The sequence below is a fragment of the Ascaphus truei genome, chromosome 3 (assembly GCF_040206685.1).
Source record: "Ascaphus truei isolate aAscTru1 chromosome 3, aAscTru1.hap1, whole genome shotgun sequence".
In the NCBI taxonomy this organism is placed as follows: Eukaryota; Metazoa; Chordata; class Amphibia; order Anura; family Ascaphidae; genus Ascaphus; species Ascaphus truei.
The window spans coordinates 406,796,552-406,868,640 of NC_134485.1; the positions used below are offsets into that span (position 1 = coordinate 406,796,552).

Here is a 72,089-nt window from a genome sequence, read left to right on the forward strand (position 1 = left end):
TCTACCCCTTCAGTGTCCAGCTTCCAACTCACTAACTGCTCTAACGTTCCAATCTCCCCTCAGGAGATTCTAGCTGCTCTTTTAGTTGCCTGGCAACATGTGGTCTGCAGCCTGAAGGTAAGAGGGAGACCTGGCTACATCTATACATATACACCATACATATTATTTAAGTTATGGGGGTGAAAAAGGCAACAAGAACCTCCACGCTAGCATATAGCCAATAAAGAATATCACTTGTGAGCACATTCATGTCTTAGGCCAGGGGTCATCAAACTCTTAGTCCAAAAGAGCCAAATATGAGTAGCGATTTAGAATTTTTCAAAGAGCCATAAATATATTTTTACAAATACGGTTGATTAACCGTCATCACATCAGGCTGTCCCCCCATCATTATTCCCCCCCATCACATCAGGCTTGCCCCCCATCATTATTCCCCCCCATCACATCAGACTTGCCCCCCATCATTATTCCACCCCATCACATCAGGCTGTCCCCCCATCATCATTCCCCCCCATCACATCAGGCTGTCTCCCCATCATTATTCCCCCCCATCACATCCTTATGCCATCGTCCGATTTGACCTGTATATACACAGTTTGAATTACTATATATGCAGCTTGATGAATGGGGGACTACTTTATTCAGGGGATGATGGGTATACATGTATTTATATGCTGAAACACCAATCCTCTGTTCTACTTTAGTGTTATGATACACTTACCCATTCGACGCATGTTACATTAGTCTGCATATGTTACATTTTTTGAAGTGATTCGGATGAACCAGGGATACATTTCTTTACACCTTAAACGTTACTATGTGTTTAGTATCTCCTGCTGTTGATATAATTTTCTATCGTATACCTTGTCAGGACTTTGGCTGACTATACCTCATTGCCCACCGCCAGGTACTCTCTGAAGGGACATACCTTATAAGTTTTAGCATTGGCTTTCCCTATATGTGAATTATACCTGATGAGTGAGAGAGAACACTCTCTATTCTGGCCACCATTTACCGTATTTTTAAACACACCCTTATTTATACCCCACACTCCCTGATATTGCTCCCTCGTGTACTTAATAAATAATTTTTTGTTTTGCGTCGTGTAGCACTTTTGGCTATCAGCCTGGGATATATTGTTTAGTCCCATTAAGTGTTTTATTCTCATAGAGTGCAATTTTGTGTTTCATGTCCAATTGAGGGTCTCTACCCCACTTGGATTTTTGTGTCCATGTCCCCCCATCATTATTCCCCCCCATCACATCAGGCTGTCCCCCCATCATTATTCCCCCTCATCACATCAGGCTGCGCCCCTTCCCCCCTCCCCCCCCCCCCCCCCCGGGCCGCCTACAGAAACCATGGGGCCCGGGACAAATGAAAGGAGCAGGCCCCCCCCGAACCCATAGCGTACCCCCCCCCCGCCCGAACCCATAGAGCACCTACCATGAAAAAATATCTTTTAGCGCGCAACTTTTACTTAACTGTTTTCTTATTGTGATACAGAAAAAAACATTACAATGCAACCTGTTTATTTTTATATTTTCAACAAAAGACATGTGACTGCCTGCCTGGGTGGGTGAGTGGGTGGGTGACAGTGACTGGGTGGGTGAATGATAGTAGAATGACAGTTGGGTGAATGACGGTGGGTGGGTGAATGATGGTTGATTGACAGTGGGTGGGTGGGTGACAGTGAGTGACAGTGACTGGGTGGGTGGATGACAGTGAGTGACAGTGACTGGGTTGACAGTGAGTGACAGTGACACTTGACAGTGACTGGGTGGGTGACAGTGAGTGACAGTGACTGGGTGGGTTGACAGTGAGTGACAGTGACTGGGTGGGTGAGTGACAGTGACTGGGTGGGTGGGTGACAGTGAGTGACAGTGACTGGGTGGGTGGGTGACAGTGAGTGACAGTGGGTGGGTGGGTGACAGTGAGTGACAGTGACTTTGACAGTGACTGGGTGGGTGAGTGACAGTGACTGGGTGGGTGGGTGAGTGACAGTGACTGGGTGGGTGACAGTGAGTGACAGTGACTGGGTGGGTAACAGTGAGTGACAGTGACTGGGTGGGTGACAGTGAGTGACAGTGACTGGGTGGGTGACAGTGAGTGACAGTGACTGGGTGGGTGGGTGACAGTGAGTGACAGTGACTGGGTGGGTGACAGTGACTGGGTCAGTGGCAGTGAATGACTGACTGGGTGGGTGACAGTGACTGACAGTGAGTGACTGGGTGGGTGACAGTGACTGACAGTGACAGTGACTGGATGGGTGGGTGACAGTGACTGACAGTGACTGGGTGGGTGACTGACAGTGACTGGGTGGGTGACTGACAGTGACTGGGTGGGTGGGAGACTGACTGGGTGACAGTGACAGCTTGGGTGGGAGACTGACTGGGTGACAGTGACTGGGTGGGAGACAGTGACTGGGTGGGTGACAGTGACTGGGTGGGTGACAGTGACTGGGTGACAGTGACTGACAGTGACTGGGTGGGTGGGAGACTGTGACTGACAGTCACTGGGTGGGTGGGAGACAGACTGGGTGACAGTGACTGGGTGGGTGACAGTGACTGGGTGGGTGACAGTGACTTACCTTGACCGGGTGGGTGCAGGTTGCCACCGGACTCTTTCCCCTCCTGCCCCCGACATCCCTGCGGAAGCTGCCCGGGACGGGAGGTGGGCTCGGGGGGCATGGGAGGTGGGCTCGGGGGGGACGGGAGGTGGGCTCGGGGAGCACGGGAGGTGGGCTCGGGGGGCACGGGAGGTGGGCTCGGGGGGCACGGGCGGCACGGGAGGTTGGCTCGGGGGGAGCGCGGGAGGTGGGCTCAGGGGGAGCGCGGGAGGTGGGCTCGGGGGGAGCGCGGGAAGCTGGGCTCGGGGGGAGCGCGGGAAGCTGGGCTCGGGGGGAGCGCGGGAAGCTCACCTCGGGGGGAAGCAGGCCGCAGGATTAGCTGGTACTTCCCCCTCTGTCCCATGTTGGGAGCGGGGGGGGGGGGAGGGGCAGCCGCAGGAAGAGCTGGTACTTCCCCCTCCGTCCCATGTTGGGAGCAGGGAGGGGGGGAGGGGCCGCCGTAGGAAGAGCTTGTACTTCCCCCTCCGTCCCACGTTTGGGGACCTGCGCATGTGCGCGCCGGGACCACAGCGGAATTGCCGCCATTTTGCTCCCGCATTGCGCCTGCCCCTCAATTTCAAATACCCCTGTCTTAAGCTGTCAATTTAACGACCCCTGTCTAAGGCCTCGGTCCCGCTGCGCTCGTTGGCGCGGGCGGCAATGTTGCGAGTTCCCCACCAGCAGGGGAATCCTCGCGAGCCGGTCCCGGTCCCCACTGGCGGCACAGCTGACTACACGCTGTCGCGCGTCAGCCGCTGGAGACACCAGAGAATGGTGTTTTCTAGCTTTGACGCGTGACGTGTGTGGCTGTGAGCCAATGGGGAGGGGAGGCTTCGGGAGGAGGAGAGGCTTCGGGGAGCGGGGAGGAGTGTGGAGTGAAAGCAGGTGAGTGCCTTTCTCTGTGTGTGTGTCTGAGTGCGTGAGTGCCTGTCTGTGTGTGTGTGTGCCCGAGTGCCTGCCTCTGTCTGTGTGTGTGTGTGTGTGTGTGTATGAGTGCCTGCCTGTGTGTGCGCGCGTGTGTGTGTGTATGAGTGCGTGAGTGCCTGCCTGTGTGTGTGTGTGCGCGTGTATGAATGAGTGCCTGCGTGTGTGTGTTTAAACTTACCTTCCAGCTCCAGCCCGAGTCCGTGGAAGGAGGGGGGGGAGAGTAGCGGGTCCCTCCGCTCAAGCCACGCCCCCCCTCCCTGTCAAACCGCCCACCTCCCGCCCACCTCCCGATCAAACCTCCCACCTCCCGCTCCGGCTCCCGCTCCCTACAGACCGCAGATCGCGGTCTGTGTATCTCAGCGCACCGCCTGTCAGCAGCGCAGGTGCGCTGACTCTGGGAGCGGGGCCTTAGCCTTAAGCTGCGGCCACGCTGCAACAATGTGCTCTCTCTCGATATACTGTATATAAGGGGGATAAACATTTATGGGAACAGAGTGATTGCTACTATTATAAATAGACCTCTCCCGGCGCCATAGCACACACTACAAGCAAACGTGTGTATTTCAAAGTGCATGGCCATAGTGAGCGCGAGCTTCCAGGATACCAAAAGCAGAGGAGACAAATTTTGTTTGCTATTGCAGCGAGACAGCCTGGTCATGTGAGCGGCTAACAGCCAATGAAAATTTAGTACGCTATTCTGCCTGGATACTGTTCGAATTACTTTTTGTCAGTTGAGTTGTGCTTGCTTGCTGTGAGAATATGGACAACTCAATTATTGAAATTTTGATTTGTGAGGTTTACAAACGTGAACCTTTAATTCATATCATGATAAATATGAATGATAATTTATGAAGAGAAATTTCTGATGTATTGTCAATTAATTTAATCTATATCTATAAGTCTGAAATAATGTTTGTGTGTGTGTGTCTTCTCCCTGCGTGATTGGCCCTGCGGGACGCACCCCCCACCCCTCTCACCCCACCCCTCACATTGCACCTCTTGCCCTCACTTGGATTAGGAATCTCACTTAGCAGGACCATCCACACCACTACCACCCGCCGCTCCTCCTCGCCGGCCTCACCTCTCCCCCACCACCAACCCCTCCCCCCCCCCTTCCTGATCACACCACTCTGTGTCCCTGTCTCCCGCTGAGGCCCCCTGCCCCCGGGTATCACATCCACCTGCCCCCCCTAGGTAGCGCACCCCCATGCCCCCTGGGTGTCACCCCCCCCTACTGCCCCCTGTGTCGGTCCACCCTGGACCCTGCCCCCCACCCCTTTCCAAGGTGCCCCCCTGTCAATTGCATGTGTGCTCCAGCGGCCTGGCGGTGCGCGCACGCTGCGGCTCCAGCCTGCGGCTGCTCCCGCTCATTGGGCACTTCAGCCTCCTCCCTCGCGCCCGCTCCGGGTTGCCGTGCGCTCGGCGGCCTGCGCTGCATGCTCCGCCCCCATGCATGCTGGTGTCCGCCGGTGGGGAACGGGCGGGTCCTTACTGCAGTTGTTGTGGGTGCCCAAGGACATTTGTGTGTGTGTGTGTGTGTGTGTGTGTGTGTGTGTGTGTGTGTATGTGTGTGGCACTGTGTGTGTATGTGTGTGACACTGGGTGTGTGTGTCTCTCACTGGGTTTGTGTGTGTGGCACTGTGTGTCTCATGGTGTGTGTGGCACTGTGTGCTGCGCGGGGGGGGACCAGAGCAGCGCAGGGGGGGGAAGGACCACAGCTGCGCATGGGTGGGGGGAGGCGGAGAGAGACGAGGGGAACGAGGGGGGGGCTGGCGAGAGGAAGGAGCGGGAGGTTTTGGTCCCGGGCAGCGCCGGGTCTCTCAGCTAGTTGTATATAATTGTTAATTTATGTACCGGTGTTTCCCCCACCCGGTGGGAGATTTGGCCATTACTACATATGTGGTGCATGATACCTGCTGGTAACAGGAGGGCTGAGTTGGTGGTAGTGGGGACACAGGACTAAGCTTTGGGGGTTCATACCCTACGTATTCATTAGCAGTGCAGCGCCTCCATCTGCCGTAGGCTCCAGGGAACTGAAGATGATCTCCCACGGTAGAACCGATTACCTCTCCCCCTAGTAAGATCCCACACCAGGCCGGAGGTATATGCAAACAGGAACGGTTTATTGACTTCACTGTACTGCACAGTAACAAAGCAGGGCTCTGCCCGATGCAGTCTCTCAGCTACCCACTAAAGCAGGCCTGCACAACTCGTAAAGTGAGAAAGGCCGAACTGCTCCAAGGAAAAAAAATTGGACCGCACAGGTAAAATCATCATCATCATCTCTCCTCCACCACCTCTCATCATCATCATCATATCTCCCCCAGCACCCCTCATCATCATCCTCATATCTCCCCCAGAATCCCTCACTATCAACCTTTGCGATACTCCCCATCTATCTCTCATACCCCCATCTCTCCCCCTCACCCACACACATAATACTCCCCCTCCACATCAAACACACAATACCCCCTGCACACCAAACACATCCCACCCCCTGCACTTCACATCCCTCTCCCCCCTTGCACTTCACATCCCTCTCCCCCTTGCACTTCACATCCCTCTCCCCCCTTGTACCTCACATCCCTCCCCCCTTGCACCTCACATTACTCTCCCCCTTGCAGCTCACATCACTCTCCCCTCTTGCACCTCACATCACTCTCCCCCCTTGCACCTCACATCCCTCTCCCCCCTTGCACCTCACATCCCTCTCCCCCTTGCACCTCACATCCCTCTCCCCCCTTGCACCTCACATCCCTCTCCCCCCTTGCACTTCACATCACTCTCCCCCCTTGCACCTCACATCCCTCCCCCCCTTGCACCTCACATCCCTCTCCCCCCTTGCACCTCACATCCCTCTCCCCCCTTGCACCTCACATCACTCTCCCCCTTGCACCTCACATCACTCTCCCCCCTTGCACCTCACATCACTCTCCCCCCTTGCACCTCACATCACTCTCCCCCCTTGCACCTCACATCACTCTCCCCCCTTGCACCTCACATCACTCTCCCCCCTTGCACCTCACATCACTCTCCCCCCTTGCACCTCACATCACTCTCCCCCCTTGCACCTCACATCCCTCTCCCCCCTTGCAGCTCACATCCCTCTCCCCCCTTGCAGCTCACATCCCTCTCCCCCCTTGCAGCTCACATCCCTCTCCCCCTTGCAGCTCACATCCCTCTCCCCCCTTGCAGCTCACATCCCTCTCCCCCCTTGCAGCTCACATCACTCTCCCCCCTTGTACCTCACATCACTTTCCCCCCTTGCACCTCACATCCCTCTCCCCCCTTGCACCTCACATCCCTCTCCCCCCTTGCACCTCACATCCCTCTCCCCCTTGCACCTCACATCCCTCTCCCCCCTTGCACCTCACATCACTCTCCCCCTTGCACATCACATTACTCTCCCCCCTTGCACATCACATTACTCTCCCCCCTTGCACATCACATTACTCTCCCCCCTTGCACCTCACATTACTCTCCCCCCTTGCACCTCACATTACTCTCCCCCCTTGCACCTCACATTACTCTCCCCCCTCGCACCTCACATTACTCTCCCCCCTTGCACCTCACATCCCTCCCCCCCTCGCACCTCACATGACTCTCCCCCCTTGCACCTCACATCCCTCCCCCCCTCGCACCTCACATCCCTCTCCCCCCTCGCACCTCACATCCCTCTCCCCCCTCGCACCTCACATCCCTCTCCCCCTTGCACCTCACATCCCTCCCCCCCCTTGCACCTCACATTACTCTCCCCCCTTGCACCTCACATCACTCTCCCCCCTTGCACCTCACATCACTCTCCCCCCTTGGGTGAATGACAGTGACTGGGTGGGAGACAGTGACTGGGTGGGTGGGAGACAGTGACTGGGTGGGTGACAGTGACAGTGGAGGACAGTGACTGGGTGGGAGACAGTGACTGGGTGGGAGACAGTGACTGGGTGGGTGACAGTGACAGTGGAGGACAGTGACTGGGTGGATGACAGTGACTGGGTGGGTGACAGTGACTGGGTGGATGACAGTGACTGGGTGGGAGACAGTGACTGGGTGACAGGGTGACAGTGACTGGGTGACAGTGACTTACCTTGACCGGGTGGGTGCAGCTTGCCGCGGGACGCTTTCCCCTCCTGCCCCCGATATCCCTGCGGCGGCTGCCCGGGACGGGAGGTGGGCTTGGGGGCACGGGCTCTGTGGGGGGGGGGAGAGGGCATGGGAGGTGAGCTCATGGGTGGGGGGGCCACAGGTGGTGAGCTCGGGGAAACGCGGGAAGCTGGCTGCGGAGGGAAGCAGGCCGCAGGAGGAGCTCAGTGTTACTTCCCCCTCCATCCCATGCTGGGAGCAGGGGGGGGGGGGAGCGGGCCTGCAGGAGGCTGGTACTTCTCCCTCCGTCCCACGCTGGGAGCAGGGGGGGGGAGCAGTCCCGCAGGAGGCTTGTACTTCCCCCTCCGTCCCACGCTGGGAGCAGGGGGGGGGGAGGGGAGCGGGCCCGCAGGAGGACCTCAGTGTTACTTCCCCCTCCGTCCCATGCTGGGAGCGGGGGGGGGGGGGGTGAGGGAGCAGGGGGGGGGGGAGGGAGCAGGGGGGGAGCGAGCCCTGCGCATGCGCACTGGGACCGCAGAGAATCGGCGTCATTTTTTTTAACTTTTTTTTTTTTTAATTTATTTAATTGATTAATTAATTGGCGCCCGGCCAGATTCATCGCGGGCAGCACAGAGAGGCCAGGCGAGCCGTATGTTGTGCAGGCATGCACTAAAGGATGGTCCTTGGACCTCCACTACAGGCCAAGGGCACCCGCAGCAGTCCCAGCTCTTACCTGCCTTCCTAGCGGAGGCAAAGGTATGGTGCACACTCACTCTCCTCTGGAGGGAAGAGGACCAGAGAAGGCCCAATAATCAGCCTCTCCAATGTGTGACAAGGTGAAGAGAAAGTGCGCAACTATTAAATTCTAACACACACGTGATGTGATTAATTAGTGATAAAAAATAAGTAAAATACGTGACCTATTTTCATCAATTCTAAATGGAGCGTCTGCAGCTGTGGTACCAGGGATGGCTCAGAGCACCCCCTAGAACGTTAGACAAATAGACAAAAAAACACAGCGCACAACGCTCATAGTGCATTAAATATATTAATTCAAAAATTCAATAAGGTAAGTAATGTGCGTACATCAAGTTAAATACAAGTGAGCATGTTAGGGATATGTTACCCATACACCAACAGATGTCATCAGTGGAAACCGGTTTGGATTTCACCAGCAGGAACCCTCTGTGGTGCCAGGTTCTGTAGCATCAATTGGGGGGAGTCTTTATGAGATGACTAGTGTCCCGTGTTTTCAGTTCTCAAAGAAGCAGCCCTGTCTCTGGGACATGCACGGCAGCTTCAATCCTCCTCCAAACCTCCGTTGCGGCAGGCACTTCCGGGTTGTGACGTCATCCGTCTATAGCAGCGCTGCTCGCGTGACTGTCCTCCGGTAGCCAGATAGAGTGCCAACGGGGTGGGTAACGGGTCTCGGGATACTTTCTTATTCCAACGCGTTTCTAAACCGAAGAGGTTTCTTCATCAGGGAATAGACGGATGACGTCACAACCCGCAACCCCCAATTGATGCTACAGAACCTGGCACCACAGAGGGTTCCTGCTGGTGAAATCCAAACCGGTTTCCACTGATGACATCTGTTGGTGTATGGGTAACATATCCCTAACATGCTCACTTGTATTTAACTTGATGTACGCACATTACTTACCTTATTGAATTTTTGAATTAATATATTTAATGCACTATGAGCGTTGTGCGCTGTGTTTTTTTGTCTATTTCTCCAATGTGTGACCTGCCTTCCTCAAGTGGGGGAAGGCACTACTGAATTTGGGGCAGCACTGCCCTAAAGTACAGCCAGGAGGAGGGCATCAGATCTGTCCCATGATTAGTCATGCCCAGGCCTGATGTCACCGCCTCCCGCTGTCACTCAAGTGCAGCTCCTCGGAGGGGGAAACCCCCATATCAACTACTGGCCGCCTGATTGTTCCAGGACTTACTGCCAGGAGGGAAGTAGACTAGAAGCCACAGATGGCATGGCTACATTTATTTTTTATTTTATTTTTGTTGTGTACAATGCATCACATTTTATAAAAAATGTTTTTAACAAAGCATGTCTTCATGCATGACATAGTGTGTGTGTATGTGTGTATGTGTGTGTGTGTGTATATATATATATATATATACACAGTGGTTGACAAATCACCAAAAAATCTACTCGCCACACAAAAATAATTTACTCGCCACCTAGTACCAAAATGTGTGCTGCTTGGGCCAATAGGAGCTCGCCACGATGTTAAATCCACTATATATATATATATATATATATGCAGAATACTTCTGTAAATTGCATGGCATTATGCATTTTATTATTTGCTAAAGGCGTGTTCTCATGCATAACACTTCCTTCACATGCCCCCCCACGCCACAACCGCAGCCACCGCCTTCAAAAAACCTACAGTCCACACATCGCCAGAGAGGAAAGCTCGCACGAGGCAAGTAGTACTGTAGCGCTCTCGCTCGCTTTCACTATGTACAAAGCCTTAGACAGGTCTGCAACCCTCCCTTTCACCATTATCACCTAGAACAGGAGTGCGCAATCTTTCCCTGCTGCGCCCCCCTCCGCCCCCTGGACCCATTGCGTACGTTAATGTTGAGTATGCCTGTGTGTGTGTGTATATATATATATATATATATATATATATGTAACGGGTGTTCCCTCTGGCTTGACCCACCCAATCTCATATTGGCCCGTGTAGTCTAACCAGTCCCCCATTACAAGGCGTGTGTGGTGGTGCACCTGCAAGTAACAGGACTCTTGAGTCTCCCGCTTGGTGTTATTAGGGGATGTCAATCAGGACAGGTAGCTGAGGTAGTGGGTGCGAGTCCAACTTACATCATGTGCAGCGCCTCCACCTCATCAGGATCTGTGCTTCCGCAGGGAGATGGTCCTGGTGAGGAACTCCTTCTTGGTGCCATCCACTGTTGAGTAATCTCACACTCACACAGTGGGGTTCTTTTTCTCAAGGACATCTTTATTGAATACAGGGATGTAGCAGACTGCCCCATACAGCTGCCAGCTCTAGCCGCACATCTCTGCGTGATGTCCCTTTGCCAGGTACGCCCTCCAATCATGAAGTGGGATTCCCTTTCTCCTAGGGAGATCACCACTGTGCCAGGTCCCTGGACACAGCGTGGCGTAAACACACTGGAATTATCACTGTGTTCCCGCTAGTTACTGCACTAGGGTCACAAAAAGGGTTCCTTCAATAACGGTATCGTCAGGTTACTCTCTCCCTCGAACAACAACACTAACTGTCAGTGTTGTGCCCTTTATACTCCAGGGGGCAGGCGCATCCCTGAGGTCACTATCCAGGGACTCAGAGCATACAGCCACTCCCATCCTTACACAGGGCACCACACTTGGGGGTGAGGGAAAACCTCCATTACTACTGTGGGCAGGCCTGTGTGTACCAGGACTTACTGCTAACAGAGAAGATGTATGCAGTCATTATTATGCATGGCTACATACTCCCCCTGGTGAATACCCACCGTCCCGGCTGGGACCTAAATTTGGTGTACCTTGCGCCAGGAACCACTGCAAAAGAACACACAAATAACACAGCAAACATCATTACATGAACATAATAATGAACGCTCAGTACACTCACTGACCAGCAGGGAGCGCAAAAGAAACAACAGACCACTCTATTGGACACTCAATAGTAATGCCGAGGATCTGGCTTCTTCACCTCTCGCCCCGCGGCATCATGCACAGTCACGCTGTATTCCCGTGGTACTCCTCTCTCATTACAGTACATCACCTTGTGCTTATATACACTGCGCCCTATCTTCCAGACCCGCACCAGTTGAGCTACCCTCTGCTCGGCCTGTATCCCTTTTATGGCTCCCCCTCTCTCAATGATATAGTACTGAATATCAGTCTTGAGCCATCTCTCCCTATTCTCCTCTATCTCTGTCATTAGAGGTTCAGGGACATAGGGGTAATCAAGCCCATGGGACTTCCTGTACTTGGCAATGATAGCTCGCTCAGCTCTGCAAGCCCTAGTTAAACTGGTTCGACCAGCCGTCCCGGGCAACACCCATGATAGGGGCTCATGTGTCTCCACCGGATCATCTAACCCTGCGGACCCCTTAGGGATAATTAGGCCTGCCTGTATACGGTCCCATCGTACCCTTAGAGCCCTAAGGTAGGATTCATCATCAAAATCCCCGGCAGCCCACCAGTGATCAACCACCCCCTCCCTCTCTAAAATAAAGCGGGTGCGGTCAAACCACGAGACATACCCCTCATACAAGGGGGCCCACCACCTAGTCTCCTTCCGTTCCTCGGAGCTAGAATCTACATTTTCTTCTAGGGACTCCTCATCAGGCCCACCAGAAGACACTCCAGATGTACCCTCAGATCGGATATTAATTCCCTTGCGATGAGAGGTATTCCTAACAGTGATACTCATCCCGCTAGGACAATCACTGAACACCGACACTTGTCGGGACATGCTCCCTCCTCCCTCCGACCCATCATCCGACGTACCCAAGTCCAGGCTCCCAGTTCGATCATCAAAAGGACCCCGTGACTCCCCGGACAACCCTAAACTGGAACTAGATCCAAATAGGATAGGGACGGGTACAGGGGCTTTAGCTAGGGCCTTAGGACTAACCTTGGGTGTGGACGGGGTTTGGGGACGGGACCGACCAGTAGGCACGGACAGGGTTTCGACCTGCTCCCCAGCGGTACCTGCCTTAGCATCGCCACAAAGTCCATCTTTGTCTTCAACCTTGGGACTCCTGGGCTTTCCGTTCAACCGCCCATTCCCTTGGATAATAGGGGATCGCTTCCCGCTGCTCGATCGCAGAGGCGGCACCATCTCCCACTCGGGACCTCCCTGGTCCTCCGGCACCACTTCCGCACACGCACGTGCTGCGACGCCATCTTGCGGTGGATTCCCAAGCGGAATCTCTTCCTCCACAAGGATCTCCTCCAACGCCATTCTGCTACGCGATCCAGTCTGGCTCTGGACTCGCTCCTCCGGATCTTCCACTCCCTGGGTCTGCGACAGACACGGTGTCTTAGTCCCGTGCAGGGTCGGGGTAGATCGGCCTCCGTACGATCCACTAGTCACCACGGCAGTGGGACTCCGGCGATCGGGTGGTCGCGGTACAGGGGACACTCGACTCCGCGTCTCCATACCACGAGGAATTTCATCCCTCCATGGCGTACCACTGGTATGACAGTCTCGTCTGATGACTGTCTTACTCGCCAGCCTTGCACACTCCTCATCCGAGGATTCCAGTTTGCAATTCGGCCGAGGCATCCCGGTAGGAGACCGGCGATGGGCTCCTCGGTGATCACCTCTCCGATGACTGGATTTCTCTATCGGAAGCACTAATGATGGCTCCGACTCGGCGGGACTGGCACTCTTGTTCCAGAGAGCTCCCGGCTGTTCTTCTCTTGGAATCGGGACATTCCCGGCTACTCCCACAGCCTGCACCGGTACGAATGTGGTCATTGGCCACATGTACTGCAGTCCGCAGTGGGGGCATCGGGCCTCGCTGCCCACGGCTCCGCCCGGCAGTCTGCACTGCAGGCAAAGACATGCCACAGTCTCCACACCCTCCACACGGATTATCAGGAAGCCTCCTGGAGCCGAATAAGGGTGAGTGGAAATCACAGGACCTTGGTCCACTTTGTCAGCAGCTTCAGCCATCTTTACCAGCGGAGGCACTCGTCTCAGAGGTCTATACTGATCAATGGCTCTTCGCAACTGAAAGGCATGGGCAGAGGTAGCAACCCTTCCTCCCATTTTCTCTGTCGACATCCGGTGTAACCGCAAACCACTCCCCCTGGTTGAAACTAGGGGGATGTCTCGTAGATTTGTAGGCTGACCCAGCACAGGTGCGGAGTGAGTCATAGTCCATGAGGGCGCGGCTCCAGCTTTCGCGCCAAACTCCTCAGCGGGGTGGAGTTTTCTCGTTGGCGCCAATCCTGGCCAACAATTAGCAAACTGCAAAGTTGCAAGACTTTCTGCAGCATGCCCACGCGGCGTCCCGGGGAAGCGGGAACCGCCATTTTGGTAAGCATTGTCCTTTCTTTCATTTAAGGCAGCGTCTGGCTGTTTGTCAATTGGGGTATAACAAAGTCCATTTCGCTCCTCCCATCTAAGCACACTGTCCTGCTCATTATTCTCAGGGGTATCATCCCGAGAACAAAAACACGACAAACACGGCGCAGCCACGGCTTTCACGCCATTCCACAACAAACTCACAAAAGTCTCTTCTGTAGCTTGTTCTTCGTCTGACCGCAATCCTGGACCTTCTGCTCTATGCAGATCCTCCATTCTCGTGGTTCTCTCTCTCCGCCATCCTGGACCTTCTGTTCTGTACAGATCCTCCATTCCGACAGGTCTCTCGTGATCGTTGAACACGTCTCTCGTGATCGTTGAACACCGATTCTCTGTACGTGGAGCTCCGCTCTGCGGGGCAGCTACCACATCTGTACAATAAACATGCCTTGTGCACCACCTTGTGTACCTAACGTAGATCTGACTCGTGTTTGCACTACCTCAGGCTAGGCTCACTCTTTCTGTGTCTACTGTAACACGTTCCTCCAGTCTGTGCTCCTTGGTAAGTGATCTGGAATGGAGACTAGAGTACTCTGGCTCTTCCATGCAGTACTTTGGGCGTCGACCTACTTTTGGCTAGCCTAGTGCGGACCCTTCCAGAATTCCTGCTCTCAGTTACCAGTTTACCCCTTCAGGCGTCCCCCGCTAGCGCTACCTCAAGGCGACTAGAACAGCAATAGCCCCCGGCTCCAGACTCACTAACCCCTTACGGATCCCAAGGCGTCTTTGCGGCATGCATCTCCAGCATCTCCCTGACTACCCCTGGCTCCGTCCCACGCAGCACAAAGTGGCAGCAGACACTTCTCTCTTTCCTAATGTGTGCCTAGCAAAAGCCTGTCCTGTTGACAGGTCTCTCAGCAGCGCCTCCAATTGTAACGGGTGTTCCCTCTGGCTTGACCCACCCAATCTCATATTGGCCCGTGTAGTCTAACCAGTCCCCCATTACAAGGCGTGTGTGGTGGTGCACCTGCAAGTAACAGGACTCTTGAGTCTCCCGCTTGGTGTTATTAGGGGATGTCAATCAGGACAGGTAGCTGAGGTAGTGGGTGCGAGTCCAACTTACATCATGTGCAGCGCCTCCACCTCATCAGGATCTGTGCTTCCGCAGGGAGATGGTCCTGGTGAGGAACTCCTTCTTGGTGCCATCCACTGTTGAGTAATCTCACACTCACACAGTGGGGTTCTTTTTCTCAAGGACATCTTTATTGAATACAGGGATGTAGCAGACTGCCCCATACAGCTGCCAGCTCTAGCCGCACATCTCTGCGTGATGTCCCTTTGCCAGGTACGCCCTCCAATCATGAAGTGGGATTCCCTTTCTCCTAGGGAGATCACCACTGTGCCAGGTCCCTGGACACAGCGTGGCGTAAACACACTGGAATTATCACTGTGTTCCCGCTAGTTACTGCACTAGGGTCACAAAAAGGGTTCCTTCAATAACGGTATCGTCAGGTTACTCTCTCCCTCGAACAACAACACTAACTGTCAGTGTTGTGCCCTTTATACTCCAGGGGGCAGGCGCATCCCTGAGGTCACTATCCAGGGACTCAGAGCATACAGCCACTCCCATCCTTACACAGGGCACCACACTTGGGGGTGAGGGAAAACCTCCATTACTACTGTGGGCAGGCCTGTGTGTACCAGGACTTACTGCTAACAGAGAAGATGTATGCAGTCATTATTATGCATGGCTACATATATATATATATATATAACCCTGCTATCCCCCAATCTCATATCGGGGCCTTTACTGGGGAGCTACACTGTTACTAGGTGTATGGTGCTATACCTGTTAGGTTCACAGGAGCTCTGTCTGCAGTGTTATGGAGACAGGACAGGCTTTAGGATGGTCTCAGAATTGGTGTCAGCGCCTCCAGTCTCATGGGTCCTGAATAGAATCAGGGGACTCCCTATGGAACACACACACATACCTCCTTTCTTCCACACTGAAGACATCCAGGCCGGTATATGTAAAAAGGGTATTCTTTATTGTATCCACTGCAGCTCATCACACAGTGACACAGTACAGCAGCAGATCACAGCTTCTGGGTGATACACACCCCCTGGTATTCTGGGGTGCGGGTCCATGATGTTACTCAGGCCTGGCCTGAGCTGAGCAAGCCTTCCCTCGCAATGGGGAGGAACTTACAGCTCTGGAGCAGGTCCTGCTAGCTTGAAAGCAGGGCTCCAAAAGACACAGTATGTTTTGTTGCATACTGCTAAGAGCTTTCTAGAAGGGTCTGGCTCATGACATCAGACCTATCACAATAGGATCTCTCTCTTGCCTTGAATCACCACCCTCCTCTGTTACTCACAGGAGAAGCACAATGGGGGGGGGGGGGAGGGGGAATCAATAGCCCACAGATTAACTCTGTCATGCCTGCAGCTATCAGGACTTACAGAGCAGGGAAGTACAGGCATAGATGACATACCTGCTGTATGTGTATATGTAGAGGTATCTGTACCGTTTTAGCCGAGCTTGATAATCAAAAATGAATAGACGATACCGTTCTGTGGCTAACGAAATGCTTTACTTTGTGCAAGCTTTCGAGCTACACTGATCTCTACTTCCCGCGGTGTTACAATGAATGAAGCCAAAAAAGGGTTTTTACTTTAAAACAGTGCATACTGGCATGTGATCTGTGATTGAAGCGTATCCCTCCCCCTGTGCAGTATGCGTTTTATGATGAGGTGTTAAATGGTGCCTGAATGTAAGTGATGTAAGAGTGTGTGTGTATATGTAAATATAAATTTGTAGAGCACCCACAGAGTATACAGCGCTGCTCCGGCATCAATGGGGTACTGTCAGGTCTAACAGGATCAGAAACCACAATCTCTACAGCAACTCTGGCTTCCTTTAAACGCATACCACTTTCACTTCCTGGTTGCCAGTTCAATGGGCCTTGTGCACAGAATGGAGCACACCTGAGACACCTGTGAGATATGCTAGCATGATAGCAAAGTATAGGAAGAAAATCAGGGTGAAGACTGTCCATGAGTATGATTAGCTACAGTTTTGAGCTGTAGTGCTCAAAAGTATGCTGCAAAAGTGGCGATATCCAACAGCTGGTTTAGCTCACTGCTACAACTGCTACCATGGAAGATTGAGTTCTGCTCCTATTGGGCTTGACAATACCCACCTTCCTCACAATGTGCCACAAGGTGCCTCAGGACAGGATAGGCCTTGTGGAAATGGTTTAGACAGAGGGTTCATTATTTAAATGAACTTTACATATCTCCCCAGGTGTGCTCCTTTTTGTGCACAGGTGTCTCTAAGACCGCCAACAGGGGAAGACAGCCAGGAAGGTTTTCCCGAGCCCGGTGAGTTAGGGGGCCCAGGCCCCCTGCCGATCCATGTGTCAGAAAGAAAGAAAAAAAAAAACGCTGTCACACAAGCTTAAGTGCTTATACAGTGTGTCTGTTTCTTTCCCTCCCCTCCTCGATTCTACCTGCATCCTCCGCATTTGCCCATATGTAATCTTGATGAAGGTCCATGTGTTGGAATAAAACATTTACACCCTTATATGTACTGTGTGCCAATGAGTAGCATACTTAACATGTGCTACTGGAAAACTGCCCCCACTTTATATTTGAATTACTAATTACAGCAGAACCAGCACAGATTTGTCCCCACTCTGTGTAACAGGTGAGGGGTGTGGTCTTGCACTGTGCCAATCCAGTGCATTCCTGAGCTGAAGGCTGAAGTCAGTGTGTGCATGTGTAGTGTGCTTGTGTTTCGTGTGCACAGGGCACAACAGAGAGAGGAGATATATACTATATATATATATATATATATATATAATCAGCAAGTCTATTGTGAATGAGGGGACAGCACGGCAGCCGATAAACACAAACATAAAGCAGCATTCCAGACTTCTAAAAGTATGAAATGTATTAAACGGCTTAATCTTGGGGATGAAAAAGTAGAATTGTGACCAGATGTTATGTTTTATGATAGGGTTTAGGAGGAGAGAGAAAGAACCCTATGTGATGCACTCAGCCCTACTAATAAAAATAATAAACTTTTATTTATTTATTGAAAAATGCAAACATAACAAATATATTAAAACCTAACAAGTGTACTGTGCAGTTCTAATGTGCATTCACTCTGAATGACCACATAGTGTCTTAACTCGTGTGATGCACAGTAGATGCAAGAGGCTGTAGATTCTAACAACACTAGTGTATAAATTTAGTGGATGCACAGTGTATATGACCCTGTGGGGGAAACAACTGATGTGCACTCTACACAGGTGTTGTAATACACAGGCACTGGGAGCATTAGTAATGCATAGGTGGTGCAGCTCTGTGTAACAAGGCTGCAATGAGGTGCATAACACTGCTGCATACACAGGGAGCCAAATGCAGACCCAGATAGGGAAAAAGACCCCCCTGGTGACAAATCAATGGGAGCCTTGCTAGGAGGTGGGTGCAGGTGAGTATACCCCGTTATTAGCCTCGTGAGAGTACTCCAGACTGATAGCCAGGACTCACGCTTTGTCAGCTCCTTCCAGAGGGGGGGGAGAGATGTTATCACACCCCTACTGTGTATGTATGCTTTAGAGCTAGCCAGTGCCAGCAGAGACTCTCATATGCCTAGCGTCTAGCTAGTGGGATCCACATCTGTGGCCCACATCAAAGTTTAAAGCTAATCTACAGGACGTGAACAAACTCCTATGAGTTTGACACTGCTACAGTACAGCCGGCGTCGCTATGACGTCATCCCGACGCGCGTTTCGTTCCTGCAAGGGAACTTCTTCCGGGGAGGGAGGGCGCCCTGCACAGACCTGCCTTTTAAACCCTGCTGTTGCCATGGAGCGCTGGTAACACACTTAGAGGGAAGCTCCTCCTTTGTCTAATGCTGTCAGCGCGGCCCCTGGTATCAGTTGTGCAAATAAGGTCTGTGACAAGGGTATCCTATGGTTAAAAATACATGTGGGGGTTAAAAATCTTTAATAAAGCAGATGCACGCAAAATGACTGGTTGCCTTATTGGACTCAATAAGGCAACCAGTCATTTTGCGTGCATCTGCTTTATTAAAGATTTTTAACCCCCACATGTATTTTTAACCATAGGATACCCTTGTCACAGACCTTATTTGCACAACTGATACCAGGGGCCGCGCTGACAGCATTAGACAAAGGAGGAGCTTCCCTCTAAGTGTGTTACCAGCGCTCCATGGCAACAGCAGGGTTTAAAAGGCAGGTCTGTGCAGGGCGCCCTCCCTCCCCGGAAGAAGTTCCCTTGCAGGAACGAAACGCGCGTCGGGATGACGTCATAGCGACGCCGGCTGTACTGTAGCAGTGTCAAACTCATAGGAGTTTGTTCACGTCCTGTAGATTAGCTTTAAGCTTTGATGTGGGCCACAGATGTGGATCCCACTAGCTAGACGCTAGGCATATGAGAGTCTCTGCTGGCACTGGCTAGCTCTAAAGCATACATACACAGTAGGGGTGTGATAACATCTCTCCCCCCCCTCTGGAAGGAGCTGACAAAGCGTGAGTCCTGGCTATCAGTCTGGAGTACTCTCACGAGGCTAATAACGGGGTATACTCACCTGCACCCACCTCCTAGCAAGGCTCCCATTGATTTGTCACCAGGGGGGTCTTTTTCCCTATCTGGGTCTGCATTTGGCTCCCTGTGTATGCAGCAGTGTTATGCACCTCATTGCAGCCTTGTTACACAGAGCTGCACCACCTATGCATTACTAATGCTCCCAGTGCCTGTGTATTACAACACCTGTGTAGAGTGCACATCAGTTGTTTCCCCCACAGGGTCATATACACTGTGCATCCACTAAATTTATACACTAGTGTTGTTAGAATCTACAGCCTCTTGCATCTACTGTGCATCACACGAGTTATGACACTATCTGGTCATTCAGAGTGAATGCACATTAGAACTGCACAGTACACTTGTTAGGTTTTAATATATTTGTTATGTTTGCATTTTTCAATAAATAAAAGTTTATTATTTTTATTAGTAGGGCTGAGTGCATCACATAGGGTTCTTTCTCTCTCCTCCTATACGCTAAGTTTCACCCTGATAGCACCTCCCTAGAAAGTCTATTTTGAGCTGAGCAGGATTTTTTTCCCCCCCCCCCCCTTTCCCCCACTGACTGCATTATGATAGGGTTCACTCATTTGTTTTGTAAAGTTCGCCCTACCAAGTCAATGAGCCTTGCCACCCCAAATAAGACTACCTAGAAACACCCCAACAATCTAGGGGCTTGGTCAGGACTCTATGCTAATCCTTGAATTTCTATAGGTTTTAAACACTTTCTCAGCAATGCCAGATCTGTGTAACACTTTCCTGTTTGTGATCATTTGTTGCCAATATTCCAAACAGCTTGAGCTGCAAACTGCAATAGATGTTAGCTTAATAAGAATACATTGTAACTGTTATACGACTAAAGCAGGGATGGGGAACCTTTTTTCTGTCAATGGCCATTTTGCTATTTATAGAATCATTCGAGGGCCATCCAAAATTATCAACTTAAAAATTAGCCTGCTATATTTGGTCAAACATTTAATTAACTCGCCCCTAATGTGATGACTGGAACTGCTTCTCTTTGGGTGACTTACTGACTCTTGGGTGGTGGGTGACTATGACTGACTGCGGGTTGGTGTCTGCACACGTACAAACACCGGGCAGGGGGGAGGGAAATCAGACTCAGACACCCACACTCTCAGACGCGCGCACACCCACACACTGACACGCACACACTCAGACGCGCACATATATGCACACACATATATACATAAAAACACACACACACACACACACACACACACACACACACACACACACACACACACACACACACACACACACACACACACACACACACACACACACACACACACACACACACACACACACACACACACACACACACACACACAGCTAAGCCTGAGATTCTCTCCCATAAACAGGGTGGTGTGGCCAGACTGACTATTGATGCAGTACAGCTCTTCCCACCTGAAGCATGCTGTGCCAGAAGGAAGTTCCTCAGATTGTTTGCCATCTCCCCCTTCCTCCCTCCCCCTCCCCCCCCTTTTTCTTTTCCAAGTTTTCTGAGATGCGAGCCATCTTTTTGTAGATAGCCGACTCATCACTGTGACTTTGGTATATGGTTATGTATTAGAATCAATTAAGTGGATTAATTGTGTCCATTGTAATTCTTGTACTCATCACTTTTATTACATAGCACTTTATTAGTAACACTTGACACTTTTTTTTTTTTTTCAAAACAAAAAAAAAAGCGCATAAACACTTTTCACTCAAGTCCCCACCAGTATATACGTCACAGTGGACTACAAAAAACAGTACTTCTTGTAACATCAGCAGATCATGTTTTGGTACCTTGCCCCCAAAAATGTCATGCTCCAAATAGAACTACACACACCCATAAAGATTAAGAGAATAGAGACCCCAAACATTACTGGTTACTGAATATATTTACAGCCCTCTCCCAATATCCTGAGGCTTATTTGTATATAATGTATACCCTGTTCATTTATGTAACTGTATTTGTAACCATGTATTATTTGTCTTAAAGCTGCAGTTCAGTCTTTTTTTTTTTTTTACATTTATTATTTTACTTCAATAGTTTCATGTGTGCAATCTCTAATTACCTAAACAGTATAGCTGCAGCTCAATTCGTTTTCCATGTATTGATAGGTCAAAATTTGGTGACATATTAAAAGCTGGGATTTGTTTATAATCTGCTTGACTGGCAGTGGAAGCTCATGAATATTCATGAGCATTCCTGCACTGACAAGTGCTAGAGGGAGGGCAGGGCTGACAAAGGGGTGTGCCAGAGCTTGTGACAGGACATGAAAGGGCAGTGCCTTAGCAAATGGCTGTTAAAATAGAATACAAGAAAATTGGTCTTTCAAAGTTGTTTTTTTAAAAACAGAAAATGCTAAAAGTATTTTTTCTTACTACAGAACTGATTTATTAAAAAAAAACACACATGCAGGATATTGACTGAACTGCAGCTTTAACTCTGTGCCCAGGACCTACTTGAAAACGAGAGGTAACTCTCTATATGTATTACTTCCTGGTAAAATATTTTATAAATAAATAAAATATTCTAGATCCACCAAAGCAGGCCTCTGGGACAAAATTCCACATTCAAGTCAATTAAGTCTCTTGAAATGGTTACTATAAAAGGTGGATCTAAAGCAGTAGCAAAGTCTTGATAGCCATAATGTTGGCATCACGGTAGCAGTCTAAAAATGTAGGTATAAATCATTTACCATCACCAAGCAAAAATATTGCATCAGTGTTAGTTTAAAATTAGGAACCTTGTTTGTAATATGCATTAAATTAAATAAACTTATGGCTGTGACAGTCTAGGCACCCCACAAAGCTGCTGCCACAAAGGAAAAAGGACATGGTACTTTGACTAATTGGCCAGGAGGTGTAGGTAGAAGAGGGTACACATACTTTGCTGCAGTAAGTTAAAAAAAAACGAGGCATGATTAATCATTCAGACTTCATACCTCTTTCAAAAATGTTTATTGTATTTGTTTTTTTTTATTTACAGCTTAAAGCATTGTTTGAAATAAGCATTGCCTGTTTAAACAACCCTAAAACCTATTGCAATGATTTATAAAATCGACACTGCCACAGATCTGTAAAATACATTTATAGTATCTCACTTTCACTCACTGGCAATAGATTAAGTCAGTCCCAAAATAAAAACAAATTCACACATTGTTTAATTCAGTCCGTTTATTGGATTTATGAAATCTTTAACATCTTATAGTTTCATATTTAGCATCTAATTCATTCAAAACCCAATACTGAAAAATTTTAATTGTAAGAAGAAAAAAAATCCTTGCAATCACTTCTCTAGTCTTGAACATTTTAAGCTATTTAAAAATGTGTTACAAATGCAGCATGAAATTAAAGTAAATGCTTCTTAAGGAAAAAAATAAAAAAAAAGGAAGGTTGCATCTATTGTGCTTCCGTGCCAGCACACATTAAACACCCCTATTTTTAAATTAGGTTTAATTTATTTTTATATATATTTTATCTGAGTATGTATTAGTGAAGTTCTATAAATAAAACTTTTTTTAATGTATAACAAGGATGGTCACAGGTTTCCTTTTAAACGATAGCACAGAAAAATAAAAAAACACTTCCATCAGTTTGTGGTTTTTCTTATTCCTATTAGTTTTGAAAAGGTACATTGGTAAACCAAAAAAGTAAAGAAACCCTTTTCTTTTAATGGCGTGCATAAACATTACACTCCATGTATATCAAAAATATTTTATTTAGAATTTACAGTCCGAGTGAAAATTGTACAATACCTCTTTTTTACATACAATTTCATTTTCTTTTATCTGCACACATCTACAGAATTTGCACACAATAAACACATGAAACTGTGCAGGCGTAAGAAATTCAAATACAAAAATGTATTCAATAACCAAATTACAGCTGAGGACCCGGCCCCAGTTATATGCTAAGAAAAAGTTCTTAGCCTTTTCAGATGTACTATGGCAGCAACTGTTTATGAAATTCAAACCTCTTGTATATTAAACAGGCTCACCAGGCTCCATTTTAATTTCAGTGAGCAGAGGTATATTTTCACCAGCACTTGCATTGTTGGCTGGTTCCTCCTTTACAGCAACAGCGTCGGAAGTCTCCTGCACTTCCTCTTTGACGAGGCTTAACATTGCACTGAGGGGATTTTCTAGCAGAGTTTTACTAGGGGATGGAGTGCATTCCAAAAATGAGGAAGTCTAGAAGAAGAAAATAAACATTGAATTGCACCGATAATAAACCTGTAACCATGAAAGACCACAAAGGTAGGCTGAAAAATGCAGAGTGTGAGGGTGCATGTTGGAACCTAAAACAACTATGTATCTATATATAAAATTGTAGTCACTATGCACTCACAAGGGCTCCTTAACCACAAACACTTATTTTATTTAAAAAAAAGGGCAGGATCGACGTTTCAGTCCCTATATGGACATACAATATAAATTTGCAATTAATCTGTGCACAAACACCCAGGAAACATAGGCTCCAGAGGGTAGCTGAAACATTGGGCCATTTATTTGTGCATAGCACACTTATGTTTTAACTTCATACAACAATGTGCAATCAATTAGAAAAGGGAAAAGATTGATTGTCTGGTAGAGCTTCAATGAACGTTCAACTAGCAAGTTCATACCAACAAAATAGTGTCACTTACGTGCGCACAATTATCAATTCTGGAATTAGCAAATGGGCTTGTTCCACAAAGCCAATGCAGTATTTTTTTTATGTTAAACTACTTAAAAGTTAGAGTAACTGATCTTTTTTTGTAATTGTTACAGCTGTCAGTTCCCGAGCAGCAGTTCCCACAACACTGATCAGAAATATATGCTAGGTATTTTGTCATTGTACGAGCAAACATATTAAAATAGAAAAAGATCAATATAACTTACATTTTTGTAATCATCATAGCATGATGGATGGTAAATCTGGTAAACAAAGAAAAAAAAATATTATTCACCAATCATAAGGCAGAAACAAAATGTTACAGCATCTACTGCTAAATGAAAATGTATTAACACAGGTCCATATAATCTTTAGCAGAAAAACAATAGCCAGGAGTCACAAAAACTATACCAAGAAAGCTTATCATACAACAGTAATTTTCTGTGAAACATCTGTGCAATATTCCATGTGATGTTCAGGTGTGTATTAAAATCATTGTATGCATAATCCTGTATGTTCATTTTATTTGTATGACTGGCATAAGAAAATGTACTAGATCAAGTGCACCAGCCTTAAGATTGTCAAGCTAAAACTTGCACAATAGTAATTTTGTACAAGTACTAACAAGAAAATACAACTTGCCTTTTCATTTACACGTATAGCATTTTTAAGATGCCACTCCTCCTCCTCTTCATCCCAGTACTGTTCAAACTGCTCTTGACAAATATCACAAATCTGAAAATACATAAATAAAATCAATTAACAATGAAACACTACTTACTCAACACACCCAATACCTGTATGACTTGTAAATGAGATAGGACTGGCCAGCAAGCCTCAAGACTGAAACCACATTTGACGTCTGCTAAAAGCTCTGAAGTAAAAGAGTTGCAGATAATTGATATCCAGTGGCCTACCAAAATAAGGGTTAAAAGCAACATATGTAATGCAGAGAAACAATCTTTTGTGATGGGACTTTTTTTTAGAAGGGCAAAAATGTTTAGAATTGACTAGCACCGATATATTCATATCCACAATTACATTACACTGAACAGCGGCAAACGGATAATGGCGTCCCTCAAAATAAAGTGTGTGTATTACAAAAATAAAATAAATCCTGTACCTCATCCGCTCCAGCTGGTCCAGCTGGAACACTTTGGAATTCCTTTTCCTTAGCAGCTTCTTGAGTCTTTAATATGACCTCTTCATGTACTTTCTCAAAGAACTGGCTCTTGGCCCGTTCCTCTAAGTCAGCAATTTCTTCAAATTCTATCCAGTCCTGGAAACAAAATGGATGCATGTTTAATTATCTTAAAAATCTCATACACAAAGTACATTGATAGCAAGAAGTTTACGTTTCTATTTTGAAATAATGTATTTCATATTTGAAGGTTTACGCTGCATGGCTTGCGTTTCTAGCAAGGAGCATCTTGACTTCTAATTATTTGAAGAGGACAACTATGGATCCCATAACGGCTTGGTTTGCAGACCACAGAACTTCAGGTTATATTTGAGGACTAAAATGTTAATGTATAATTTCAGAAAATAGCAAGAATCTTCCGCAACACACAAAACACAGCAATTTTACATTTTAACATTCAAAACCCAATAGTGGTCTTGTGGGGAGAGGGAATTTTTTTCCCCCACAATTAGCAAGTTCTCAGTAAGCACACAATATAATGTACCATATATTTAAACAAATATGGAAATTGAAGGCTGTTTGAAATTGAAGATTGGTACCAACAAAGTTACTTACACCAAAATAGTGAAAAAAAAGCAAAAAAGGTTTAATTCACACATTTACATTGTAAACGCTGATCATTTGTGTACCACACCGGAGTTTAAATATACCTTCAAAGTAGATGGCCAGTACTTGAAAACAAAACTACAGATAAATGTCAAGGTTATTTACTTACCGTCAAACTGTAATACCACCTTCGGTGAGTTATTTTTCTACTGACATCTTTCTCAGTGCGGTTTTGCCGATAATGCCAGTCCAAATGATCTGCATAAACATCCGTCTGAGATTTTGTAAATCTCATGCCACACGAGTAACATTGGATGCCAGTGTACAGCCGATTTATAACACTATCATACCGCCTGTATTAAGAAAATGCTTATTTTTATTTGTGAATTTTATAAAAAAAGTGCATGGGCAGAACACAAACTACAGTGCAATGGCAGTTTATCAATATGAACCGATTGAGATTTATTGAAGTCCACGATACCAGTACAACATGTGTATGTATATTTATTTAAATGGAGCCAACAATGTATGCAGCACTTTTCAAAAGAATACCTGTTCGGGATCCCCTCCAAGAGATATTAATGCTGGCTACCACTGTTGCTTTGAAACAGTACGGGCAGTTTTTACACTGTTAGGCTTGGGTATTTTGGGCAAACGTAAAAAAACATTTTAAATTATGAAAAAATGTAAAAACAAAACTGCGGTGAACGTAATGTATAGCAACCCTTATATTTAGGAAAAGGGAAATACAAGTTCACTACCATTGTTTGTACAAACTTCAAGATTGTAATGTCTGTGTATGCAGCATTGTGTAACATATTATAGGTATACATACTGTTTCAAGTCATCCATAGAAAAACTGGTAAGATCCGGAACATCTTGATCTTCAGCCTGATCCTCCTCATCTTCCTCAGGTATAGATTGTGGCAAAGGTTCACTTGCTTCTTAAATAAGAAGAAATAATAAAAACAATACTTTAGAATATTACATGTAATTGAATTTGACAGATCTGAATTCAACTGTAATAACAGCATATGCGTTAATATTTTCTCAAATGAGAAAACGTGATAGAAAACTGAAACTGATGAATGAACAAAAATTTAAGTTGTCCCATGAGCAACAATGTTAATGCAATTCATTAAACCAATTGCAAGCAACGGTCGGTCTCTGCCCCCCTACCCCCCACGTTTTCACTACTGAACCGCTAACTTTAATTTGGCCTCCTCAGTCAACATGCACATTTTCTATTCATACTGTGGCTGCAAGACTCTAAATACAGGCAGTCCTCGTTTTACAACGAATGGCTTATCCAACACTATGCAATGCATACCTATATTTATACAACGCCAAAACGGCTTATCCAACGCCCTTACGACATTTTGCAACGTTGTTTATGTATATATATGTCAATAAACAACGTTGCAGTGTCGTAAGAGCGTATATATATATATATATATATATATATATATAATATATATATAATTATACTAAATATTATTTATGTTATATTATATATATAATACAGTATATACACTATAAAATTTATATGTGTGCTGCATATCTTATTGCTTGCGTAAAATATTTGGTGTATTTTAGTGTTAAAAATGCCTTCAGGAACGGAACCTTTCATTTAAACAGTGTTCCTATGGGAAAAAGTGTTTCGCTTTACGTTTCGATATCCAACGCCATTTTGAGTAACGCATTGTGTCGGATAACCGAGGACTGCCTGTATATGCTTTTTTGATGCCTACTTAATACTCATGGATGGAAAAGCAATGAAATTAATACAAAACCATTTGGTTTTGTTACATTATAGTAAACTATATCCACATATTACCATTTACCACAATATCACTTCTATGGGAAGTATTAATAGCAGTTTTTCAAACCACTAGTTAGCATAACTTTATCCTTTACCCATAAAAGCAGTTATCAGCTATGGCATCACAGAAGACAATGGAAAATGCCAATACCAGTATTTTCTTCCTTTCATGGACAGCTATTTAGAAAAGTAGTCTTCAGACTTATTAAAATGTATACTCTTGGATTGAGTGCTGCAACATGCTTGTACAGTATACATCTTTATCATCAACAGTCAAACTACACTAGCATGTACAGAATTGGAAAATGGGGCGTGAAGGGGACTCCATGCTGAAAATAGTGAGGTTCAGCAGCAAAGTATCCCCTGGTTCCAAGATATATTACCCTCTCTCTGCCAGTGCTCCGCAGGGCAGGTCCATACTGCCGCAGACTGAGGTGTCCGCACGGGGGGCAATCACATTGCCTAAAGGCATTGATCGCGCCCATAGACCACGTGGGCGACAGCCGGAGAAGACACGTGTCACGCAAGAAATTAGTTTAAACCGATTTCTCGGCGTGACTGCCAGTCACGTGAGCGGTTCGCATAACGAGGGCGACCCAACTCAGTGACGCCCCTAGGCACGCCCCATCTACCATGGACAGAAAACGCACCCGCTACAAAGTGACGTCACAGCCTTTGCACGGGAAAAGGCTGTGTGCCCTTAGCTTTATGGAGAACACAGCATTGCAGCCAGCATCAACTAATAGAAAGCTGCAGCTGATGGCATGACTTCCAATTGGCCTGCATGGTATGGAAAACATACATTTCCCCAGAAGGGAGTACCAGCACCGGTAAGATTCTCAGGCACATGTGGGGTCCCTAAAGAGGTTCAGCACCAGAAGACTCCGCCACTGTACTTCACCACCACCCTTCCTCTTCTCCCTCCCTGCACCCCCCCCCCCCCAGTTCGCATTTGATTGCCCTCTAAATACTAAAATATTGTCAGTACAAAATCTACAAAAATGTGAACTCACGTTAAAAAAAAAAGTAAGGACTCTAAAAAACTTACGGGTAGAAGAGGAATCTGTTTGTGACGCTTTAAGAATTCCAGTTGAAAGCAGCTTGGAGAACAACTCATTAACATCAAGCTGACCCAAATGATTTTCGGGGTAGGGAAATGAGCCTCCTGAAATAAATATTTACACCATGTTTTTTTTCTCTTTCTACATACAGGTACATTAGAGACCAAAGACATTCAAAGAACATAAAAAAATATGTATTAGTAACCTTTGGTTAGGTCCATACTATTGCACTATTAATCACTTAAAATAAGCTTTCCTCACTGAATACTTTGTTGGTCTTCATCAAAGAGCCGTCTTAGAATTACAGTTTTACCAGGTCACATTACACTGATCAAGTATAGTCAAAGAAATGCAACTCAGAGACTGTTAGGTGGTCTAGCAGTACATTATAAAGAAAAAAAAGCCGGTGAGCAAGTAAAAAACTGGTTACTATATCTGCACAATCAAATATATTGCGGATAATGCCTCGAATTTAAAAAATAAATATATTTATTAATATATACATCACTTATTTGCGGTATATCAATAAATTATTTAAACAGAAAAGAAAAAACTAAATTTCTTTAAGCCCACATAAAAGACATTCCTTACAAAAAATAGTAATAACCGAACCATTAGTCAAACAAACTATGCTTACATTTAGAGGACCTGTAGAAAAGGAAAAACATACATTTTTACTAGGATTCAAATAAGTAAAATGGCAATAAAGCGTGATTGAGTCTAAGGAAGCCCACATCTAACCCCTTGAATATCAGCTATTTGTTTATTTGGAGCTAGGCAGCTCTGTACCCCTAATCAAGAATATGAAATAAGAGCAGTAGAAGTCCAATATTAAAATAAAGACATACCTGGCTGGTCGTGAACAAATACTCCTGCATTATTCCCTTGCGCTGGTACAAATGCCTGTTCTTGATTAAAAGTTGCTGGTGGAACCATGCCTCTTAGCGTAGGAAACTAAAAATGAAATTAGTTAGCATGTATTTGTACAATATGTTTACAAGACTACAGTTGTAGATGAAATATTTTCTATGCAGATAAATGTTAATTCAGAACACAACGAACAGGATAATAGGGACAATTATAACCAAATACTTTAGGCAAGATTTTACCAAAGACCTACAAAATTCCTCCATAGAGCATTTTTAGTTCCAAGTGGTTCTGTGAGGTAACAGCAATTTATAATTGGAAAGTACACTACATCAAAATAGAGATTAGTTGTAGGATTTTAAGTTTTTGCAGAACAGAAGTAGATATGGGAACAAAAATACCACCAGACAGATCATTTACATTTTGGTGGTCACATTATACCAGTGTCATAAAACGTTAAACATATACACAAACATTCATTTTCCTTACCGGCTGATTAGACTGTAAATTTCCCACAGGTAAATTATTGAAGTTCCTGAATTGAGGGCCGTGCGGATTTTTGTCATCAAAATAAGGTCCAGATGGTCTAGGAGGTTGGTTTGGAAAACACTGCACCCCAGGGCCAGAAGGTCCACCGAAGCTTGGCCCTTGTGTTATATCAAATCTTTGTTCAGGCCTTTGGAATGGCATTCCTTGAGTTTGTCCATGAAACATGTTTGGATGATCACTATAAGGACCAGCCTGTCCATAGGGATCTTGCCTAACAGCTGGATGATTATTTACATTTTCAAATCGGGGTCCTTGAAGCCCAAGAGGCATTTCGAATCTTGGTTGCTGATTTGGGACATCAAATCTATGCTGTAATGGCGAGTCAAATCGTGGTTGCACTTGCAGTTGTCCATCAAACCTTGGAGGAGTCTGATGTCCAGGAGGACCTTCAAATCTTTGGCAAGGTTGTCCAGGTAGCACATTAAACCTTGGCAAAAGGGATGGTTGACCATCAAATCTGTTAACAGGAGTGCCTTCAAATCTTGGACCAACTTGTCTTATTGGACCATCAAACCTCATTAAAGGTTGTGGACCAGGAACACTATCGAACCGTGGAGCTTGATTCAATTCAAATCGTGGGCCTAATGGCCCTTCAAATCTCATTGAGCCCATTGGTTGGCCTGATAATCCATCAAATCTCATTGGTTGCCCAATTGATTGTTCAAGTCTCATGGGCTGGCACTGTACTCCTTCAAATCTTTGTGCTAACAATGGGGGTCGAGGTGACCCATCAAATCGTTGTGGACCCATTCCACCTTCAAACCTTTGAGGACCCAACTGCTGCACACCCTCGAATCGTTGAGGAATCATAGGCTGCCCTGCAGCACCTTCAAATCTTTGGGGACCTAACTGTTGGCCTTGAGAACCTTCAAACCTCAGTGTGCCCAATGGCTGACCTTGTGCATCTAATCTTTGGAGACCCACAGGCTGGCTTGTAGCAACTATTTGACTTGGTGTTCCTTCAAACCTTTGCATACCTAAAGATTGACACTGCATGCCAACTGGCTGACCTGTTACACCTTCAAACCTTGGGCCATCAACTGGCTTTCCTGCTATGGTTTCAAAATGATGGGGATCAACTGGCTGTCCAGGTATTGCGTCAAAGCGCTGAGCTCTAACTTGATTTCCCGGAGCTCCATCAAACCGTAAGCAAGCTTTCACAGGAGATTCTTCTCTAATATTCGATACACTGGAAGGTTCTTCAAAACCTTTACCTGCAGAGCCATCTGCTCTTGTACCAGACAGCCGTGGTGGGCCATCAAACAATGGTCTTATTTCTTCAAGCAATGCACCAAATTTTAGATTAGAATCTTTGCCAATCAATCTGGAGTCTGGACTTTCTCCATAGGATGCCTGTTCTGAGTCTTCATATTTGGGCCTTTTGTGTGGAAACCGTTCACTAAATGGAGGTCTCTGTTCCTCTCTTACACCTTAAATTGAAGTAAATACACAATAAAACCGTGTAAGTGTGAACAAGAAAAAGCATGCATAAAAAGCAGTAAAGAATAGGTTTATGCTAGATGCACAACTTGTTTTTACTGCCGAAAAAATATAGCTCCCAACATTCTTTCCAAAGATCAGATAAAAGTAAAGTTTAAAAAACAAACTACATAGAACCTCTGGTGTCACTTAATCTTCCAATTGACCAACAAATGAAAAACTGCAGCACAAACATTTCAGACCAGAAAGACAAAACAGAGAGATACAGAACAAGCTTTACACACGCACACACAAAACATCCATTAGTCACAAGAAATGTTGATAAACCAACCATGACCAAAGAATCATGACTCAAACCGCACCACATAACACATTAAGATACCTATCTAAATTTGTAAATGGCTTCCCTGTCCTATCTGTGTATTTATATATTGAGCATTTTTCCATACATCTGAAAAACATAAGCATACCTTTAGAAGGCTCCCTTTGCTCATCAGGTCTTCTGTGGCTTTCATGGGAAAGGTCATCTGCATGTGGTCTAGTTCCAGTTATGGGTGAATGACGCCTTGATCTTTCGGGAAATAGTTCGTTTTCAGACGGACTGCCTGCAATTTTACCACCATGTTTACTTTTGTTAAGTTCACTTTCTCTACCAGAGAGTACCATTTCATCCAGTTGTAAATCTAAAAATTCATCAGAATCAAAAAGTTCGCCTCTTGAAAAGGCATGTTGAACTTGAGTCCTTTTCAGCTTGGCTTTATGCTGATAGTATGTTAATTCTGCATTGGAAAGGAGAGGTGTCTTTCTCAACCCACTTGTATTTTCCTCTGTGGGACTATCCCAAACATTACATCGATGTTTTTCTTCTTGATATTGGAACAGCTGACGGATCTGGTGGGCCACAACGAGGAACTCATCCTGTGTTATTTCTCCAGATGCCAGGCGCTCATTAGCCTATATTAAAACATTGATAAGATGCAGCTCACAAACTACTATAAACAAAAAATAAATAAATATATATATAATAAAAATACTTACCTTTTTAAGTAATTCTCCTTTACTTGCACTTGTTAATTCTTTTGGAATCTGCAGATTGGCATCAACACTTAACCAAGGCTGTTGCTTTGGAGTTCGAGGGGATAATACACCTTTATTATTCTGCCAACTATCCCGGTGCCTTGGATGAGGAGTCCTGTTACCCCCTTGACGGTGATCATCATTCTGTAAGCTACAAGAAATATATATTTATTATATTGTCAACGAGATTTAGTAAAATCAGACACATAGGAAATGCATATGGTTTACAAATGTGTAATGTCGCAAATCTTTTAGATACATAAGAACTGAACGCCCAAATTAGAATCATCTCAACACTGCATAAGAGTGTAAGCAAAGTATGCCAGTGTGAACCGATAGAGATCTATCTATCTATATAGAGATATCGGTTCACACTGGCATACTTTGCTATATACATACATACACACACACACACACACACACACACACACACACTTACTTTTTATTTTCCTCCCAACTAGACTTCCATCTCTTGCTAGCCTTTGATCCTTGCCAGTTTTCTACGTTTTCTTTCGGCTCAGAAATTGACTTTGTGGAAATTTGAACTTGAGTATCTGGCGGTCTCTCCTCCGGAGTTTTCTTCTGTCTTCTGTCACGAGTCTCCAACTTCTGATTCCTTTTATTTCTTTCTTCACGTGTATTTGATGGAAACTCATCTACGTGAGCCAATTTACCTGCGGGTTGACGCAGCTTTCCGATTTTTAGAAGAGATGGAATTGGAGAAATGCTTCGTTGACGCCTTTTTGGAGGAGACCTTCGCTCCCTTCTCTTGGGAGAATGTGCTGGTGATCGGGACTTTGGAGAACGTGACCTCTTCCTGCTACTGGATCTTCCTGGTTTTGCGGTTGGTTTATCAGAATCATTCACATTTGTATCAATTTTTTGGACAGTGCCATTAACAACTTTGTTTCGACTTCCAGTTGGCCGGTGTTCTAAGGATTTGTGCTCCTCTTTTTTCTCTGTACTTTTCCTTCTTTCTTTTGCTGCTTCTTTGTCGTCATCCGCTTTATCTGGAAGGTGTTTACGCAACCTTGGATCTCTCCTACCTACGTCCAAGTCCCTTATGCTCTCACTATCCTTAGATTTATTCTCCTTTGCATGTGGCAATTTAATTTTTAGAGGGGAGGGCGATTTGGATTTACCTTTAAGCTCCGTTTGCACAGATTCTCTTTTAGGTAGTTTTTCACTTGACTTTGCCTTTTCCTGTTTTGTGGAGTTTGATTTCTCATTTGATACAGGTTTACTAGATTTGCAATCAAATGGACTTGACTTTAAATCCTTTTTGTGGCCTTGATCTTTAGCGTGCGAGGTTTGTTGACTCTCTCTATTAAGGCGAGGGTCTCTAGTTGGCACTTGAGGCCTGTCATGGGGCTGGGAAGATAATAAAACTCTATTCTTTTCAGGGTGTATAGAGGTAGCATGTGGAGCTTTAACAGGCATGTGTGGAATTGCTTGTGTAGCCTGTGGTTTTGGAGGAATTGAGCCAGAACCAATACTGCTGGATCCATGTCCATGTCCTGCCTAAAAAGCAAAAAAAATATATATTTAAGATATAGATAGATCTATATAATCTTCCAATACTGAAACACCGTATCAAGAAATTTGGCAAGGTACATATTTGAACACATTCACTACCCTTCGGACATTTATAAAACATTCTTTTCTCTCCCCCTCCCTGCTAGTCATGGGGTAAGGGAGGTTGCACTGACACTGCCTATACCGGCACCCAGTGTCTGCCACCAAGTCCCCTGGAGCAATTACAAGTCTAATAACTTAAAGGGATCTACATTTTAAACACACTATTTTGGGGTCAGTGTAAAAACTTAAAGTACAAAGTGTAACGGCAATTACAACCCCAGGCTGATCTACAGCCACACCAGACAGAATTCTTAAGCTCCAAATAAACTTTTTCTAGAAGTCATGAGGGATGGGGTGCATCAGAGGGTCACAGGGAGGGCCAGGACTTGTTTTATTTACATCTATATTTATTGGGTATGTATGTATATCTCTACATACAAAAATCTGATGTCATGGCCAATAAGTGTTTTTTTTGATGCACAAAATCGGGGTACTGAACATTATCAATTGCTATAAAGTTGATGAGGATGGTGTTGCTAGAGAACACCAAGAAGGGGCTCTCATTTTGGAGATAACAGTTGAAAAACCTTATCACGTTGTGTCTTTGGTCCACCTTAGGCTAAAGTCCCAGTGCCTCCGCTGCATGCGCGCCTGCAGCCAATTCACCGGTCTGCAGTGAGTTGCAGGAAGAGAAGGGGGGGGGGCGGGAGGGGGTGCGGCCATGACATCACCCGACAGGTTCGTCCTCATTGGCTGAACCGCCGGGGGGCGTGGCCTAGCGCTCCGTTGCGAGTCCTGCTCTCAATTCTATTGAGAGCAGGAGAAACTCTCGCCACAGTCCCGGCACCATTGAAGGGAGGGCTCTCGTCCCTGCAGCGTCTGCCACAGCGGGCGCTGCAGTAGTATGCGGGGACAAACCCTTATCATTGAAGCAAGCATTCAATCTGTTGAAGATTGGGTAGTTCAGCATCACAACCAACATTTGTATGGTGGCAACCCCAGGTATTATTGCATTCGAACCCTTCTATTTCATAAGATCCCACAGGCACTTTTATGATTTCCACAAATATTGGGGTTACTCAGACATTGAATTACCAATCATTTAGGATATACCCATATTTGTAAGAATAAAACTTTGCTGGGAGTGTTATTTCGAAGTGCACCTATTTCCACAGTAGAATAACAAAATAATTGTACTCATAGAAAGGCGCAATCTACAGTCACCCTTGCATGACAGTTCAAAGTGACCATTGGCTGGACACCTCCAATTGTCTACTTACAGAAAATAGAACAACTTGTATGTCTGAAGTCGTTGTTTAGTTACGGCAATGACATGAGAATACAGTGGGTGCGGCAAAATTTGACAAATGCTACTTTGGGAACAACCCCCATCTCATGTAAGTACATTAACTAAACAAAAAGGAATGCATTTAAGGTAATATTTGCCTAAATTAGACAAAATGCTGTTTTTCGTGTGTAAAAAAAACGCCCCATTAAACCAAATTTGAATAACCATGCACGGCTTTGCAATGAACAAATCAATTTCACACTGCCAATTGCCAAAATATGCCAATTTTGTTTTTAACTGTGTGAATCACAAGGATAGGCCACACGACTGAAAAATCACGGTTTGAAAAATGTAATAGAAAAATATTAAGCTTCCCTTGGCCACGCATGTGGAAAGTACCTTGGCAGTGAAAGGGTTAAACTGTACATTAAGTTTTGCTTATACGAACAATTAGATAGTTGGACCATAAACAGTTCAAATGAGCATAAGCCTGCACCCGATACCAGTATTTCTCAAACCTCTCTCCTCTAGGCCCTAAGCCACCAGATCTTTTGTCTTTTATTCATATTATAAATGTGGTGCATTAACATGTTTGAAAATGGATTCGTTTTTCCTACAAATGGGTGGTTGGTGGTCCATGAAAAACTGATATCCACCAAAATCAAACATCTCGAAGGACAACTTTAAAGATTTAAAAATGAAAAACGAAAGCAACAATCCCGTTTCCCCATCTCAATGAGTTCTAAACGAGTAGGTCTTCTACAGTAGATGCAAATTAAAAAACTAGTAATCATTACTAAATTAGGGCCAGTCGCCATCGTAGAAGATAGATGCTATGAGAGCTTATTAACACTAACTGGGAACAGTTTTAGACTTTGTGCGAAGACAGTAATTGTTTTGCAATGGAATATGCAACAAAAACGTTAAATGTAAACAAAATATAAATACTAGAACATTTAATGTTTCAGCTCCAAGCCTTAGTCTGGAATTTCATGTAATATATATGGTGATGGTGGCACGTCAGAATGCAGAAGTGAAAATCGGTTATTAAAAATGATAGACACGTTTAAAATAATTAAATGTGGATCAGTGAAATGTTAATACCAATAAATCCACATGTAACAATTCAATGCTTACAGCTTTACGAATATCCCAAGTTCTGAATGTTTATATAAATGAGGCCTAGAAAACAGAAGCGCACACAAATGCCTTCCAATGGCATATACAACCTTTAATATGTGCAAAGAGTTAAAAATGCATTTGCAGGCAGTGCGGTGTATCATAGCCCATTATTGAAATGCCTGACCTTAGTTCCCTCTGTTACACAGTTGGTCACTGTGCTCAGGTGTTGTGCCAGTTTTGAGCGCTTCGGCCAGCCTGGATGGCTTCACCAAACCACATCTGAGACAGGCTGCACTTCGCTGTTTGTCTCCAGCGAGTTTCAGATCTCCCTTTGCTTCATGAGGGATGAATAGTGTACATGCTATTTATGCTAAATGATTAACCCCCCGTATCTGGATTTCAAGTTTTTGCAAAACAAATAAGTGCTGGAAGAAAATGAAACTTCTGAAATAAGACTCAAATGCTTATTTATTTGGAAGACTTGATATGTACAGTATGTGTGTACACCAAAAAAAATATATATATATATATATATATGGACGCAATATAAAACCAAAACATATAAACAAATACACAGAATATAAAAAGAAAAACACGAGTGCTATTTGATCAGCATTTTATTCCAGCACAGATTTGTTTGCAGAAACTGAAAACACAAATGTACGTTCGTCTATACACCCCTTATCCCAAGTAAAGTGAGGAGCAGACATCAGGAAACATGGAGACCAACAGCAGAGGCCTGCAGGCTGCCTGTCAGACGCTTGGCGGTTTCAATTAGGTCAAGCAGAACACAGACTGAGCAAGGAATCGGTAGTCTACCAGTGAAGTGACCAGCGGCATCAGAGATTAGAAGCAGGCAGTCAGGAAAACAGAGGCTAACTAGTGATTAGTAATGCTACATAGCACTGCCTTTAAAAAAGGAGCAAACCAAATATATATATATATATATATATATATATATATATATATATATATATATATATATATAGATAGTAAGGGCTGAGGAGCCCTGTTAATTTCACCTTGGGAACCCCTATTTCCAGAGATATTTACATCTGAAGTAGGTGCCGGTAGGTGCTCCGGCCTAGCAAGCAGGGCTTAAGTTTGAAGCTCCAGCATCATATGGGCCAATAGGAAGTCACACCAGATGATGTCACAGCTTCCTATTGACCCGCAGACCGGGGAAATACCTGAAAAGCGGACATATTGTGAACCCTGGCAGCCAAGAAGAGCAGTTACCGACACCCAATTCAGAGGTAAGTATCTCCCGAAGGGGGGTCCCCAAAGCTGAAATTAACAGGGTTCAGAGACCCCTGCTTTAACACTTTTATTTTTTTTAAATCAGCCACCTTGGATTGCCTCTTTAAAATCTAGTCAAAAACAATAAAATTATTTTAAATATTTCATACCATTGGAAGGAGTTTGTATTTGTCCATCTACTAGGACTCACTTGCTTTATTGATGTTCTATACCTCAGAGTTGGAGGCTTGTTCTAATGGTTCATACAATAAATACACATGCTTTGGATACTTTAGAATGTAAAACTTTAACAAATGCTCTTGGGCATTGGCAAAAATGACATCTTCATTCTAATCTGTAGCAAAATTCTATAAAATCTTTTACAGACTGGCTTGCTAGCACCAAAGTTGCTAAAAACAGTCTCTTAGATAAATATATATAGATATATATATATAATTTTTCATTAACTATATATGGAACCAGCCACATGAAGATTTGGCGTTTATTTTTTTTGCAGATTAAAATCTCTGTCCTGGTTCGCGATTGAAGTAATCTACAGATGACGTTATACAGACATTCAAAATGGTGGTATATAAATTCAATTACAAAAAAAAAAGGGGGGGGGGGGGCTTACTGCATCCCAAAAGTATAAGTAGATGCAAGTCTTTAGCTCTGGTACCAACCTGAAGTTTTTGTAATATATAATTGCTCAATAGCTGTAGAGAATGTTATCGGGTTGAGAATGTTAAATAATTTCAATTTAGCAAATCAGTTTGGTAGCAAGTGATTTTGTTAAAAAGGTATGAACTAATCCAATTGTAAAAATATTCAAATAATCGGATATTTGTGTGTGTGCCACTAAGAGAATAAATTATTTTTTTGCAAATCCAAAGTGCCCTGGATCCACTACTTACATTTTTCAGAAAACAGCAGTCAACATATGAAAACACGCAGAGTATATTAAATCTGTAATATTAGAACTAACTACAAGTATATGTAATGGAGTCGTTCAACCTTTTTTTCTTTTCTTCTAATAACAATGTAATTAGCTTTCTTTTAAAAAAAAAAATTTTTTTTTAAAAGAAAGCTAATTAAAAGGGTTTTTTTTTTTTTTTTTAAACCCCCCATCAGGAGCACTGAATCCAAGCCAATAAGCTATTTATGTCCATCTGCAAAGGGGCACCATATTTCACATTGTACAAAAAAAAAACCCCCCACAAAGCCAAGACAGACATTCTAATTATGAGATGTCTCCTAATGACAGGATAATTTGCCAAGCATCGCAAAACCTTTAGTTTACCATGAAAATGTTACGTTTTTAAAAAGATGCGTTACATTTTAATGTGCCACTTTCCCTCCATAACTAGTCATGTTAATCCAATTCTGTAGGTGAGCACAAAAAGAGATTAAGCGAGGTAAACGCATTGACCTTACTTACCAATTGTGCCTTGGTTTGTTCTAGCTCTAGCTCCAATTTCTTTTGTTGAAGTTCTAACAACTGTTTTTGCTTCACCAGCAATTGTTGTCGTATTAGCTGCTCTTGTGAAACACCTTTTTGCACATCAGGATTATTAATAGGAGGTGGGACAGGAGATGGCACCGGATTGGCGGGTGAAGGAGGTTCCTCTGACTAATCAAAAGAAAAATAATTTTAAATAAGAATTAATGTGCTACAAATGTCCTAACTGAAATGCAGATCAAAGAAAACGACTGTTACTTTAGCTACTGGCGAATTAACACCTCAAAGCTAGTAAAGAATGCTACAGTAATTTTGAAGTTGCCAGTTAAATTTTCCCGGTCCATTTTCAAAATAGAGTAAAATATGAACTGTAAAAAAAGAACACTTACTTTGCTTAGGAATTTAGGGTTGACATGGATACTAGAAGTATTCACATTTGGGGGCAGAGGTTTGACTGGCCATGCAGGATCTATTGTGTTGACTTTCACATCAAGTGCAAACATTTTCTTGGAAGGAAAAATGTCATCCCATGTTGAACGTAATTTAAATAAACTTTTCCTAGTGTTTTCATCCACCTGGAAACAACAGAATAATTCCTTGGCTTGACACGTTACTATACACCAGTGAGTATAACATGTAAAATTACAACTTACAAATTTTGTTTTTAGAAGTTAGCCCGTGTATTTGCCTAGGTATCAGATTATTATTTTTCTCTCAATTTATTATATCCTTGATGATTTGGGCCCACTAGTATTTGCAGTATCTGATAACTTGTATTCACTTCTTTAGAATGTCTATGTATAAAGGAGAATACCCCAAAACACATTTTGTGTTGATATACAGTTAAGAAAAAAGGGCACAAGAAACAGCTTTAGGGATCCAATATGAAAAGAAATGACGACAGGCACAATGACCCCTGGGGGGAAAAAACAAAAACGAACAGATTTGGATATTACTGTAGGTCATCACTTATTGGGTTAGACTTAAAACTCATTGTAATATATGTCAAAATCAAGCATTAGGAATTTTTATTCATGAATAAAATAGAGCTATAGATATAAAGAACAATGAAACTGCAGGCCCAACGTGACACTTTTGGTAGCCAAATTGTCCCAGTACAGACAAATTGTTAGACAACACAAAAACACGTTTCCTTGCCATTGGATTTGCTCAGAATGTAAACAAATATTACTTTTACATTCAAGTTGTAACAAGGATCGCAACCAAAAAAATAGGTGTATTAAAGTAAACCTCTAAATAAATGTGTAATGGCAGCAATTAAAAATAGTAGACCAGTATGAGAAGTCCTCAGATTTGTACAAGTCACTTTTTGAAACAAACTGCAGTATTCTCTGTTCATTTGAACTGGTCTTCAGAGTTCATCACAACTAAAAAACTGATGCAAAATTTGGTGCTAAAAAAAAAAAAAAAAAAAAAAAAAAAGAAGGGGTACATCACTGGAATAATGTAAATATCGGATTTTATATTTATGCCACAAAATGGTTCATACTATGAAGTGCAAGAGATGAATAGTACCCAATTTACTAGTCTAAACACTAATCTCAACAACTGCAATTGAACCTTGGGCAAGAAATACAAAAAATATTTGGCATAAGCCAAACTCAAATATAACAAACATAAGAATTTAATAAAAAAAATAAGTTGCAGCTTAAAATGTGTTAAATTCAGCTCCAGGGACCCCTGCTACTCGAGATGCTTAATTCCATGGGTGAATCAGTACTGTGCCCCTCCAGCGTGAACAATATAGCGGTATAAAACATCCAGTGTCACGTTGGCCAATACGTCCACGAAGCCATATGTTGCGGCTTCCTATTTGCACACAATCTTTAAACCTACATTAAGAACCAGGGCACCTTCCAAGGTATGTATCTAAAAGCAAAGGGTCCCTGGAGCTAAAATGAATGCAGTTCCGGAGACCCCACTTTCCAAATAGGGGGTGGTGCATCTTGGGGAGGAGGGGTTTGCATGATAATCTCCTTTAAAGTAAACGTGAAAAAGTCACAAACTAAGAATTATGAATCTATACCTTTTCAAACACAATAATAAACGTAGAAACTAGGTTTTTAGCAAACGCTGCAAGATACTCTCTTCCGACGTTTTTAACAATGGAATCCATAAGATACATGACAGGCAGCTTCTCTGTGGTAGGAGCCTAAATAAAAGAAAACTGATAAGTTTAGAAAGACAAAACCAGAATTTACGACCCCCATTTGTATACAAACCAAAATAATTAAATATTAAATAAATGGACCACGTTTATAATGGTTGTGTTTTGTAAAGTGAAGCAATTTTTTTTTACATTCTGTTAATGTTTTGAAGTTAAAGTTACACCAATACCAGGCTTAAACGAAAGAAAAACTTTAGTGTTACCATTATGTTATTGCATCCACTTGTTTCAGAAATATCCACTTGTTTATTTAACATTGAACACAATTTCTATTTTCCAACAGGCAAACAGCAGCATTTTTTTTCAGGAACTCCAAAGTCGAATGGCAAGAGGAAACATAAGATATTTCTCCATATTTGTGACACGCTCAAAGAGTTATCTCCAGTAGTAGGTGTGTTATGTATAGCTTGAATTCCATCTGGCCATTGTTGCAGGTACATTTTGTACAGCCAGGATTAGGCTGCATTACATCTTCTAGATTGTCCAGATGCATACAGTACGAATTCATCATCCAGTGGCAGTTTACTTCCTTACAATTAAATTGCGAAAACCTTCACCTGTTTCATCATCAAGTGCGGAGGAATGAACTTACACCACCCTGAAGACCTGGCCAATTAGTCACCTTTTTGTTTTACATTAGTTACTTAGCTTGTGTTGTCAATTCTCACTGATTAGAAATCTTTTACTGCAAAGGGAATTCAAAATTTGCTTTCTAAAATGAACAATGGTAGCATATTTCTGACTTGTTTTACTAAATGTACCATACACAAAATGCATTGCAATATACATACCACTGGAACATCTGTGCAATTGCATATGCTGTGGTGGTTCTATGTGAAATAGCTTTGACAGAAGAAACTTATTGGCTCAAGTTGTGAAGAAATTGGAAATTAAGTGACTTAGAACAAATAAAAGTAAAATCTAGTGTGAAAGGCATTGCAGTTAAACATGGGTAGTGTATTTAAAAAAATAATCTTATTAATCCTGAACCAAGTGTATATTGCTCTACTTAAGAGTAAGAGGTTGCATGTTATTCAAGGAAAGTCTGGATGGCTTGTGAAACACTGATTGGCACTGAAACATGTAAAACTTGCACAAGTGTCTTCAAATAGAGTAAATTAGCTTATCGATTAACCCCAAAATTGAACTGGCACTCTTACCCAAGAAGCAAATTAGGCTTACCAAAGCTACTCTACTGGACCATGTCTAATTAAGACCATCACCATTAAGTGTTACCAGAATTGGAGCAAAGGTTTGTATGTGAGAAAAATCCAAGAACATTTGCGCTAGGAATTTAGCTACATCAGAACCCACTAGCCATATAAATCTCAAAAGCCACACGGTATCCACCAGAATAAATGGCACAGTACAAAAAAATAACCAAGGCGCAGAAAAGGGTCCGGGGACCTGATATTTGACCAAATAGGAGAAAATTCCTGGACTTTTAAACATATCATGTTACTCAGAGAGCTCCACATGTATCCTCAATTACCATAATTTACTTTGTTTAACCTTGGGAATACAACACATACCATACATAAATGGTAAATAAAAAAGACAAATACATATTTAATACATTTTATTTACAGATTGTAGCATACCAGTCACACATTTTAAAACCATTTATTAAAAAGGTATACTAGTACTCAGTGTTACACTAAAAGACAGTGGTGCAGACAATGTGTTTAGCAAAAGAGGGAATAAAACAGACAGCAAAGGCTGATTAATGTGTTTAAGGATATAAATGGCTTCAGAGTGGGAACAAAAGTTCAGGAAATGAGAAAATCAGTAGTTATAAAGTGTAAACGTGCAGATTGAATCTGTACAATGAGAAGGCTTGGACATGCAGACAAGGGAAGGCTTATAAATTAAAATACACAGTACTGACATGGTCAGGGGGAACTTATTATACAAAAGAATTGGGCTTAGGGAGAAGCAGCTTATGGGTATGAAAATGTAATGTATGCAACGCACGAGCAGTTATCTACTTCTAGCTAGCCTGCCCCCCAAAAAGTATATATTTATATACACATTACACCGACTTAGACCAATTAGGTTTGGTCGTATTTAAAAACATAAATATATACAATTCCCAGGGCAAAGCTCGAATAACCTATCAAGAAATCAGGTTTTCCAAGCGATCTTAATAGGATTGGGAGGGGCAGAAATAATAGGGGCGATAATGCATGTCCAGGGAATCCTACATCTGAAAGGGTCACTGCAGGGCCGAAATGTTTAGATCTATCTCCACAACCGAGTGCAGCCAAGTGTTGTGCAGCCGGGGAAGACTCATCGTGCCTCCCTCACAGACGCCATGTTGGGAAAACCCCGCTGGCCTTCTGACTAATGGCTTTAAAGACAAAGCACGTCTACTTATAGGAATATATAGCCAGAAATGTTAAGTGGGATCCCTGAGCGCTAACAAAAAAACAAAATCTCCTTTAACTTCGTGATTTTTTTTTTAATGTTTCTGGGACGGGTATTAAAACGGTTAATGGAAACCCACTTACTAATAAAGACGTTAAAAGGGGGGAAATGGCTGTGTTAAAGCAGCAGCTGGCATGGGGCCTGACGCGGGGGAGTCACCTCCAGGCCGCCATGTTGTTTTGATGTTAATCTGCAGCTTCCAACCAGCCGCGTGTTACAGAAAGAGACGGACAACTGCGCACCGGGCGAGGTGGACCCGAGCACGGGCCCGGCCGTGTAAGGGTGGGACGGGAAGAAGGACCGAGGAAGAGAGGGGGGAGATGGTAAAATAAAAAAATTCTTGTTTTATAAAAACCTTGGCGATTTGTGCTTCGATAATAATCACGATATCCTTGGCGAACTGCACGTTCTCCTCGGCCAGGATGGTCAGCATGTTGATGTGAGGCTTGCTGTTGAAAGTCAGGTCTTCCAGGGACGACTGGTAATCTCGACACGCGTCTTCTCTGGCGTCTCCCTCCGACATCTTGAAACGGGAAGTGGAGGAGGGGGGCGAGGAGAGGCAGCCGCACCTTTCCCAAAAAACGGAACAAAATTAAAAAATATATAGATTTTCTAAGGCAATACTCGGGTGTTTACAAGTCTACGCCCCCCCCGCATGGTTAAAATATATATATTATATATACGTATGTATGAGAAGAAGAGGCGTGGAGCGCCGCGCACCTCACTCCGCTCCCTTCGCTGCTCCGATAAAATGGCGGCGGCGAGGGACGGTTTACCAGAAGGGGGATGAAAAAACACGGGGTTGCGTCATGGGATATTATTTAAACGACGCATGACGCAGCTCCTTCCAACGCCCCCTCGTGCTTTGGTCTGTTGGTCCGTGATTGGCTGGCGGGGTTGCGCAAGCAGGTGGGCGGGGCTGAGACTAGGCAACGCTCCCCCTCCGTCACTGCTGTGGAACAGTGTGAGCAGTTGAGCACGTGACCGGTCAGTGATTGGTTGCTATGTCTGTCCACATTCCCCCTAGCAACAGGGTGGAGGTGTAGTTGCTGTTGAGGATTATAAACTGTGTGTGGGCAGAAACTGATTTCTCAATCCCCATGCTGCTGTTTGTTAAATTGTAATACAAAGGGATGTTTGTGCCTATTATTATTGATCATTTTTGTATATTGTTAATATTCCCAAGAAAGGAAACATCCACTGGTCATACAGTAACATACATACAATTAACCAATGCACAAAATCCTATCCTGTTGGATGCCTAGTGTTATTTTATTTATTTATAAAATGTTTTACCAGGAAGATTACATTGAGAGTTACCTATCGTTTTCATGTATGTCCTGGGCACAGAGCTAAGATGACAAATAATACATGGTTACAAATACAGTTACATAAGTGAACAGGGTATACATTATATACAAGACATAGCATGCGCAGTTAGAGACAATATATATTATAGACGTATGTAGCAGTTACAGACCAGGTTAAAATGTGAGACAGCTTTGGTTTTGAATGAACTTAGACTGGTGGTGGCTGTGAGAGTCTCCGGTAGGTTGTTCCAGTTTTGGGGTGCGGTAAGAGAAGGAGTGGCCGGATACTTTGCTGAACCATGGGACCATGATCCCTCTTTTGGAGTCTGATCTCAGGTGATAAGTGCTGCATGTGGTATGGGTGAGGAGCTTGTTCAGATAGCTGGGTAGCTTGCCCAGAAATAATTTGAAGGCAAGACAGGAGAGATGAACTTTGCGCGTAGACTCACGTAATGACCAATCTAGTTCTTTGAGCATTTCGCAGTGGTGTGCGTTGTAGTTGCATTGTAGAACAAAGTGGCATATTGAATTGTAGAGGGTGTCAAGTTTGCTAACGTGGGTTTGGGGTGCCAAGCCATATACTATGTCTCCATAGTCGATAATTGGCATTAGCATCTGCTGTGCGATATGCTTTCTGACCAGCAGACTTCGGGAGGATCTGTTCCTGTAAAGTACACCTAGTTTGGCATATGTTTTTGATGTCAGGGTATCAATGTACATCACGAATGTTAAATGGGAGTCAAACCATATGCCCAAGTATTTAAACCTAGTAACAGGAGTTAGGGTGGTTTTAATGTTGGTTCTGATCTGGAGCTCAGTCATTGGAAGCTTTAAAAATTTAGCCTTGGTCCCAAATACCATTGTTAGTCTTCTCAGTGTTTAAAAACAGTTTTATTTGGGAAATCCAATTTTCAAGTCTCAAAAATTCAGATTGAAGTATGTGTTCAAGGTCGGAGAGGCTATTGCTGTGTGCATATAGGATTGTGTCATTTGCATGCATGTGTAATGAAGCTCCATTACAAGATGTAGGAAGATCATGAACACGGAGAAGAGAAGGGGCCCCAGGACAAAGCCTTGCGGGGCACCACAGGTGACACAGGACCGCCCTACATTTGGAGGTTGTTCCTTCCCTCTGAGGAAGGCAGGTCACACGACTGGGAGCCTGAGATTGGGGCCTTCCCATGTGCTCTTCCCTGCAGGGAGGAGTGAGTGTGACCAATACCTCTGCCTCCACTAGGGAGGTGGGGAAGAGCTAGGACGGCTGCGGGTGCCCTTGGCCTGTAGTGAGGGTCCAGGGACCATCTTCAGTGATAACTGATCCAAGAGACTGTATCCGGCAGAAGACTGCTGAGTACCTGTTGTGTTACTGCAGACGGTAGTAATAAACCGTTCCTGTTTGCAATATACCTCCGGCCTGGTGTGTGATCTAACTGGGGGGAGAGGTAATCAGTTCTACCATGGGAGATCAACGTGAAACACTGTTACAGTGGTGTTGATAGTGTGAAGATTGAGATAATGTGAGTGGCTATCATCACCTCCATTTTGGCATAAACCACCATTTTCTGAGTGTTTGTTTGTATGTATGCCAATTTGTTTCATTCGTGAATGAATGAACTGTGAATGATTAATTCTGCAGAGTATCGCTTCTGGATCTAACCCACCCATGTGTAATTTCTACGAGTCATGTAATAATTAGAAATAGCATTCGTAAGCAATTTCTCATGTCTTAAAGATATTCCTGCTGACCATAGTGTAGTTGTTATCTACAGTACACATACAGGGCTGAACACAGTAACTCCCTTATGTCACAGGGTTGGGAGGCCCACATTATGGTAAATTATCGATAAGAATATAGCAATGTAAAGCATTTATAGGCATCAGCAAATATATTTTTGTAAGTCATCATATATCATTTATCTCTAAGCCAGCCCCCTTAAGGGGTGTATTACTCATTTTGAAATGTATAACAATGTGATACTAAGCAATATGTTTTCAGAGGCCTGAGTTCTTTCTTTGAACTCTTGTCTCCCAATTGTGCCTTGGTACAGATAAACTCATGTGTTACTTTGAACCCTTGTCTCATTGATTTTATTTCTATGCTTTGACAGATGGCTGCCAGTCGAATAGGGACCCCAATATCTCGGGACCAGGAAACCCAGATGGAGCAGCTGCCTACATTACTCAAACGTGCACACTTGGAATAAGGTATGGCTTTATCCTTTTTAACAAAAAAAGCCGTTAGATTAAAGTTTGAGTAATCTGTAGACAGTTTGTTCTTTATGGGCAACCTACCTGAGTGACGGGACACCCTGTATCACGTGAGTTTATCAATATTATACTGATCAGGTATTGTTATTGTTGTTTTTGTATTATTGCCATAAACTCAGGTTATACCGTGTGCCGCTAAACGGCAGGGCCAAGTAAGGGCCCGGAAGGTATAATAATTAATAAGGTGTTAAGTCTCCTAGAACTTGGGGAGAGAACTATTGTTAAGGAACAGCAGGAAACTGTTTTTAAGGCCACTGTTCCTTAACTCTATATTCTACTTATATTATACCAAGGGTTGGGGCACCTTATTGGAACCCGATCGACTGGCGTTGATCGGGGATTGATCAGATAATAAGGTGGTAAGTCTCAAAAAACTTGTAAAGAGAAGATTTTGTTAAGAAGCAACAGGTGACTATTTTATTTTTTTAAGACCACTGCTCCTTAGCTCTATATTCTACCAAGTAGTGGGCACCTTATTGGTACATGGTCAACTAACGTTGATCGGTGTAAGGTACATGGTCAGCTAACGTTGATCGGTGTAATACAGGAGAATTATGGGGAAACCTACGTTCTCAGCAGTTGCCGGCGAAGGGTACGTCCCTTGAAATTATGTGTGGACTTTATGGCAATAAAATGTTTTAAAAATGGATATTTAGTGACGCAGAATATATTGAATAAGAAGGAAAGTAAAACATATCAGGCTCTGTTTTAAAAATAACTGCAGCATTATTGGACCCCCCTTTTTTCTAATCCCCTTTTCCTCTTCCCCCTTTTCTCACCCTTTTTCACTGAAAAGGAGTTACATGTCTGTGAGGCAAAGGAGTTGCATGTCTGTGAGGCACAGGAGTTGCATGTCTGTGAGACATGGAAGTTAATTAGTAATCTAGGAAGAAATGGCTTGAATTTAAGAATGTTAAAGTAGTTTTTTAGGACTGAATGCATTAATACTGCATGGAAAAAGAAAAAGAGGACATCCTCTTTAAATGTTTTTTGTTTGTTTTTATCTTAGAAAGCTCATAGAAACTAGTTTGATGGCATAATAATATACGTCATGGAGTAAAGTGTTTGTGTGCCACTCTGATAGTTAATGTATGTATGCATGCATGTCTTTATTCATATAGCGCCATTAGTGTACATAGCGCTTCACATTGTCACTTGTTGTACTAATCATAAAAATAACAAATAATCTCTTGTAAAAGGGTCATTTAAGTTTAAACCCTTTTGTCAAAGTGTATTAAGCCTGCTGCCAGTTACAAGGCATGACAGTAGCATTTAAAATAAACCTAGGAAGTATTGTATGTTAAAGTCTGTTAGTGTAATATTTTAAAAGAGAATGAAAATTTGGCAGTTGTAAAAAGAAGTCATTTCACCCTGACTCAAATATGAATTTGTATTTTTTCACAGTAGCACATGTTTGTTCCTGGGCGTAGGAGATACTGTGTTACAATATTTAAATGAAGTTTTAAATTTAAATTGCATGTGCTGATTTAGAGGAGTCAGGACTAAAAGCAAGGTATATCTAGAATGCAAAGTTTTAAAAAGTAAATGTTCATTTTTTATTTAAACAAAAAGAAAGAGTTTGATCTTATGGAGTAAGGAAGCTTTATTAAGTTTTACTCTGGCCCACGAGATTAAGATCGTGTTGGAGTTTTGTAGAAAGGAGAATGTATGTTGATGGAAGATAAACTCAGAGAACGTGTGTATGTGTCTGTGTGGGTGTGTGTAAGAAAGATAAGGAATTATAAATATATAGTAAATAAAACAATAAGATTTATGTTTTTATAAGAAGGGTTGCAGAGATGTTTTGTTTTGTTTGTAGTTATCAAGGTTTCTCTGTTCAAACTTATATTAGGAAACTAACGGTTTGTTTTCTTAAATACACTGCACGTCTGATTTTGAACAGCAGTTATTTAAAAGAGAGAAGGTTAAAAGCAGCCAAGTGGGCTGGCCCCCCTCCTCCAGTTTAAGCAATGTACAAAGACCACGTTCCAGACATGAAAAGTTAACTAGAAACTGAGAGAAAAAAAAAAAGAAATGTTTAAAAGCAGCTTAGTTATAGTATGGGGGAAGAGAATGATATTGTAATTTATTTATTTTTGGGACTGAGTTTGCAGGGTCAAACAGGTCTGTTTTGGGTTTTTATCTTATTTTTTGTAAAGTTCATTTTGCTCTGTATCAGAGAAATGTGAAATTATGCTTTTTGTTTTTTGTATCTATTTTAGGATAAATACCTCATAGTTTATGAAATGCTTTAGATGGCATAGCCCCCATTATGTAGGAATTATTACAAGAAGGGGTTATAATCCCCACATGCAGTATCCAAATTACCTCTACGCAGAAACCAGTAAACACATTTCAATTCTATTTGTTCTAATTAGGAGATGTTTTTTAACGCTATTTGTTATAATTGTTTCATTAACAATACAATAATATTTAATATGTATTTCCGTATTTGAATAGTGTCAAAAGTATACTCAGTACTTCACAAAGTGTACAATATAAACGAGTAAGCATACAATCAGATATGAAATAATTTTTCCTATAAAGTTAACTGCATATGTGATGTATTTTTATAACTTTTAACCATTACCTCTCCTTTCCCTCCAAAAGGTGTCTTAATTTGAACCCTGATCTATAGCCTCTCATTTTAAAGAATGCAACTGTAGGCTATCTAGAATTTATTTTTTAAAGCAGTAGCTATTGTCAAATTCATGATATATATATATTTAAATCTCAAGCTGCTGATGTTTTAAATACCATTATTCTTTGTCGTATGTTGTTCACATGTCATAGGATTTGCATATGAACAAAAGAGAGGATAATTTATATGATTTTCCATTACACACCTGTCTATATGCGGACTCTGCCTATTTTGTTCATTGCAACATTACCTTATGTGTGTTGTTTTGTTATTTATCCTTGAATATTCCTTGCCGATATGACTCCATTCATATTGTGTTGTGTTTTGGTGCTGTCTACTCATTGCTACACATAGCAACATGTTATTTCATGAATATTCATGTAGAGAGGGATATACCCCACCTCTTTACATTTTCCAGCATAACTATTGGATAGCTTTATTTTGAGTCTGTTTGGGAACTAAGTATTAATGTGATAAGCTGCTACTCTGCAGTGTTTTGTGGTGAAGCTAATTAGCATTGTTGGTATATTATGGTCACTGGCCCCTCATGTTCTGATAGGGCTTTACACTCGTGTTCATACTAGCATTTTTATTTACCGTATACTGTCCGTTTCATTCACATGGGGACTCTTTTATTTATGATTTATTAGTTGTCATTTTATGCATTTTGTAAGTTTTTTAGCTTGTAAAAAAGTTGTATACGTTTTAGTTGTGTTATAGTTAAGTTTATGTGGATATTTCCCATTTGGTCTGGAATAAATTTGATTTTAGTGGTATTAGTTATTTAACTGGTACTTTATGTATATTTTACAGTTTACAATGAGTGCAAGCTTTAGGGACTTTTAATGACAACCTCTTGTCACTTATCAGTGTTCTCTTACGATACTTCCCTATGTACCGTTGATTTCTTTCTTTTGTAATTGGTGAGCAAGGTATTTTTGTGTTTATTTTATATGCGGATGCCAAGATAGTGGTAAAAACAAAAAAATTATGCTGATACTAAATTATAGTGGTTAAAAGCGCTCTCCTTGTGCTTTTATTAATGAAATGTTTAAGTCTCTCCAAACTCAGGTGCAGCTTATACAGTCTACCAAGGAGAATACAAAGCAGCATCATCGCAAGAAAAAAGTGCCGGCACCACCGTAAACAGTTAACAAAGACAAAGAATCATCAAGCCAGCGTTTTTTACCAACTGTTAGTGTTTCTAGGCACAATAATCCTAGAACATTTAACCACCGAGGAATTAAGACTTCAGGCAAGGCCCGGTCTTAAACGAACAATTTGTTTTTTCTGAACTCAATATTATCAAGGCCCGGACTTAAATGAACAATTTGTTTTTTCAGGACTCCATATTATTTTTATGCTTTAGAGTGTGTTTTTAAGATGTATGCCCCGCTAGGCAAGATCAGCCTACACCATCCAGATGATGATAAGGGATGATCAGTTTTGAAATATTTGTAATGTTCATTGTTTTATGGTCACATCAGTTTTCAGACAATCATACAATCTTGCACAATGCTGCACAGGTTAATGGGTCACAAGGGAATATATACAATGAATCCCTGCCATACTCTAGTGGCCCCCAATGACGTAAGAGAGAATTACATTTAACCCCTTAAGTAGGGATACCTTACACTAATGCCGAATTTAAAATGATGAAATGTTAATTTGAATTTGTTTACAGGAAACTTTTCTAAACCGAATTCCACTGGTAAATGAGGTTCCTGTAGGTGGAAATTACACTGGGAACAACAAACAATTTATGGGTCAGGTGTCTCCACCAACTAATGAAACTTGTATGAAAATGTATTTACAGCCCTGAACTAAAAATTTACAGGGAGGATGTAGCCTTAATTTTTCAGTTTTAATTAAGATAGTAAAAAGTGCTTGCACAAATTCTAGTTTACCTAGGGGAGTGTATTGGCTTTGTGGAAAATGGGCCTACAGAGTATTACCATGTGGTTGGACGGGGTCTTACTATCTAGGTACAATTGTACCTGCCTTTACAATGACCCACTGGCAGGATCAGGAATAGCAGAGCCACTTCCAACGCACAGGGGTTGAAAAGTAGTCTATGGAAAGAACAATTTTGGGCTAGCTTATTTCCTAATGTAGGAGTTGGGTTGCTATATGACAGGCTCAATGTACTTACGGATGTACTGGATGATGTTCTCAATCATACAACTACATTCATTAATTTACTTTATCAAGAACAGGTACAGATTAGATTAATGGCCCTACAGAATAGAATGGCACTGGACTATATTTTAGCGTGTGTGCCCGAGTTAAAGAGCAATGTTATGTTTTTTTTAATGATCAAAGTGGTAAGATTGAGCATGAGGTAGAGAAGATCGCAGAGATACAGGAGAGATTAAGGAAAGGTGGAGATAAGAGGTGTTTTGTTAGGAATTACCATGTTGGTTGGTTTTCTAGAAGCGAAACTGATGGATGGATTTGTCTGTGTGTTTGCTGTTCTGATTGTTTTGTATGTCTGTGTCATGTGCAGTAAATCTATACTGCAAAGGTGTGTAAAACCCTCTACCCAGGCCATGCCACTGATCACAGACGACACTACGGAAGATGCAATCTCAGAAGGAAAAGTCAGTCCTCCTCAATGGAATACAGATGAAGATGATGGCAGACAGACCAACCTGGCTGAGATGATAGCCAGCAGCTCTGTGAGTTTCCAGAACTATCAAAGCCATGCAAATCGGGGCCCTCCAGGCCAGTGCAACGCTTCTGAGTTTTATCTGAATTATCCTTAAAAGACTATGTTTTCAAAGGTCCACGTCTCCCTGCCCGACCAGAGAGGAGACAGACCCGGAACCACCTCCCAAGGGCCTTAAGCCCAACAACCGGCTAGTAGACTACCGGTCACTACTTGTACTAGGCCACTCAAAAGCCTAGTTTTTCATTTTCTTCTCCACAACCCCTGCTGATACTGTCCCAGCAGGACTTCCACCCCCCTATCCACCCCTGTACTTCCCCTCCCCCCTCCTCCCCCCCCTTCCCCTGGGGAGGCGACCCAAACGTAGAGACACACGACCCACAGACCGCACGGCCCTACACCCTAAAGGAAATAAACGAAGCGCTAAAGCAGGACCTCGCCGTTGGGAAAAGTGAGGCCCTAAAAAACTATGCTGATAAAAGCTCCTATGGCTAGCATATCTGCAATTAAATTGGTCTCTCTTAATGTAAAAGGCCTACAAAATAATAGAAAAAGACGATTAGCTCTTCAAGAAATGAAGAGATCCGGTGGAGATATCATTTTCCTCCAGGAGACGCATTTTACATCTCAGGATCCGCCTAAAACATTCCAAAATGCATTCCCCTTGGGGTTTTATTCCTCATTTAGCAGTAAAAAAAGGGGAGTTGCAATTTTAGTCCGCCAAGGAACCCCATTCAATTTAACAAAAACAGTAACAGATCCAGAGGGTAGATTCCTTGTGGTGTATGGCACACTCTCGGGTACGGAAATCGCTCTGGTCAATCTATATGCCCCAAATGAAAACCAGATAGTATTTCTGAAAAAAGTACTAGAGGACTTAGACCCGAGATACCTGTCATCAGTGATAGTGGGGGGAGACCTGAACATGGCCCTTGACCCAACAGAAGATAAATCATCCACCCCAGGCCGACCACACCTGCCCCAATCCCTTAGCAAAGGGAAGAGATTCAGAGAAATACTAAAGGAATTTTCCTTGATGGATATATGGAGAACCCAACATCAGGGCCAAAGAGACTACACATTCTTCTCAGCACCTCACCAGACCTATTCTCATATTGATTACTTTCTGGGATCCAGAAATATCCTAGAGGCCTCAGTAGGCTCAGACATAGGCCCAACGTCCTGGTCAGATCATGCGCCAATCACTTTAACCCTATCGGTCCCCTTCATAAAAACATTCTCCTACAATTGGAAATTAAATGACACACTGCTAAATTGCCCAGAGGTGGAGAGAAAGATCAAAAAGGCCCTTAAGGAGTACTTCATTAACAATTGTGGTACGGTCTCATCTCCTGCAATACTGTGGGAAGCCCATAAGCCTGCAATCAGAGGTAACTTTATCTCAATTGCCTCCCACAAGAAAAAAGTCAAGGCAAAAATAACAAAGGATCTGACAGAGAAAATAACCAATTTGGAACAACAACATAAAATTAACCCTTCAAAAAGAATCTATAAAGCCCTGATCACCGCTAGAAATGAGTTAAAGAACATCCAACTTGAAAGGGTGGAAAAGGCCCTCAAATGGACAAACCAGAGGTATTACGATAAGGGTAATAAGGCTGATAGACTGTTGGCCTCTAAACTAAGAGGCGTACAAAAAAGATCCCAGATCACGGCGATCAGAAAGGGGTCTGGTGAGGTGCTATATAACGAGAAGAAAATAGCGGACGAATTCACTAAATTTTATACTAAACTCTACAATTTGAAGACTCAAAAGGGGGCCTCAGAGTCGGCAAAGGCGGAAGCAATCTTAAACTATCTAGCTGATTGTGATCTACCCAAGTTGACGGAGGAAGAAAATTCCCACCTCAACTCCAAAATCACGAAAGAAGAACTGATATCCGCGGTAAAGGTCTCTAAAACATCCAAAGCACCAGGCCCAGATGGCTTCTCCAATACCTATTATAAAAAGTTCCTCCCAATCCTGACCCCGCATTTGATGAACCTGTTTAACTCATTCCTGGAAGGGAACCCGATCCCTTCATCAATGTCCCTAGCTAACCTGGCCATTATTCATAAAGAGGGGAAAGACCCAACACAGTGTGGGAGCTACAGACCCATTTCACTTTTAAATAATGATTTGAAACTATATAGTAAAATCCTGGCGAATCGGTTGAACCCCATTCTGCCAAGATTAATAAATATAGACCAGGTTGGGTTCGTCCAAGGGCGTCAAGCCTCGGACAATACCAGAAAGATTTTTGACATCATTGAACACGTCCATCTTACAAACTCCAAGGCAATGCTATTAAGTTTAGATGCAGAGAAGGCATTTGATAGAATTGATTGGCTTTTCCTCACTAAAACGTTGGAGAAATTCGGTTTCAAAGATACATACCTAGAAGGAGTAAAGGCGTTGTACCAAAACCCGTCAGCAATTGTAAAACTACCAGGAGGAAACTCAGAGAGATTCCAAATACAAAATGGTACAAGACAGGGATGCCCCTTGTCCCCCCTCCTCTTTGCTCTCACCATAGAACCCTTGGCGGCTAAAATTCGAAACAATATAAATATCCAGGGCATAACGATTGGAAAAATAAATTATAAGATCTCCCTGTTTGCCGATGATATCATTCTAACGCTAACCAAGCCTCAGACCTCCCTTCCCAATCTCCAGAAGGAGCTCGAGGACTTTGGAGGTATATCAGGATACAAAATTAATAGTGATAAATCGGAGGCCCTAAACATCAGTCTAACAGAGCCAGAAGTGAAACTAATCAAAATAAACTTTGCATACAAATGGAGCCCTTCACACATCAAATACCTGGGAGTGAATGTATCAAGGGACTACCAGTCACTATATCAGTGTAACTACCCAGCTCTCTTTGACAAAATCAAAAAGGATTTGAGCAAATGGGAAGATTACCAAATATCATGGATCGGAAGGATGATATCTCTAAAAATGAATATTCTCCCAAGATTACTGTATTATTTCCAAACCCTTCCGGTCCATGTCCCCGGCTCAGAGCTTAAAAACATCCAAAACAGGATGTTCCATTTCATTTGGCAAGGCAAAAGACCCAGAGTAGCCCGATCAGTTCTGCTGTCATCACGGGGGAGAGGGGGCATGGGAGTCCCGGATATCCAAAAATATTATCAGGCTGCTCAACTAAAGCAAGCGGTACTATGGAACGCAGACTCGACCCAAAGATGTTGGCTCCAAATAGAAACATTCTATGCTAAAATGCCTTCTCTGCCAGCATGCCTATGGAGTATGGAAAGGGGAGACATGCCACCGCAAAAATTTAAACTAAGAACAGCAAGGCACACATGGGAAGTTTGGCTAAAAACTAAAAACAAATATAAGCTCGCCTCTACGGGCTCGCAACTTACACCAATATTTGACAACCCTAAGTTCCCACCGGGATGTGCATCAAAACAGTTCGACCAACTAAAATCAGAAGGAATAAAGACGCTAATGGACATAATGTGTCTAGGAAGTCTCCTAAGCTACCGAGACCTGAAAGCAAAATATAAGATCCCGAACTTGGATGCGTTTAAGTACCTCCAAATCAGACATTTCGCTCAAAAAGTATCGCCAAGCCTGGAATTCCCCTTTCCCACTAGATTTGAGGGACTCTGCAAGTCTGACTCGGACCAAAGGGGACTAATATCCAAGATCTACTCGGAAATGGAAACAAGGGAGGGATCTCCTCAACATGACTACATGTTTAAATGGGCCGCGGACCTAAATATAACTATTGAGGAGGAAGACTGGAAAGAAATCTGGGGAGCGGCCGCAGAGACATCCATCTGCACCACTACAAGGGAAAACATTTATAAAGTACTCTTCTATTGGTACCTCACGCCAGTGAGATTAAAACAAATCTACCCTCTGGCATCAGATCTGTGCTGGAGAGGCTGTGGCCAAAGGGGGGACATGGCCCATATATGGTGGGCATGTCCAGAAATTAAGAAATACTGGACTACGGTCCAAAATTTAATAAAAGAGGTCACAGACCTCAAGTTACCCATTGAGCCATTGACCTACCTACTGGCCAGACCAACTGAGGAAATTGGTCGCCCAACTAGGAAATTGATCTCCTTTATCCTCACAGCGGCGAGATGTGAAATAGCGTCCTCCTGGAAGAAGGTAGCCCCCCCTACTAAGGGAATGATTAAAAAAAGAATCAACGAAGTGATGCTTATGGAAAAGCTTACAGCCTACCTAAAGCAAAAAATTAAACCATTCGAAAGGGTGTGGGAACCGTGGATGACATTACAGGACTAGGGTCCCCTTCCAGGGTCGAAACAGGAATCCCCTTCATAAAGGACTACTACCCTAATAAACTGGGCCGCAGGCCGCCCAGAAGAAGATACACTCTCCCGCCCCTCCCCGCCCCCTCTTTTCCTCCCCCTCCCCCCCCCCCCCCACACCTGTTCTTCTCCTTCTTCGGTACTATACTAAGCTTCCCCCTCTTGGGAAGTGCTCCTCATGGGCAAGTTTCCTTGCCTCTCTTCCACAAAATTTGAAAATGGTGTAATATGTTGGGATGTAAATGTTGACAATTGCATATATGTAACTGTGTATCTACCCAATAAAAAAGTTTTGAAAAAAAAAAAAGACTATGTTTTCAAGAATAAAAAGAGAGGACTGTGAAGATTGAGATAATGTGAGTGGCTATCATCACCTCCATTTTGGCATAAACCACCATTTTCTGAGTGTTTGTTTGTATGTATGCCAATTTGTTTCCTTCGTGAATGAATGAACTGTGAATGATTAATTCTGCAGAGTATCGCTTCTGGATCTAACCCACCCATGTGTAATTTCTACGAGTCATGTAATAATTAGAAATAGCATTCGTAAGCAATTTCTCATGTCTTAAAGATATTCCTGCTGACCATAGTGTAGTTGTTATCTACAGTACACATACAGGGCTGAACACAGTAACTCCCTTATGTCACAGGGTTGGGAGGCCCACATTATGGTAAATTATCGATAAGAATATAGCAATGTAAAGCATATATAGGCATCAGCAAATATATTTTTGTAAGTCATCATATATCATTTATCTCTAAGCCAGCCCCCTTAAGGGGTGTATTACTCATTTTGAAATGTATAAAAATGTGATACTAAGCAATATGTTTTCAGAGGCCTGAGTTCTTTCTTTGAACTCTTGTCTCCCAATTGTGCCTTGGTACAGATAAACTCATGTGTTACTTTGAACCCTTGTCTCATTGATTTTATTTCTATGCTTTGACAATAGCGATGAATTATATTGTCTCCCAGATCTCTTCCCAATCCTCAGGTTCAAGGGGTACTCCAAGATTTTTTTCACATTGTTTAATATAAGACATGTGTAGCCCTCTTACCCCTTTATGGGAAGAGTCTACGGGTATTAGCTGTTGGCTCACAGAGACCTGAGCCTCCGCCACTGAGAGCCTGGGGTACACCTGAGCTACTAGATGACAGCGCCTCCACCTGGACAGCATCCCTATTGTTGGGGATAACCCTGTGCAGGAACAAATAATAGTACCACACAACATATAACAATAACCTTTACTAATATGATATGCAAGCAGTCCTATACTGTAACAGGGTTAATGATATGAAATACCCCTTCACCCTAGAGGTACAACTAGCCAATGCACCTCGCAGGGCGCAACCCACCACCATGTCCCCACACTGTGTCCATAATACTGTCCGAGGCCCTTGGCCACTCTACCACATAAGTGTCCCCAAGATACCCCCACCCATTAGGCGTGATCAGCGGTGTGTTGTACAGTGTTGGTGCACTTGTAGAACGATACCTGCCCGGGGCTCCTGCACCCGGGTCTCGCAGAATACCCAGGGAACCGTCCGGTCCAACGTCGTCCTCCGCCACCGCGTGGGATGAATTCCGGCATGGATAATATCACGTATGTATAGTCTCTGTGTCCTTTGTGGTGTCCTGAACCCAGAACCCACCTTGCAGGGCTGCGCTGCGTAGCACAGTGTCCCTGACTACCAAATAGATAATGGGGCAGGGTCCCTACCTAAGGGCCTGTAGCAATCAATGCTCTACTAGTGAGTCGGGCTCTAACTGGGGCCTGGGAGACACAGTCTGGCCTAGCCCAGAGGATTGTACTCCTGATGAAGCTGATTTAAATCAGCGAAACGCGTTGAGCTAGAGCTAGTAGAGTGCAACGTGACGCCGAGAGGATCAGCTGCCGCCACAACTGCCCATTTCCCCCGTGAAACCGGAAGAGAAGTTGACTCCGGCGGATGTGACGTCAGACGCCATCCGAAGCGATCGTGCTGCGGGAGGATCCCACTAACAGAGACGGCTCCAACTAACCTTCTTCTCGGCAGTATCAAAGTTGCATCCTAATTGATGTGCCTATATGTGTTGTACAGAATATGAGTACAATACTGTTTTTGTTTTTATGTTGATAAATGTTATATTGGTCTGCACTATTGGTTCTCCTTTGTCTTTCTCTGAGACATACAAGACAAGAATGGATCCCAGATCTGTTGATACAATTTACACCCACTGCTGTTACCTATCTGCCAGTCTGTAAGTAGGCTCTCCATATGAGCCAAGACTCTGAAGAATTGTTTGCCACTTTTATATACAGAAGTGCACTATATTGTTTCTCTCTTTATTTGCGGTGGAATTCTGACAATCATGTTCCCTTCAAATCCTGGAAGTGCTGTCTATTAGTGGAGATTCTGTATTATTTCTCCTTGGAGGTTGAGACTTCGTTTTTCACTTTATTTCACTTTTCTATATTAATAGATTTCATCACTAGTTCACTGCACTATTATATAATTTTTTCGTCACTTTATTGTGCTTAAAGCGCCTGTTTAAATCACATTGGTGTTACTAGCCCAGAGGAGTACCACTCCCTGGACACTACCTGACCCTTTGCTATCCCTGTTCCGACTGGCGTGCTCCTCTCAGCGGGCGAAATGTATCTCATTCTGTGCAGGGGAATCTGGCCGCGCTATTGGCTCCCTGGCGTCATGTGTTTCTTCGCCCCTATGCATTATGGGGCTTGTAGTTCCTCATACAGAGGCTCTGTGTAATGGCCGCCGCTCCCTACTGTGCCTCTGCGCAATCGCGCCTCGTGCGCCTGCACTGCGCATGCGCGTCACCTCGCGCATGCGCGACATAACTAAAATGGCGGCGACAGAAGGAGAGAGCCACCTGAGCCTCCGGCGATTCCTTCACCACTCCCTGCACCCGCCACAATGCTGCCTGCTCCTGTCCCCGCCTCCGCTGCTGAGCGCTACTGCGCGCGAAGGTCTGGGAATAGAGGGGCACCGGGGGAACCCATGCCACACATGTTTATATTTGTACATTAGGGGAGTAAATCTTGTTAGAGTATCGAGATCTGAATTATATTGTCTCCCAGATCTCTTCCCAATCCTCAGGTTCAAGAAGGTTGGGAGAAGGAGCGGCTCACTGAGTAAACAAGCAAGGGTACCGGGTTCAATTCCCGGTGTCGGCTCCTTGTGACATTGGGCAAGTCACCTTATCTCCTTGTGCCTCAGGCACCAAAATACATAGATTGTAAGCTCCACGGGGCCGGGACTGCCTGCAAAATGTCTCTGTAAAGCACTACGTAAAACTAGCAGCGCTATACATGAACAAACAAGTATTATTATTATAATTATTATTATTATCAAGGGGTATTCCAAGATCTTTTCCACATTGTTTAATTAACTTTAACATAAGACATGTTTGTATTTGTGCATTAGGGGAGTAAATCTTGGTAGAGTATGGAGGTCAGACCTTCGGACATGTTTTCATATGTGGTTGGTGTTGCTGGAGCTGTAGAGAGGGCCTTTGGAAATGAAGTGTCTGATCTGTAGATATCGATATAGTTTAGTGGGGGCTATTTGATAAAGTATTTTAATTTAATTAAAAGAAACCTATCTGATCCCTGTGTAGCCAGGTCCCCGGGGGCGTCAAGCACGGCGCCACAATCTTTGTTATGTCCGCAGGGGCGCGGAGGCTCGCGCATGCGCAGATGCGGTGCAGCGGCCAATATAGTGAGCGCGAAGGGCCAGAGATGGCGCTCCGTAGTGCAGGGACCCACCAAGGTCGTGCAGGTGCAGTTAAGCATAGCGGTGGCAATTACAGCTGCGCACAGGCACAGTAAAGATAGCGCATGCGGTCCCAATGCTAAAGAGGTCCTGAGTGGACTATAATTCCCAGCAGCCTCTGGGGATTGCCCTTTCACCCACATCACGTGCAGCCAGCCAGCAAATAGGGTTTGCAGCTTCTCCTGTTGGAGAAGGATACAATGTTGCAGACCACGCTAGTCAGTTGTAGCTGGGAGCAGGAAGGGGAGAAAGTGTGTAAGGAGCAAGTGGAGTTGCTTTGGCTGTGTCAGGGAAAGGCCCCTCATAGGAAGAAGTGGGGTTGCTTTCTAAGTTATACAGTGTGTGTAATATCACCAGTGCCAGTTGCATGTGGTGAACTGCCAGAGTCTGGGATCAGACAGAAACTACAGCAAGAGATCTTCTGCATGCAGGGACTAGGGTAGAGGTATACCCCAGGGTCCAGTTAGTCCCCTGAGACACTAGAGGCCCAATCTGTGCGACGCGGATTATCACTCCCCACCATCCCTCCGCTTATCCCTCCCCACCATCCCTCCGCTTATCCCTCCCCACCATCCCTCCCCACCATCCCTCCGGTTATCCCTCCCCATTATCTCTCCTTCATGCCGCAGGGGCTTGGCTGCAGGCAGAGAGGAAGCCGGGGGCGGGGCTTCCGCTTTGTGCAGAGCACACGGTGAGTGTGTGTGTCTGCCTCCCGGCTCCTCTGCCTGCTGGTGGCTGCGCGGTGTCCCGTCCCCTTCTGCCCCGGGTGATAGGAGAAGGTAGGGGGGTTGGGGGGGAGGGAGTTAGTTGTAAATGTGCCTGTCCTGCACGGATCGTATGCCTTTCCTCCCTCCCCCCTCCCCCCAGTCACTCACATCCGTTGCTGCCTCTGCTCTCCACTGCTGCTCTCGTGTCTGTGTCTGTGTTTGTGTCTGTGTGTGTATCTCTGTGTGTGTCTGTGTGTATCTGTGTATCTGTGTCTGTGTGTGTGTGTGTATCTGTGTGTGTGTGTATCTGTGTGTGTGTGTGTATCTGTGTGTGTGTGTATCTGTGTGTGTGTGTGTGTATCTGTGTGTGTGTGTGTGTATCTGTGTGTGTGTGTATCTATGTGTGTGTGTGTGTATCTGTGTGTGTGTGTATCTGTGTGTGTGTGTGTGTATCTGCATCTGTGTGTGTGTGTATCTGTGTGTGTGTGTGTGTGTGTGTATCTGTGTGTGTGTGTGTGTGTGTGTGTGTGTATCTGTGTGTGTATCTGTGTGTGTATCTGGGTGTGTGTGTGTGTGTATCTGTGTGTGTGTGTGTATCTGTGTGTGTGTATCTCTGTGTGTGTATGTGTATCTGTGTGTGTGTGTGTGTGTGTACTGCACCGACACACTTTATTCGAGCAAATACCCAGTATGTACCTGGCAGATACCTGGAATGCGCCGCTCCTCACCTCTGACAAGCCCCGTTGCGTTTGCCTTCCCAGCCTGGGTTCATGCCTGGCTGACGGGCGGCTGATCTGTTAAATAATAATGATTAGGATTTAATAGGCTGCAATGCTTCGCGTGTCTACCAGATGGCATAAATTCATGAATTGTAATGCAGTATATATATATATACTGTGCAGTATTGCAGCCAGCGGGAATAAAATGCTTCAATCCCTGCCTGGAAAATAACCCAATGCACTCGGGCAGAAAACAGTCACAAACCTCAATACACCCGGGTATACCCGAATTCGTGGGACTAGCCGAGCTCGAATAAAGTGTGTTGCCAGTGTATCTGCGTGTTGTGTATCTGCATCTGTGTGTATCTGCATCTGTGTGTGTGTGTATCTGTATCGGTGTGTGTGTGTGTGTGTCAGAGAGAGAGTGTCTGAGAGAGAGGGTGTCTGAGAGAGGGTGTCTGTCTGAGAGAGAGAGTGTCTGTCTGAGAGAGAGAGTGTCTGTCTGAGAGAGAGAGTGTCTGTCTGAGAGAGAGAGAGTGTGCCTGAGAGAGAGTGTGCCTGAGAGAGAGTGTGCCTGAGAGAGAGTGTGCCGAGAGAGAGAGTGTCTGAGAGAGAGTGTCTGAGAGAGAGTGTCTGAGAGAGTGTCTGAGAGAGTGTGTCAGAGAGAGAGTGTGTCAGAGAGAGAGTGTGTCAGAGAGAGAGTGTGTCAGAGAGAGAGTGTGTCAGAGAGAGAGTGTGTCAGAGAGAGTGTGTCAGAGAGAGAGAGAGTGTGTCAGAGAGAGAGTGTGTCAGAGAGAGAGTGTGTCAGAGAGAGTGAGTGTGTCAGAGAGAGTGAGTGTGTAATAGAGAGAATGTGTCAGAGAGAGAGAGAGTGTGTCAGAGAGAGAGAGAGTGTGTCTGAGAGAGAGAGTGTGTCTGAGAGAGAGAGTGTGTCTGAGAGAGAGTGAGAGTGTCTGAGAGAGTATCTGAGAGAGAGAGTGTCTGAGAGAGAGTGTCTGAGAGAGAGAGTGTCTGAGAGAGTGTCTGAGAGAGAGAGTGTCTGAGAGAGAGAGTGTCTGAGAGAAAGAGTGTCTGAGAGAGAGTCTGAGAGAGAGAGTCTGAGAGAGAGAGAGAGTTTGAGAGAGAGAGAGAGTCTGAGAGAGAGAGAGAGAGTCTGAGAGAGAGAGAGTTTGAGAGAGAGAGAGTCCGAGAGAGAGAGAGAGTCTGAGAGAGTCTGAGAGAGAGAGAGAGTCTGAGAGAGAGAGAGAGAGAGTCTGAGTCAGAGAGTGAGAGAGAGTCTGAGAGAGAGAGAGAGTCTGAGAGAGAGAGCGAGTCTGAGAGAGAGAGCGAGTCTGAGAGAGAGAGTCTGAGAGTGAGAGAGAGAGAGTCAGAGATGCCAAGTGTCAGGAAGAAAACATTAATTTTATCGTTGTTCTTGTTCTTTTTTTTTTATAGTGTACTTTTCGAAATAAACCTGCGTTTCTATGAAAATTGAAGTTTTTGTTTTTTTGCGGCCCACCTAAACTTAAACCTTGTTTATTTGGCCCGGGTTAGCCTTTGAGTTTGACATGCTTGCTGTATGTGATAGGGACTGCCTTAAGACAGGGACTCCTTCATCATAGCCAGAAGAGGAAGAGACATGCTGCAGGACATTGCCTGAATGCCCGTGCAGCCTGAGTGCAGAAAGAGTATCTGACTCCATAGCAGAGACTGTGGTAAAGGATCATTCCGGCTGGGGTGGTAAAGGATCATTCCGGCTGGGGATCCCTCCCCTGTGGAGTCAGCGTGTGTATCCATTCCAGCAGAGAGCAGCGCAGTGCAGTGCGGCGTGGGATCACTGTGCGGTGTTGCTGAGTTCCAAGGATTATCCTGATCAGGAGCAGTGATCAGGGAGGTATTATAATAAGTGCACCACCGGGCCCCAACACAGGGAAGCGCTATCCCTCACAATCACACTCTTTATGGTTGTGGACACTCACATTATTATCAAAGGAAATGAGGGTGATGTAATGATGGACATGTGGGTGAGGGGATGGTATGCATTCAGGGTGATGCAATGTTATTCATATGATGTAATGATGTATTGATGTTATGCAAAGAGAGTTTCATTGAAGTTATCGTTCATGCTTAGTAAATACTGTTTATTCACATTGTGTGTATTTACTGTATGGTTGTTCTGATGAGGGCACACTCCCACCACGTTGGGATCCCTCATCAGTGGAGGCGCTGCACCGAGTGTAAGTATATACCCCAGATGTCCCGGTTTAGCCGGGACAGTCCCGTTTATTCTGTTCTGTCCCGGTTGTCCGTTCGTTTTGAAAATGTCCCGGTTTTTGGCCCTGGTTCCGGTTTTTAGATGCGGCGGCGGTGCGCGAGGCGGCGGCGAAGAGGATGTGGCAGCCGGTGAGTATTTTCATGTGCAGAACTCCAGGATGGCGGGGGCGGGACTTTGAAATGCAACCCACCACCACCACTTTGAAATGCCGGGCCGCAGGGGATTGGCTGAAGGGTGCCGGGGGCGGATGTAGGGAGCCGAGGTGAGGAGCACACCAATAATGTGGCCTCAGATAGGATGTCTCATGCAGTGGGCGGCCTTTATGATTGGGAGGAGGCTGCAGGACCGCAGGGGATTGGAGAGTGCCGGGCGGGGGGCATAGTTTGGGCCATGGACACGCCATCGCACAGTGTACCATGGCAGTGATGTCACTGATGTGACATTGATTGCCATGAGGACAGGAGAGCAAGTCAGAACTTGAGCAAAGCTGTTGCAGACTATCTTCTCAATCTTCTTTTACATTTTTTATACATCTGTAGCCCTCTTTCCCCCACCCTATGGGAGATGGTGTCGGTACTAGGTGTGTAGTGGTGCTAAATACCTGTTGGTTCACAGGAGGTCTGAGGTTCCGCCGTTGTTGTTGGGCAGACAGGACAGGCTTTTGGAGGTCAATGCATAATTCTTTCTCTTGAAGTCAGCGCCTCCATCTTGAGCAGACTCGAGGAGTGCTGGAGGCAGTCCCTGCTGATGAACTATCACATACTCCCCTTGACAGACTGCAGACTCAGACCAGGAGTGTAGTTGAACAGGACCATATTTATTCAGTACATTGCATACAGTTTTATACCGGATACAGCCTTCTCTTCGATCCCAGACCTCTGGATGGTCCCTTGGTCAGCTTTGAGGCTTGAGGCCTGTCCAGCTGCCTTTGCTTTGCTACAGCCCCCTTTGATGGGGACTGATAATATAGTCCCACCCCAGAGGGCGAGACAACACACTGCCTCAATTTAGGGTTGCAGCTTCCCTAGTACAGAGGGTGAAGGTCTCAGCCCAGGATTGGGCAGAACACAGACCCTGTCTCGCCTCCACCCCTGTCACTCAAGGAAGCTGCTATGTGGGGAAAACCCAAGATTGGGCTTGACACTGCCTGCACTTACCAGGGCTTGCATGTCAGGGAGGGCAAACTGGTAGCCAGACCAGGCATGGCTACACATGTATGGGTAGTGGGTTTGGTATAAAGAACTATAGCAGGCCTGCACAACATACGGCCCGCGGGCCGCATGCGGCCCGCCCGGCCTCTCTGTGCGGCCCGCTGAGATTTAAAAAAAAAAAAAAGGTGCAGGGGGGTGCAGGGGGGGTGGTGATTGGAGGTGCAGGGGGGTCATTGAAGGTGCAGGGGGGTCATTGGAGGTGCAGGGGGGGTCATTGGAGGTGCAGGGGGGGTCATTGGAGGTGCAGGGGGGGTGGTTGGAGGTGCAGGGGGGGAGAGTGATGTGAGGTGCAGGGGGGGAGAGTGGTGTGAGGTGCAGGGGGGGGAGAGTGATGTGAGGTGCAGGGGGGGAGAGTGATGTGAGGTGCAGGGGGGGAGAGTGGTGTGAGGTGCAGGGGGGAGAGAGGTGTGAGGTGCAGGGGGGAGAGGGGTGTGAGGTGCAGGGGGGGAGAGTGGTGTGAGGTGCAGGGGGGAGAGTGATGTGAGGTGCAGGGGGGGAGAGTGATGTAAGGTGCAGGGGGGAGTGATGTGAGGTGCAAGGGGGGAGAATGATGTGAGGTGCAGGGGGGGAGAATGATGTGAGATGCAGGGGGGGAGAAGGATGTGAGGTGCATGGGGGGGTGGGATGTGTGTGGTGTGCAGGGGGGTATTGTGCGTTTGTGGAGAGGGAGTATTATGTGTGTGGGTGAGGGGGAGAGATGGGGTATGAGAGATAGATGGGGAGTATCGCAAAGGTTGATAGTGAGGGGTTCTGGGGGAGATATGAGGATGATGATGAGAGGTGCTGGAGGAGAGATGATGATGATGATGATGATGATGATTTTACCCATGCGGCCCAATTTTTTTTTTCTTGGAGAATTTCGGCCCTTCTCGCTTTACGAGTTGTGCAGGCCTGAACTATAGGTTCATGCTGCCAAAGACAGAGGTCATTACACTCTTCTCATATTGCTCGACTTCTCGGCAGCATTTGATACTGTGGACCACCCTCTTCTCCATACTCTTGGCATTCGTAACAAAGCTCTTTCCTGGATCTCCTCTTACCTCTCCCAGCGTACTTTCAGTGTCTCTTTTGCAAACACCTCCTCCTCTATTGATCTCTCTGTGGGGGGTAGCCCAGGGCTCTATCCTGGGACCTCTTCTCTTTTCTCTTTACACACTCTCTCTTGGTGACCTAATCAATTCTCTTGGGTTCAAATATCACCTCTATGCTGACGACACACAAATTTACTTTTCTACCCCTGACCTTACACCTGCTGTACAGACTAATGTTTCTGAATGTCTGTCGGCTATATCTTCCTGGATGGCCCTCCGCCGACTTAAACTAAACATGGCAAAAACAGAGCTCCTCATACTTTCTCCAAAACCTGGCCCTATTCCCTGCTTCTAAATTACTGTTGGAAGTATCATCATTCACCCAGAAGCTCAAGCATGTTGCCTAGGGGTCACACTCCTTCTCACATTCTTTTCTCACATTCAAAACGTTTCTAAAATCTGTCGCTTTTCCCTCTGCAATATTACAAATATACACCCTTTCCTCTGCTGCTCGACTGCTAAAACTTTGACTCAGGCACTCTGTAATAGGGGACTTATCCCTGTTCAAAAATGTGCCTCTAATCCAGCAGTGTGGTGGTTATCTGCTGGTAGACGCTCACTACAGTTCACCTACTTTTAAGCAACTTCTCATTGCCATACAGATTGCATAGCATAACTGGTTGGTTCTTTTGGGTACACATCCATGGTGATCCATGTTTATTGTCAATTATATATTTATATATATACCACATTTGTACCACATTTGTTACCTTCACGACACTAGTCTTGAATTATAGGTCTGCCAATTTTGACATACACTTTATGCAATAGATTATATCCTTTTGGATCCAGTACTGGTATTACCCATACATACATACATACATACATACATACATACATACATACATACATACATATATACATACATACATACATACATACATACATACATACATATATACATAGGTGCAGGTTATCTTGACGCCTAGTTAGGTTCGGTGGTCTTTTTGCCATTTGAAGTCAAAATGTATTGTTATGCATTTTACAGTTTTCAGGAGGTAGATTGATGTTTAAGGCCTCTGATTTATTACTGTGCAGCCCTTGCTACAAATATATGTATACTGTGGACAATACAGAGTTAACCTGCTCCACATATCCCAGTGATGGCGAACGCGTGGCACGCGTGCCGCTGCCGGCACGCCGAGCCGTCTCTGTGGGCACGCCTTTGGATTTCGCCATCAGGGGGGAGGAAGCCGCTCAATGCACCCGGCGGAGCCTGGTCTCTATGGCAACCGTGCGGCACGATGACGCACCACGAGCGGCCGGTCGCGGAGCGCGAAGGGGGGGGGGCAGTGACGTAGAAGCTTGGAGGGAGGTGGAATGGAGGAGCCGTTAGGACGCCCATGCGGCCCCGCCTCTCGATCCCACCGGGGGGTTCTTGAAGCCGAACGATATTTCAGCGCGGGAGGCTTGATGGTCTGAAAGCGCAGACGCGTAATGACGCAGAAGGGGGCGCGGCCTCCATTTAAAGAGACAGGCAGCGGGAGGGTGCAGGAGATGAGAGCGGCTGTTGAAGGCAGTCCTTTGGATTTCGCCGTCTATTCAAACCTACGCGTGCAGCGCGATGGTGAAGGCGGAGGAGGGCTCTTGAATTTACAGGCCACTGGCTTCCCGCTTGTTGAATTGCCTCGTGTTCAGGATGGAGAGGACTTCCGGGGACGGCAGGGGATTGGACAGATGCCGGGTGGGAGGGGCCGCAGTGATCCATGGGATGGCAGTGATGTCACTGACCTGTGACAGTGACTGCCACGAGGAGCACAGGAGAAGGTGTGTCACAGTCTGGAGCTGCTCAGAGGCAGAGCTGCTGCTGCACGTGTGACACAGTCTGTACAATAAGTACTGTAAGTGTAAGTAGCAACATATATATTTATAATAATGCACAACCATATTTCTGCTTTCCCCTGCTATTTATTTAGCACATTTTTATATTATATAAACAAGCCCCAAGGTCAGGTCAGGAATGACAATGAGGAATGTCCAATTAATGTCTTCATTTTTTATTTAATTTTAATTAATGTCAATAAATTATTTATATAATTTTCTGGGTGTGTGTCTCTGTCTGGGTGTGTGTCTCTGTGTATGTGTGTGTCTCTCTCTCCCCCTCCCTGTCATCCTCTCCATACCTGTCACCTCTCCCTCTCTCTCCACCTCCCTGTCACCTCTCCCCCTCTCTCTCCCTCCCTCCCTGTCACCTCCCTCCCTCCCTCCCTGTCACCTCCCTCCCTGTCACCTCCCTCCCTGTCACCTCTCTCTTTCACCCCTCTCCCTCCCTGTCACCTCTCTCCCTGTCGCCTCTCTCTCCCTCTCTCTCTCCCTCCCTCCCTCCCTGTCACCTCTCCCTCCCTCCCTGTCACCTCCCTCCCTGTCACCTCCCTCCCTCCCTGTCATCTCCCTCCCTGTCACCTCTCTCCCTCCCTCTCTGTCACCTCCCTCCCTCCATGTCACCTCTCTCCCTCCCTGTCACCTCTCTCCCTCCCTCCCTGTCACCTCTCGCACCCCCTCCCTCCGTCAGCTCCCTCCCTCCCTGTCACCTCCCTCCCCCCTCCCTGTCACCTCCCTACCTGCCTCCCCCCTTTCACCTCCCTCCCTCCCTGTCACCTCTATCTCTCCCTCCCTCCCAGTCACCTCTATCTCTCCCTCCCTCCCAGTCACCTCTCTCCCTCCCTCCCAGTCACCTCTCTCCCTCCCTCCCAGTCACCTCTCTCCCTCCCTCCCAGTCACCTCTCTCCCTCCCTCCCAGTCACCTCTCTCCCTCCCACCCTGTCACCTCCCTCCCTCCCTGTCACCTCCCTCCCTCCCTGTCACCTCTCTCCCTCCCTCCCTGTCACCTCCCCCCTACCTGCCTCCCTCCCTTTCACCTCCCTCCCTGTCACCTCTATCTCTCCCTCCCTCCCAGTCACCTCTATCTCTTCCTCCCTCCCAGTCACCTCTATCTCTTCCTCCCTCCCAGTCACCTCTATCTCTCCCTCCCTCCCAGTCACCTCTATCCCTCCCTCCCTCCCTCCCAGTCACCTCTATCCCTCCCTCCCAGTCACCTCTATCTCTCCCTCCCAGTCACCTCTATCTCTCCTTCCCAGTCACCTCTCTCCCTCCCTCCCTCCCAGTCACCTCTCTCCCTCCCTCCCAGTCACCTCTCTCCCTCCCTCCCTCCCAGTCACCTCTCTCCCTCCCTCCCAGTCACCTCCCTCCCTCCCAGTCACCTCCCTCCCTCCCAGTCACCTCTCTCCCTCCCTCCCAGTCACCTCCCTCCCTCCCAGTCACCTCTCTCCCTCCCTCCCTGTCACCTCCCTCCGTGTCACCTCCCTCCCTCCCTGTCACCTCTCTCCCTCCCTCCCTGTCACCTCCCCCCTACCTGCCTCCCTCCCTTTCACCTCCCTCCCTCCCTGTCACCTCTATCTCTCCCTCCCTCCCTGTCACCTCTATCTCTCCCTCCCAGTCACCTCTATCTCTTCCTCCCTCCCAGTCACCTCTATCTCTTCCTCCCTCCCAGTCACCTCTATCTCTCCCTCCCTCCCAGTCACCTCTATCCCTCCCTCCCAGTCACCTCTATCTCTCCCTCCCTCCCAGTCACCTCTATCTCTCCTTCCCAGTCACCTCTCTCCCTCCCTCCCAGTCACCTCTCTCCCTCCCTCCCTCCCAGTCACCTCTCTCCCTCCCTCCCAGTCACCTCCCTCCCTCCCAGTCACCTCCCTCCCTCCCTGTCACCTCTCTCCCTCCCTGTCACCTCCCTCCCTCCCTGTCACCTCCCTCCCTCCCTGTCACCTCCCTCCCTCCCTGTCACTCCCTCCGTCACTCCCTCCCTCCCTGTCACCCCTCTCTCCCTCCCTCCCTCCCTGTCACCCCTCTCTCCCTCCCTCCCTCCCTGTCACCCCTCCCTCCCTCCCTCCCTGTCACCCCTCTCTCCCTCCCTCCATCCCTGTCACCCCTCTCTCCCTCCCTCCCTCCGTCACCTCTCTCCCTCCCTCCCTGTCACCTCTCTCCCTCCCTGTCACCTCTCTCTCTCCCTTCCTCCCTCCCTGTCACCTCTCTCCCTCCCTCCCTGTCACCTCTCTCTCTCTCCCTCCCTCCCTCCATGTCACCTCCCTCCCTCCCTGTCACCTTCCTCCCTCCCTGTCACCTCCCTCCCTTTGGGGGGGCGCATGATTTCTGTTGGCGGCAGTGATGGGGGAGAAGGTAGAGAGAGAATGGGAAGAGGTAGAATGAATAATACAGCATCAATGGTTTCTTTTTAAACAAAAGCTGTTAATTAGTTTGAAAAACTGTAAGAATTGTTTTTTCTAAACTAAAACCTCGTTATTCAGGTTTAATTGCAGTGTTGGCACTTTGAAAAAAATAAGTCGTTTTGGTTTGCAGTTTGGGCACTTGGGCTCAAAAAGGTTTGCCATCACTGACATATCACATGGTGCAATAAGGAATAAGAGACACTGACCCCGATCTGCCGGGCAACACAAGACAGGAAATTTTGGATTGGTTAAGAGGAGGCTCTAGTGAGGGAGTTGAGAAAAGGAGTCACCTCACACGCTGCAAAGTGGATGGACTGCAGCAACCTAACACATTGCAGGAAGTTATATGAATATGATAGAATAACATATCATTTAAGAGTGATGTCATATCGGTCTTGTGACCAAATGAGACTAATCTATTGAGACTTGTTAGAGGGTTTCGCACAGGAACTGAAGAGGGCGAGTCAATGATTATAAATATATATAGTGACTGTAGAGAGGGGGTGGGGTGAAAGAAACCTGAGCCCTGCTATTTCATAATCACATTGTGTGAGTAAGTGGAGCTGAGCATATAAAGAATTGTACAAGAGACTCACTAGAGATAGCTTAAATACATTAAAGGAGAGGAGTTGGTTGTGAGAACTGGTAAACATCAAGGGCAAATCCAGATACTTGCTAAGCTTTTAAAATGTGACTAGGATAAAAGACAGCCGGGAGACCCGTTTCCGCCATTTCGTGTATCCTTTGTGACGTATACACTCACCTCACAAATATTTTACCCATATCAGGTCTGCAACATAACTGTGCAACATCTTAAAATAAGAGCTCCAATGCTGTGCCGGCATTAATATTTTACTGTGAACCACGGACCACTTTACCCTTTTTCCGGCATTAATATTTGCCTATTTCTATACTACATAGGACATAAGGGAGCGAGCAAGGGGGAGGCTACGGCTGATCTACCGGGACTGCGGGCGGAGTAGGGACTGCAGGGAGCGCCAGGTAGAGCCGGAAGGCAGGCAACCGAGTCGCCAGAGCTCCGCAGCGCACCCTACAGCGGGGGCCGCCATTTTGTTGTGCCTCACGCATGCGCTGTAGCAGTCTCGCGCATGC

At 45.0% G+C, this 72,089-nt stretch overlaps 1 protein-coding gene across 2 annotated transcripts; it reads right to left on the minus strand.

Annotated features, from left to right (window-relative positions):
- Positions 1–22,975: 22,975 nt before the first annotated feature.
- On the minus strand, positions 22,976–44,597 carry PCF11 (PCF11 cleavage and polyadenylation factor subunit). Of its 2 annotated transcripts, none has more exons than XM_075592595.1 (17): positions 44,513–44,597; positions 44,148–44,361; positions 41,225–41,350; positions 39,567–39,752; positions 39,157–39,348; positions 32,931–34,012; positions 32,453–32,642; positions 31,885–32,368; positions 29,915–31,404; positions 29,407–29,512; positions 28,546–28,662; positions 26,511–26,619; positions 25,845–26,028; positions 25,052–25,207; positions 24,571–24,663; positions 24,156–24,191; positions 22,976–23,465 (listed from the first exon to the last, which is right to left on the minus strand). In XM_075592595.1, exons 2-17 carry the CDS (start codon positions 44,313–44,315, stop codon positions 23,259–23,261), a joined length of 4,926 nt encoding a protein of 1,641 aa, XP_075448710.1. In that variant the 5' UTR covers positions 44,316–44,361; positions 44,513–44,597; the 3' UTR covers positions 22,976–23,258. The 2 variants fall into 2 exon arrangements, with proteins under 2 accessions (XP_075448710.1, XP_075448711.1); XM_075592596.1 differs by having other exon boundaries at positions 44,476–44,597.
- Between the last annotated feature and the right edge of the window lie 27,492 nt (positions 44,598–72,089).

Bases quoted from the DNA above. Each gene is read 5' to 3' on its own strand.
- PCF11 (XM_075592595.1), bottom strand. From the start codon at position 44,315: ATGTCGGAGGGAGACGCCAGAGAAGACGCGTGTCGAGATTACCAGTCG. The intron at 31,405-31,884 runs GTATGCTTATGT...CTTCAATTTAAG, and splicing joins GCAAAGGGAGCCTTCTAAAG to GTGTAAGAGAGGAACAGAGA. The intron at 23,466-24,155 runs GTAAGTTATATT...TTCTTCTTCTAG, and splicing joins GCTATGATGATTACAAAAAT to ACTTCCTCATTTTTGGAATG.